Below are 72089 nucleotides of genomic sequence, written 5' to 3'. Positions count from 1 at the left end.
TAAGATAACTATAGGTGTTATAATATTCGGATCCACACACCCAATTTCATGAGATTCAAAAGCAAACGATCTACCTTGTTTAGCCAACATCTTTTTGAAGTAAGTAATTTCCTCTGGCAATAAAGAACCATCAAAACCAATCTTCAATTTTTCAAAAGTCTCTTTAGTAAACTGATGTCGAATACTCATTGGATCTATTAAACTTACTTCTTTTGATGCTTCTCCCATTTGTTCTTTAGAATCTTCTAGCAATGGTCTAGTAACAGGCTTTACTTTCTTATCTGCCGTTTTATATCTCGTCTCTACAGTGACTTCTGGTGTTTAAAAAGATTCAAGTATGGTATAAACCTCTCTTGAATGAATCTCAACAATCTTATCATTATCCCCTAACCCAATAGATGTAATCAATTCCAATGAATCTTCCAGTCCATTTTCTTCATAAACACCTAAAATCCTCTCATTATCTTGCAATGTACCTAACTTGCGTAATTCTCTTTCAATATTATATAATCTTTTTCTTTCTTTTCTTTTAAAATCATCAACTTTCTTATACATAATATTTCCATTCTCCAAAATACCAATAAAACTCGCATCAAAGGCACCTTCATCTCGCGAGAGTACCTCCTCTTTTGTACCTCCATAATCTTGCTTTATAGTGGTACCTCTCCAAAATCCTTAAATCCTTCAACAAACTTTGGCAATGGTTTCTCCCTCAATCTATCTCGATTCCGTTCATGGTTAGGAGGTACTGTTAGAAATTGTACAACTTTCCTTCCATCTTCGCTACGTACCCTTGCATAAGCAGAACCATCGTCAAGTACTTTTATTTCCATCCATGTTTCCGTAATATAAGGTTGTCCTAAAATCATCGGATAAGACGTTGTATCTTGAACGAAGAAATGTTGCTCCGTCGCAACATCCCCAATCCGAATTTTGACATCTGGACAAGCTCCATATAATTCGCCCCGTGTGTTATTAGCTGCTCGTATTGCCCATCCATGTTCCATATTAATTGGCTATTTTTGCTTCTTATAAAGATCTTTAGACATGAGATTTATTTCAGAACCATGGTCGACTAAAACAACAATTGGTTCTTCTATATCTCCTACTTTCACCAATACTTCAATAGTTGCCCTTGCCCAATGCTTTCGAGTATAATGGCTCAAAGTTTCCATTTCCTTGTCACTATAATCTTCGAAATGTACTCGTTGATTATACCCATTCTTTTCATTTGTTGGTTGCTTGTAACCAATATCAACCTCTTCTTCATCTCTATATATTCTTGCATCAATAGCATGACTCATTCCAGTTTCACCCATTAATTGCCTCTTTCGCTTAATGCTGTCAATGATAACATCATGAAACTTCTTCTTTGCAATTTCTAAGACTTCTTTCAATGTGAATTCCACCTTAGCGTTTAATATATGTTCTTCCAAGATCCCTTTCAAATTTGTTGCCGCTTCAATGTCAGAAAGTAGCTTATAAGCTGTTGATTTGCCCTTATCTTTTGTCTCCTTTGTTTTTTCTCCCAATGATGCTGAGGTATCCTTTACAGGCAATTCTTGTGAAGCTGCCTCCCGAGCCTCGTCTCCTCGAGTTTGCCTCTTAGAAGAATTTCCTTCTCTAGTATCATCAAAATTTCCTCGTCTCTTTTCTTCCATCAAAGCTTCATGTTGGCTCTTAGCAATATATGCATGAACTGAAAGAGACTCAACAGGATCCTCCCAACCTGTTGCACCTCGTATTGTAGCTACAGTCCTCAATAACGCTTCTCGAGGTAATTTCCCTTCTTGCATTGTAGAAATGGCAGAAGCCCAAAACTCACTAGTTTCCGTACTTCCACCAAGGTCATCATCTACTCTAGCACCATAACTTGCACTTTCTTGTGCTGTTGTTTCACGCTCTTTTAGGTAATCTTGAATCAATACTCTCATTCCTCCCTTGCCAAAATTGGTTTGAAGAAGATCCTTCCTATCTTTTAATGCTATCTTCCCATCTTTCCAGCAAATAATTCCTTGCCATATCATATTATTAAATTCATTGCAATCTTTCCTAGTATGTGAAGCGTCATCACACCAAATGCATCTTTGTACATATCCTTGTTTTGAAACATTCTTCAAATTTTTTATAGAAGTATTCTCTTCAAGTCTTGCCAATTTGATTTGAAGATCTCGCATTCCTCGCATAATTTCTTCCATCCCCATATCTGCTTTCTTTGATAAGGATGTCGAAGGTTGAATTGTAGGCATTGTTGGTGGTGTTGTACGTATTGGAGCTTTGGATGCTTGTACTATTTTTGGAATATTTCTCCTATCCTTCCTCCTTTCTCTTTATGTAAGCAACCCCACCACATCTTCAACGTTCTTCCACTTTGTTGTCAATCCTTCATCTTCTTCTTTGTCTTCAAGAAGAAGTTCTAATTTCCCTTGCAATTCTCCATCAACAGCTTGAAGAAATAGATCAACTTTGTTCGCCTCCAATGTCAATTTTTCTACCTTCGATAATTGAGAGTACTGCCTCTCAAATTCCCTTAGTAGCTCTGTTGCTTGCAAATTCTTATTAGGCCATTCAATCCATTCCAGAAACAGCTTCTTAGTAACGTGATCAGCATCATTCAAGAAATATTCGTCTTTCAATGCATGTGAAAAAACCTCCCATGAATTTCCATAATGATCCGTAATCGATGTAATGTGGTCTCTTATCTCCGGTATCATGGCAAGTCCAAATAATTCAACCATTTTCTTCTCAGAAACCCGATTCAATTCCATTTCATGAACATAACATCTTAAATACCTTAAAATATTCCTCCCATCAAATTGATCAATTTTATTGACCACTGCTTGCAATACTTTGGTTGCCAAAGCTTTCTTTCGATCATTGCTTTGCTGTTGCTGCATTGATAATGAGAAGGCTTGAAACATACTAGTAATAGACGGATCCATGTGCATACCTTGTCCTTTAGAAGAACCCCCACCAGAAACTCCTCCCAAAAATCCTTCAAATTTTTTATTTTTGTTTACCATAAAAATAAAAATAAAATCAAACAAAATTCAATACCTTCCATCTCAAGCTTTTACGTTGGGTTCACCACTTTTGTCGTATTACGTGCTTTCCTGCTCGAGAACGCACCGGGCGTCTGGTTGTAGAAGGTAGTATAGAGATTCGCTAATATTCAAGCAGTTTATCGGTTTTTGACTAATGAAATGTAAACAAATACAAGAATACACCGTAAATCTATACGGATGTCCTTCAACTGCTTGCCGAAGTCCTTTTTGCCCCAGCCGGTAGGTCTCCAAACGTTACAGAGAACCTCGAACAACCCAAACTGCTAATCTTCGATACCGCTTTATACTCACAATCTTGTATCCACTGGCTGTCTTGTTAGATTAACCCAATAAATTTCATTCACTCCGCATACTCAATCCTATAGACACCCTTTTAATTCTTCATCACAGACGTAACTCGATTTCACAAAACAGTCAAGAGTAATCAAACCCACTTCATTAAAAATCTCGATTCACCATTACAACACTGACTTCAGCAATGATTGCCTCAGTCTTCCCAAAACCCTATGAAGAAAAAAAATCCAATTCTCTGTCTTTTTTCCCCACCCGAAGCATGAAGCTAGCTCTCCGATCCTTCAAAACCCCCAAAAAAACTCATTTTCTCTCCCCCCCCATTTCTTAATCTTAATTTTGAATTTCTTCAATCTTCCATCTTGGATCCGAAATTGGCTCCTGCCGTTAGAGCTTGGATCCAAAATTGGCTCTCGTCGTTAGAGCTTTCTCCTCCATTTTTACCTTTAAGAGATCTTTTTATCGAAAGGACATTCCCGGAATGGCACAAAGGACAGAACAGCCTAAAACGGAATCGGAGCTCCATAATCGGGACCACATTGAGTCGCTCGACCAATTTAGGTCTCATATTAGGTAAGAATCCAGTAGTAAGACCCGGATGTTCCCATAATTGGATCAAATTGGTCCTTCGTGTCAGATTAGCTGAGGCCCGTAGTAAGACCTGGATTTTTCCGTAATTAGACTGCATTGGGTTGCCCGACCAATTCAGGTCTCATAATGGGTAAGAGGACCCAGATTGGATGTCTTGAAATTGGATCCAATTGGCTCTTCGAACCAGGCTCACCCGTCGTTGAATTGGTCCTTTTCCTTTTTTGCTGACTCCCATTATTGGAATCGAACGGAGCATTTCAGTATGCCCCGGCTGATTGTAATGGGATGACTGACCCTGGCCTCCCAATATTTGCACTGGAATTGGTCGTTGCCCTCAATATTCGACGTAACTAAATATTAATAAAAGTCTCCTTTCTTTATATTTTTCACCGTATACTCGTGTTACAACACGACATCCACCCCCTCTGAACCTATCTACAGTTTATGACAAAATGAGTTGGCTGAACTCAAGGAGAATATTGAAGAAAATCTAGCTAAAAACTTCATACGCTATTCCAAATTTTTAGCAGGAGGTCCAATTATATTTGTGAAGAAAAAAGAGGGATCATTGTAGATGTGTATCGATTATCAAGAACTCAAAAAAATCACCATCAAGAACAAGTATCCACTATCTTTGATATTTGGACTCCTTGATTAGTTGAATCAAGCTAAGATCTATACAAAAATAGATCTATGAGGAGTATACAATTTGATATGTATCAAAAAAGGAGATAAATAGAAGACTGTATTTTAAACAAGTTATGGTCATTTTGAATACAACATCATGCCTTTTGGACTTACAAATACACTAGTAGCATTCCAACATTTAATGAATGATGTCTTTCAGGATTTTTAAGATGATTTTGTTGTTTATTACCTAGACAATATTTTAATCTATTCTAAAAAATAAAAAAGAACATGAACTTCATATTTGTCGTGTATTACAAAAACTAAGAAATGCGGGACTCTATGCCAAGATAGAAAAGTGTATATTTCACACTACTCAAGTCGACTTCTTAGGATACATCATTTCAAATGATAGACTTATCATGGATCCTAAGAAAGTTCAAGCTATTATAGATTAGAAGATCCCAAAAATGATAAGAGATATCCAATGCTTTTTGGGATTTGCTAGCTACTATCGGATCTTCATCAAAGATTTCTTTCAAGTTGTAGCTCCACTTATATATTTAACTTGTAAAGACAAACTTCAATGGAATGAAGAAGTAGAAGTAGTATTTGAAGCTTTGAAGATAACCTTTGTTTTTGCACCAATCTTATATTGCGTTGATTTTTCTAAGCCATTTTTTTATAGAAATAGACACATCAAACTTTGCTTTGGATGCCGTATTGTCACAAATGGGAATAGATGACAAATTTCACCTAGTAGCTTTTCATTCCAAAAACTTTTCAGCAATCGAGATCAACTATGAGATCCATGACAAAGAACTTCTTACAATCGTGGATTCATTTCAAGAACAATATCATTATTTATAAGGTGCCTCTAATCTAGTCACTGTAGATACAGATCACAAGAACCTTGAATATATTATGTCAGCACATGTTTTGAATTGTTGCCAAGCTTGTTGAAATATGTCTTTGTCAAGATTCAAATTCAAGATCACTTATTGACTAGAAAAACAACAAGGTTTGTCAGATGCACTCTTTAGATGATCTTATCTTGTACCAAAAGAAGAAGATGCTGCTTTTGATTAATAACAAATAATTTTCTTGAAGCCAGAGCATCTTCATCTTTAAGCAATGAAATCAATACTAATTATTGATTTAACTTTCATTAAGCAAGTTCAGTCAAGTATATCTTTTGATTCTATTATTCTTGATATTAAAGAAAACCCTTCAAAGTGTCATGATACTTCCAAGTTTGAATTCAAGAATAATCTACTATATTTCAAGACACGCCTATATATTCTAAAAGATAAAATATTTGTCAGAGCTATATGCAACAATGAAGGCATAGTTAAAAGAAGCTCAAGAACAATAAAAGATCAATGCAGATGTCTATCGAAAGAAAAAACCACCATTTCACATGGGTGACAAGGTATAGTTACTTTGTTGTAATATCAAAACCACTTGTCATTATGATAAGTTGGACTATCAAAGGTTTGGACCATTTTTTATTTCTACACAAATCAATCCAGTTGCATATCGTTTATACCTATTGCAATCAATTAAAAGCCATCTAGTATTCCACATGTCTCTTTTTGAACCATACAAGATATTAAACATACTAAAAAGAAGACAAGATCCATCTCTTCTTATAAAATTGAATAATAATGAAGAGTTCAAAGTGGAAGAAGTCCTAAATTCAAGGTGGCACCAAAATAAATTAAAATATCTTATCCATTGGCATAGATATGATATTAGTGAATGCACATAGAAGCCGATAGAGAATCTTACAAATGTAACAAAGGCAGTGGAGGCTTTTCATCGATGACATCCATTAAAATCAAAATAAAAACCTTTTTTATAAAAAAAAAAAGATCTAGGCAAGATAACATTCTACTTTCAATCTTTATTTGTAGCTTCTTTTTAGTTGTGATACTAAGGAGATGGAGAACCAAAAATTAGTAGATTTGACTCAAGAACCTTTGTTTGCTAACCTACTAGATGAGACATTATAATTTTTATAACCTTCAAGACAATGTAATCGAGATGAAGTTCTTCAAGAACAACATATTCTTCTTCAAATAGATGGCAAGATATAATGCGTTTGGTATCATGACCTTCGAAGGAATTCCCGATGTTTGGTGATTTTACTAGAGGTTCGAACAATTCCTAACAGTGTTTCAAATGTTTTATTCAAAGGGAGTTATGAAGGCCTCAACAACGATCAAATAACTAGGTAGTCTTCTTACCATGGTATAAGATACTATCGACGGTTGAGAGGCTCTATCAATCATCTTTGAAAAAAACAAAGATCAAACTATGTGGCAAATACAATTCATCACATCTTAGACTTCTTGGACATGTGATCACCACTCCTCATGGAATTCATCTCTAGAAGGGGGCATAATGTCACGGACATATATTTATTGTAATTATTACCTAGGTCATATGAATAGGTAGAAGTAGGTAAAAATAGATTAATTTCATAATATCTTCATTGCTTTACATGTATTTATACTTGATTAATAGGTTATAAACTTTGTCAACAAGTTAACTACCTGCCACACATGTTGGTAGCTTATAAAATAAGTTAACTATGTGGCACCTACATAAAAAACTTGCCTTGAAAGTTAAGATACGTTGTCGTATTACATGCTTTCCTGCTCAAGAACGCGCCAGGCGTCTGGCTGTAGAAGGTAGTATGGAGATTCGCCGATAGTCAAGCAGTCTATCAGTTTTTGACAGCTGGAATATAAACGACTGCAACAATGTACCGTAAATCTATACGGGTGCTCTTCGACTGCTTGTCGAAGTCCTTTTTGCCCCAGCCGGTAGGCCTCTAGACGTTACAGAGAACCCCGTACAACCCAAACTGTTAACCTTCAATACTGCTTTGTACTTACGATCTTGTATCCACTGACTGTCTTGTTATATTAACCCAATAAATTTCATTCACTCCACATACTCAATCCTATAGACACCCTTTTAATCCTTCAATCACAGACGTAACTCGATTTCATAAAACAGTCAAGAGTATTCAAACCCACTTCATTTAAAAATCCCGATTCACCATTACAACACTGACTTCAGCAGCGATTGCCTCAGTCTTCCCCAAAACTCTACGAAGAAGAAAAATCCAAATTCTATGTCTTTCCTTCCCCGACCCGAAGCATGAAGCTCCTCTCTCTAATTCCCTTGATCTTCAAAAACCTCCAATAAAAAAAACCGAACTGGTAACCTTGCAGAAGCTTGAAAAATCCTTCCCCCCCCCCGATTTCCCTCAAAAGAAACCACCCCCAAAACTATATCCCACCTAACCTTATCCTTTGAATTTCTTCAATCTTCCGTCTTAGATCCGGAATTGGCTCCCACCTCAAGCTTGGATCCGAAATTGGCTCTCGCCGTCAAGCTTTCTCCTCCGTTTTTGCCTTTAAGAAATCCATTTACCAAAAACAACGTTCCCTGAGACGGCATAGAGAACAGGACAGCCTGAAACAGAATCGAACCTCGTAATCGGGACCACATTGAGTCGCCCGACCAATTCAGGTCCTATATTGGGAAAGATGCCCGTAGTAACCTGGATGTTCCCGTAATTGGGTCAAATTGGTCCTCGCGTCAGATTGGCTAAGACCCGTAGTAAGACCTGGATTTCCCGTAATTAGACTGCATTGGGTTGACCGGCCAATTCAGGTCTCATATTGGATAAGAGGACCCGGATTGGATTATCAAAATTGGATCCAATTGGCTCCTCGAACCCGTCTTGTGAATTGGTCCTTCTCTTCCTGCTGACTCCCGTTATTGGGATCGAATGGAGCATTTCAGTATGCCCCGGCTGACTGTAACGGAGTGACTGAACCTGACCACTCAGTATTTGTACTGGAGTTGGTCGATGCTCCCAATATTCAAGGTAACTGAATATTAATAAAATTCCCCTTTCTTTTTATTTTCACTATATAATTGTGTTACAACACGACATCCACCCCCTCTGAACCTGTGCATCCTCCGGTATGCACCAATTTACCCAATTACTGTTTGATTCAAAATATATCTCCTACGTCTTTATCCAGTTCGTCGTCGTCACCTTCATTATCCATATCACTTTCATCTTCTTGCTGCGGAATCCCTGTACCTTCATTAAGGTCTTCCATATTCATCTCCGCGTGTCTTCGTTTAAATATTTTTACTCGCTTCCCTGTAATTGGTATTTTCAATTTTGTACCATCTAACTCCCGTAATGAGTAAGTCACATTATCATGAACAGTTGTTACTACATATGGTCCAAACCAACGTTTTGAAAATTTCCGCAAAGTACTATATTGATTATCCAGACTATTGTCATAAACAAGTACCCAGTCACCTTCCTCGATTGCTTTTGGTCTCAATCGATGTTGCTTATCGAATCGCACCTTGTTTTGTAACCTTGCTCTTTTTAACCTTTCCAATGCTATCTGGACATCTTCCGTTCTTTACTCCAATTGTCGAATCCTAATAGCCAGAAGTTCTTTTCTTGTCAATCCATCTTCCCATGGTAGCATACTCCAAGTAAGTACCTTTTCTTCAATCGGCATAATTGGTTTTCGACCTGTCATAAGTTCTACTGGCATATATCCTGTCACCGAACTATGTGTTGTTCGATCAGCCCATAATGCAAATGACAAAAGCCGTGGCCACTCTTTAACCTTCCCATTACAAGCTTTAACTAATGCTTTCACAATCGATGGGTGACCGCGTTCGCTTTTCGCATTCCCTTCCGGATTATAAGTAGTAGTCAGTGATAGTTTAACTCCACATCTTTCAAAGAACTTACGAGCTTCTTGTGCATTTAATTCTCCACGATCTGCAGTGATTTTTCCTACGCACCCGTAACGGCAAATGACATCTTCAAGCAAAAACCTACAAATCCCCTCTGTAGATTTTGTCCTCAATGCTCTTCCTTCTACTTGATTTGATAAATCTTCACGAGCTAAAACCAAATATCTCATCTGCCATAACCCAACCGGCATAATAACCAAATCAACAACCCATTTAAAATGAATAGCCCGAGGATACGTAGGATGAAGACCATCTCGATGTCGGATATTAGAATACGATTGACAGATTTCACATGACTCTACAAATGAGAGCACATCTCGATACATATTTTTCCACCAATATCGTTCCTTAAGTTTAGCAAAAGTAGCCCAGATTCCTCTATGCCCTGCCCATAAACTATCATGAAACTCCTTTAATAATTTTAGTTTTTCTTCCTTTTTGCCTATCACTCGTTGTGGCATCCCAATTCCTTTCTTCGGTCTCTTCCATAAGAATCCATCTCGAAGTAAAAATCCATATGCTTTTTTTCTTATTTGTTTGAATTTTTCTGTAGACCAATTTCCCTGCTTAGACAAGGTATTCAAATAATGACCAATATTCAATAATTCTCCTTCATAAGATTCTTCAAGAAATAGCTTGTCTTCTCTGTTGAGATTTGATATTGAATAGAATTTCAATCCGACATCATCAATATCTTCAACCATTTCGTCCTCCCTCTCGTATCTTGCTCGAGATAGCATGTCTGCTACTAAATTGTCCTTTCCAGTGATATGCTTAAATTCTGGATTTAGTGACTTAATATAAGCAATCCATCTCAACATTGCAATATCTGGCGTTGAACAGTTAATAATCATTCCAAGCAATGGCAAGCAATCTGTTTCAATTACTACTACTGCCCCAATCAAAGAGTCCTTTTCAGCTTTCATAGCCAAAACGACTCCCCAAAGTTTTCTTTTGACTTGCGAATATGCACGCTGACGAATACTTAAAACTTTAGCCCCAAATCGAACTGCAAATCTACTCCCATTCGAATCATCTTGACCCACAGCCCATCCAACGGTAATTGGACTAGCGTCTACAGTAAGAATCACTGGTCTATTGCACTTATAATCAACCTTCCTCAATATTGGAGGTGACATCAATAATTTCTTCAATCTTTGCATTGCCTGAATATGCCTTTCTTTCCATTCAAATCGGTAACCCTTGCGTAACAGTTCATATAATGGATCCGCTATGTGAGCAAAATGAGGGATCCAGATTCGATAAAATACACATGCACCCAAAAACCTGCGAACCTCTGTCAAAGAACCACAATCCTCTTTCATCCTTCCAATTGCATCAACTTTAGTCGGATCTGGTTTTCTTCCGTAAGATCCGCATAAATGTCCAACAATTACAACCTCTCGCACTTCAAATACGGACTTCATACCCGATAATGTAAGATGAACTTCTCCAAGCCGAGTTAAAATCTTTTCACAATCTTGTATATGATCAACAACATATCTGCGACACCCCCTCGTATCTAAAGTTTCATCCTTGTCTCCTTCTCTACACCCTTTTATAGGAACATCATCCAGAAAAGGCATAGTCTTTTCCGGGATAAAATCTCTCAATACCTTATTCATCCCATTCATCATATGCGCAACTCAGTTGGTCGCGCCTTGAGGAAGAGTGCACATTCTAACCAATCCAAGCGGTGTCCTCATCGTTGTCATATCTCTACTTCCTTCGGCAAGTTGAAATTGATCATAACCTGAATACAAATCACCCATTGAATAGATCGCCCTTCCAGCAAACGCCTCAGCAAATTCATCCACAATAGGTCCAATTCCTGCATTCCTGACAGTTAAAGCATTCACCGGCTGCATATCTTGAATAAACCGCAGTGACCCATTCTTCTTAGGTACCGTAAACCATCGACTAGAATACGGCGCAAATGAAGGTTCTAATATTTTCATCTTTATCTTTTCTTTCAACAGTTTGACCAATTTATGTAAATGTACCCTCGGTACTGGAATCGGTCTTAGATTCCAAGGTACATGCGGTACAGTGAAGATAACCATAGGTGTTATAATATTTGGATCCACACACCCAATTTCATGAGATTCGAAGGCAAACGATCTACCTTGTTTAGCCAACATCTTTTTGAAGCAAGTAATTTCCTCCGGCAATAAAGAACCATCAGAACCAATCTTCAATTCTTCAAAAGTCTCTTCAGTAAACTGATGTCCAATACTCATTGGATCTCTTAAACTCGCTTCTTTTGATGCTTCTCCTATTTGTTCTTTAGAATCCTCTGGTAATGGTCCGGCAACAGGCTTTACCTTCTTATCTGCCGTTTTATATCTCGTCTCTACTGTGACTTCTGGTGCTTGAAAAGATTCAAGTATGGTATAAACCTCTCTCGAATGAATCTCGACAATCTTATCATTATCCCCTAATCCAATAGATGTAATCAATTCCAATGAATCTTCCAGTCCATTTTCTTCATAAACACCTAAAATCCTCTCATCATCTTGCAATGTACCTATCTTGCGTAACTGTCCTTCAATATCATATAATCTTTTTCTTTCTTTTCTTTTAAAATCATCAACTTTCTTATACATAATATTTCCATTCTCCAATATACCAATAAAACTCGCATCAAAGGCACCTTCATCTCGCGAGAGTACCTCCTTTTTTGTACCTCCATAATCTCGCTTTACAATGGTACCTCCCCAAAATCCTTAAATCCTTCAACAATCTTCGGCAATGGTTTCTCCCTCAACCTATCTCGATTCCGTTCATGGTTAGGAGGTACTGTTAGAAATTGTACAGCTTTCCTCCCATCTTCGCTCCTTACCCTTGCATAAGCAGAACCATCGTCAAGTACCTTTGTTTCCATCCGTGTTGCTGTGATATAAGGTTGTCCTAAAATCAACGGATAAGACGTTGTATCTTGAATGAAGAAATGTTGCTCCGTAGCAACATCCCCAATCCGAATTTTGACATCTGGACAAGCTCCATATAATTCGCCTCGTGTGTTATTAGCTGCTCGTATTGCCCATCCATGTTCCATATCAATTGGCCATTTTTGCTTCTTATAAAGATCTTTAGACATGAGATTTATTTCAGAACCATGGTCCACCAAAGCAACTATTGGTTCTTCTATATCTCCTACCTTCACCAATACCTCAGTAGTTGCCCTTGCCTAATGCTTTCGAGTATAATGGCTCAAAGTTTCCATTCCCTTGTCACTAGAATCTTTAAAACGTACTCGCTGATTGTACCCATTCTTTTCATTTGTTGGTTGCTTGTAACCAATATCAACCTCTTTTTCATCTCTATATATTCTTGCATCAATAGCATGACTCATTCCAGTTTCGCTCATTAATTGCCTCTTTCGCTTAATGCTGTCAATGATAACATCATGAAACTCCTTCTTTGCAATTCCCAAGACTTCTTTCAATGTGAATTCCACCTTAGCGTTTAATATACGTTCTTCCAACACCCCTTTCAAATTTGTTGCCGCTTCAATGTCAGAAAGTAGCTTATAAGCAATTGATTTGCCCTTATCTTTTGTCTCCGTTGTTTTTTCTCCCAATGATGCTGAGGTATCCTTTACAGGCAATTCTTGTGAAGCTGCCTCCCGAGCCTTGTCTCCTCGAGTTTGCCTCTTAAAAGAATTTCCTTCTCTAGTATCATCAAAATTTCCTCGTCTTTTTTCTTCCATCAAAGCTTCATGTTGGCTCTTAGCAATATATGCATGAACTGAAAGAGACTCAACAGGATCCTCCCAACCTGTTCTTCTTCGTATTGTAGCTGCAGTTCTCAATAACGCTTCTCGAGGTAATTTTCCTTCTTGCATTGTAGAAACGGCAGAAGCCCAAAACTCACTAGTTTCCGTACTTCCACCAATTGCATCATCTACTCTAGCACCATAACTTGCACTTTCTCGTACTACTGTTTCATGCTCTTTTAAGTAATCTTGAACCAATGCTCTCATTCCTCCCTTGCCAAAATTGGTTTGAAGAAGATCCTCCCTATCTTTCAATGCTATCTTCCCATCTTTCCAGCAAATAATTCCCTGCCGTATCATATTATTAAATTCATTGCAATCTTTTCTAGTGTGTGAAGCATCATCACACCAAATGCATCTTTGTACATATCCTTGTTTTGAAACATTCTTCGAATTGTTTATAGAAGTATTCTCTTCAAGTCTTGCCAATTTGATTTGAAGATCTCGCATTCCTCGTATAATTTCTTCCATACCCATATCTGCTTTCTTTGACAAGGATGTCGAAGGTTGAACTGTAGGCATTGTCGGTGGTGTTGTACGTACTGGAGCTTTGGGTGCTTGTACTGTTTTCGGAATATTGCTCCTATCCTTCCTCCTTTCTTTTTTTGTAAGCAACCCCACCGCATCTTCAACGTTCTTCCACTTCGTTGTCAATCCTTCATCTTCTTCTTTGTCTTCAAGAAGGGGTTCTAATTTCTCTTGCAATTCTCCATCAGCAGCTTGAAGAAATAGATCAACTTTGTTCGGCTCCAATGTCAATTTTTCTACCTTCGATAATTGAGAGTACTGCCTCTCAAATTCCCTTAGTAGCTCTGTTGCTTGCAAATTCTTATTGGGCCGTTCAATCCATCCCAGAAACAGCTTTTTAGTAACGTGATCAGCATCTTCCAAGAAATATTCGTCTTTCAATGCATGTGAAAAATCCTCCCATGAATTCCCACAACGATCCGTAATCGATGTAATGTGGTCTCTTATCTCCGGTATCGTGGCAAGTCCAAATAGTGCAACCATTTTCTTCTCAGAAACCCGATTTAATTCCATTTCACGAACATAACATCTTAAATACCTTGAAATATTCCTCCCATCAAATTGATCAATTTTATTGACCACTGCTTCCAATGCTTTGGTTGCCAAAGCTTCTTTCCGATCATTGTTTTGCTGTTGCTGCATTGGCAATGAGAAGGCTTGAAACAAACTAGCAATAGACGGATCCATGTGCATACCTTGTCCTTTAGAAGACTCCCCACCAGAAACTTCTCCCAAAAATCCTTCAAAACTTTTATTTTCATTTTCCATAAAAATAAAGATAAAATCAACCGAAATCCAATACCTTCTACCTCAAGCTTTCACGTCGGGTTCACCACTTATGTCGTATTACGTGCTTTCCTGCTCGAGAACGCGCCGGGCGTCTGGCTGTAGAAGGTAGTATGGAGATTCGCCGATAGTCAAGCAGTCTATCAGTTTTTGACAGCTGGAATATAAACGACTGCAACAATGTACCGTAAATCTATACGGGTGCTCTTCGACTGCTTGTCGAAGTCCTTTTTGCCCCAGCCGGTAGGACTCTAGACGTTACAGAGAACCCCGTACAACCCAAACTGTTAACCTTCAATACTGCTTTGTACTTACGATCTTGTATCCACTGACTGTCTTGTTAGATTAACCCAATAAATTTCATTCACTCCGCATACTCAATCCTATAGACACCCTTTTAATCCTTCAATCACAGACGTAACTCGATTTCACAAAACAGTCAAGAGTATTCAAACCCACTTCATTTAAAAATCCCGATTCACCATTACAACACTGACTTCAGCAGCGATTGCCTCAGTCTTCCCCAAAACTCTACGAAGAAGAAAAATCCAAATTCTATGTCTTTCCTTCCCCGACCCGAAGCATGAAGCTCTTCTCTCTAATTCCCTTGATCTTCAAAAACCTCCAATAAAAAAAACCGAACTGGTAACCTTGCAGAAGCTTGAAAAATCCTTCCCCCCCCCCGATTTCCCTCAAAAAAAACCACCCCCAAAACTATATCCCACCTAACCTTATCCTTTGAATTTCTTCAATCTTCCGTCTTAGATCCGGAATTGGCTCCCACCTCAAGCTTGGATCCGAAATTGGCTCTCGCCGTCAAGCTTTCTCCTCCGTTTTTGCCTTTAAGAAATCCATTTACCGAAAACAACGTTCCTTGAGACGGCACAGAGAACAGGACAGCCTGAAACAGAATCGAACCTCGTAATCGGGACCACATTGAGTCGCCCGACCAATTCAGGTCCTATATTGGGAAAGATGCCCGTAGTAACCTGGATGTTCCCGTAATTGGGTCAAATTGGTCCTCGCGTCAGATTGGCTAAGACCCGTAGTAAGACTTGGATTTCCCGTAATTAGACTGCACTGGGTTGACCGGCCAATTCAGGTCTCATATTGGATAAGAGGACCCGGATTGGATTATCGAAATTGGATCCAATTGGCTCCTCGAACCCGTCTTGTGAATTGGTCCTTCTCTTCCTGCTGACTCCCGTTATTGGGATCGAATGGAGCATTTCAGTATGCCCCGGCTGACTGTAACGGAGTGACTGAACCTGACCACTCAGTATTTGTACTGGAGTTGGTCGATGCTCCCAATATTCGAGGTAACTGAATATTAATAAAATTCCCCTTTCTTTTTATTTTCACTGTATAATCGTGTTACAACACGACAACGTATTGTGCAAAGTCAATATGTTTTTGGAGGTCCTATAGAACATCGCCATGTAGCTCTTAAGTAGATAGTATATATAAAGGTAAGAATGAAGCCTTCTTCACTCTTGTCAACTCTTTTCTTGCTTCTAGTCTAATTTCAAGGGTCTCTAGTTTTCTTGTCTTTTGGCAATAGCCATTCCAATTTCTTTCTTAATATACATATTTAATTATTTCTATTTTTTCATCTTTCTTTGAGAAAAGTCTCACTTGTTTATTTTTTTTTATCAAGTTCTTGTCCTTGACACCTTGAATGGATTATTTAAATTTTGAAGATATTATCTTTTAGAATACATACCTAATTCTATGGTGGATATTGGGAAAAAATTAGGATAGGAATTTTGGCATTAAATAGAAATTTTTCTTTTCTTTGTGCATAAATAGGAGTGTGTCAAAGGAGATTTGATGGAATTTTTGAACAGCAAGATTTAAGATTGGTTTGGAATTTTCTATGCAATTTATTGGATTTCTTTTTTTAATTTCAGATTTTAAAAGAAACTAGATTTTATTATTAGCTTTCCAATAAGCTTTAGCATATAAAAAGAAGAATTGTGATGAAGAAGATTCATACAAACTTATAGAAAGGAGATTGTTGGAGTTTTCAAGTGGCAAGATTTAAAATTGATTTGGAGTTTCTATGCCATTTACTAAATTTTTTTTTCTTGAGATTTAAAAAGAAACTAGAACTTATTATTAGCTTTCTAAAAAGACAATGCATACGAAAAAAAGAGCTATGATAAGGGAGATCCAAGTTAATTCATAAACATGGATTTTAAAGGCTTTGACTACTACAAGCAACCAACTTTTTTCCTTGGTTTGGCTTTCATTTTTTTAAAATTTTATTTATTAACTTTGATAATTTGAAGTTTGTAGCTTGAATTAAGCTTAGTAAATTAAATTTTTCCTAGATTATATTAGTAACAAGTGAATTATAGATATTTTAATAAGAAGATGTTTAGATTTGAGATTAAAATTAGGAGTTGAATGCATCTTGGTACAAGAAAAATATTAATCTAAAACTTGTACTCACCTTTTAAGCTACCTTTTTATATCTGAATTCATTTACGTAATATTATGCTCTTACAATCCACTTGCAATTAAAGACCTCATGTTCTCCTAAAGAAGCTTTTTTTCTTGACACTACAGTTGTCACATGATGTGACAGTAAGTAAGAGGAAAAGACATCATTCAGTTAATAAAATTAAAATAATAAATTTATTTATAAGTTAAGAAAATTCTTCAAATTTTAGAAAAAGCCACCACCTCATAGATAATAGAAAACATTTAATATCATTACTACTTGAAAAAGCTCAAAATTTGAAAGGAGCTCAATATCACATTAGACAATATTTGTAGAATTAGAAGTCTTTACTAGATTTAAGCAAATTCTTGAATATAAACAATTTTTTCAAAGCTCATAAAAATGTCATATTAAAAAGTAGCATAATATGTAAAAATAATATAAAATATTATGAGAATTTGGATTATATTTTAAAAAATAAAAAAAAAATACTTATTTAATTTATTTAAATTTATAATTTGAGTTTTATAATTAAAAATAAAATTTATAAGATTAATTGATAAAGAATTTAGAAGAGCTTTAGTATCAAAGGTGTAATGTTTTTACTTTAAGGCCATTTCATGTAGACAAATAAAGCGAATCGTAGTAGACTTCATTTCTATTGGTTGAAGATCATATCTAATAGACTTTAAGTTATTGTCTAAGACAATATTGAAGATTGATGCTATTTTAAAGTAGCCATTCAAAATTTAGAAGTTAGATTTTAATTAACTTATGTTGAAGGCTACAATTTTTATACAAAAATCAAGAAATTTAAAGATTTTATAAGAAAGAAATAAGTGCTTGAAGTTAGGATCTTGAAATAATACCTATTGCCACCTTTTTTGAATATAAGAAGTTGTATAAGAGCTTTTGGAGATTGAAAAGTGAGGTTCAAAAGCTAAATTGAAGAACTACATTTTTTATGAATAAATTGATAAATTTTGATTTGAAATAAAGAAAAAAGAGCTATTAGAAGTTAATGCTTCAAAACTAGAGTATATAAGTGAATTCTTTTTATGGAGGTTTTGATTTGAGCCAAATCTTGAGTTTTTGGACGAATTTTTGGCTCAAAATTTTATAAGTATAAATAATTATATTAAAAGGTTGAATATAATTTTTTTGATATTTAAAAGTTGGATTTTTGAGATATAGTGGATGTCTAGAAATTGATATGTTTAGTACTTACTAGAAATTAGGCAATATTTGAAGATCTATAACAAATCTACAGTTGATTTTTTTTTTCTTTTTTGTAGAGGTAGTTAAGGATATCAATTATCTTGTAGATAAGTTTAAATCTAACTAGACAATTAGATTGGAAGTTGGTAGATAATACAGATGTAGAAGGAATTTTATAAAAATAAAAGTGATTTTAGGATATTTAATCATATCTTAGAAACTCTTGTATATCCAAGACTTATATATTTGATTAAATTATCTTCATGAAGACAAGCTATAAATAAAATTTGTATTTTATGAACTTACAACTTGTTTGAATAATTAGTGGCAGTAAAAGATCTAGTACTTTTTGAAGGTAAATTCTCTATACTATGATATTATATAGCAAGAACAAGAAAGAATATATCACATGACTCATTATACACTCTCAATCTAATTCAACAGTATTTTGTTATCCAAATCTATTAAGAGACTAATATTAATTCCTTAGCTAAGAAATGCAATATATTTAGTAGTCTATAGTGATGGATATAGATTAAAATATACTAAAAATAGAACTAACCATGATTTGGTTTCAATATTATCATATAATGGTGTACAATGATCTATAGCAATTTCCTTATAATCAAAACATAAGACAATATAAGAATGAATTAATCGGCAAATAAACACCAAAAAAAAAACAACCATTGATATTGTTATAACATATAGGACTCCATTCCTAGATACACAATTAAATTGCAAGGAATTAAATATTCACATATCTCAACTTATATGCAAAAAAATACATATAGAACTAAACAAAGTCGACATAGACTTCAACCAAGGAATCTTAGCTTCATCTTTGTTAAATGGTGTTGTATTATAACATGACTATATAATGAAAATATAATCAAAAATAAATTTTTAATTAATATCTGATTATTTTGATTCAATAATAATTCAAGATATTTAAACATGATTTTTATAAAAGCAACTTAATTTATTTTCTTGTCTTAATATCTAGTAAATTAATGATTGGTTAATAATTTTATCTTCTTAGTTATAAAATTCTTTTATTCTTTTAAAAATATCATAAATTGATATAAATAGAATAAAAAAATAAATAATTAGTATGATTGATACTAAGATTAAGTTAAGGATAGGATTGAACTAAAAAATCCCTAAGATAGATTGGATTAATATCTAAGGGTCCATTTTTTTAGGACGTGGTTAAAATCAAACCTCCAACCTCTAAAATGGCTACCTAGGGCAAAATATGGAGGCATTCAAAGATCAATGATTAAGATTGGAAAGCTAGCTTTAAGCTTCTTCTATAAGTGTAAGGCTTTTTTTCATAGGATTTGGAATGATTTTGCAATTATTGTTCAAAATCAAGATTTTTATTAATGACTTTGGATTTATACAATATAATTGAGGCTAATACTCTTTGCTACTTTGTGTAATTAGTGTCATATCTATAATTCAAATTTTGATTGAATATATTAAGTTTATATATAATTTTATCTTAATCTTATGATGTAGTTAGAAGATATTTGATTTTTGGTATAAGAAAGTATCAAAAGTTGGCAATTTAGGATGTAATAGGATTTCTATAATATATAAAGATCTTTTAGTTGGAATAAGGTAAAATTTAACATGTTGTTAGAAGACTTGAAGATCAAGGTATATACAAATTTTGAGCTCAATTTAATAATTGGAGAAGAATAAATTGCTATTGAAACATTTTCATCACCTTGCAAGTTAGTAGCAATATTGTTTTTTGGATATTTTTTCACAATCTATAAGTTGAATTAGATTGAATTTTTTTAAACATGAAGAAGACTTATAGTGGAATTTGTGTGAAAAATTTTGTATGAATTAGATAATTAGATTAGAAGTTATAGCTTGCTAAAACTTGAAGATTAAAATCAGGGTTTGTAAAGAAAAATCAAAATTGCCTAATAATGAAAGTATTAAGGTAATTGGAATTTTGATATAATTGAGCTTATTAAAAAGAGTATTTTTAAATACTTTGTATTGACTTTAAGTACTTTTGAATTAAAATTTGAATTATATTATTTTTATATAGGTGAAATCTATTAGAATTTTTTGGATACTTGTAAAATACAACTTCACCTTCTACAGCTAAGTATCTAGTGTATTTCCAAATAAGACAATACATAATATGACAACGGCATCTATATAGTAATGGCCATTAGAAATGCCATCTATATAGTATAGTTTGCAATAGATATCCATTCAAAAAGAACATTCTAGTCTCCTTACTTTCTCCTTTGGAATCTAAAAAGACATATGCAAGTACTTTCTTGCCAATTAATTATATTTTTTTTTAGTCGCTTTCAAGCTAAGAAATTGAAAACATACTATTGAAGTCTCTGACAATCCACTGGCTATCTATACAGACTATAACTTGGCTTACTAAGCAACTAATATATTCCAAAAACAACGGCATTGCTTGTTTATGTCTTCATCAAATTGGAGGTCCACCTACAAGATCTAAGTCTCTATTGGGCAACCCAAGTTATTCTTTCATCTTCTATAAAAAAAATAAAGATATATCTAATTTATTAGAACTTCTAAGGTCTTGATGATCCTACAAAAGTCAAACATGTATGCCACTACATTTGCAATTACGTAACAAAACTAAATATATTATGTTTATAAGAACATTGGTTCTAGGATAACATTCTATAAGAGGTGCAAAATGAAATCTAGATTGGTGCAAGCTTCCAAGAAGAAGAAGAAAAAAAAAAAAAAAAAAAAAAAAAAACTATAGCATACAAAAACTCCCTACAATCTAAAGAAGTGAGCAATAGAAAGGTATATCTATAAGTCACATCTTGCATAGTTAATAGTGTACTACTATTTGCAATGTTCTACTTCTTATCCATTTGAAGAGGTACTAAACATGGGATCATGAACGTCAAAGCAGCTTTAAGGAACTACCTTGCAGCTAGATCACTTCAGTGATCACACATGAAGGTGGGATGGATTCAAAGTTGCCAGCCCTAGACAAGGAGGAATTAATTTGATACACCCAAGAGTGACTCCTTTGCTAACTAAATGAGTTATCAAAGCTCTGGAACCTTCACAATCCAATCTACATCGGATGCTCAGATTTCGTCTAAACAATGCACATCCATACCAAAGAGGGAAGTGGCACCCCAGTTTAGAATATTTCACCATTCTCCGCCATCAGAGTAAAACAAGATCCTTAGTCTGAAATCGAGTTGCTAGAGCGTTGAAAGAATTGTTACCAGACATTCGATATTCACAGCCAAACTGTCATGAAGAACTCATTGTGCTAGTTTCTGGCACTGCCCCGAGGTACACTACCCCAACCCAGATGTCAACAAGGTGGTTACTTGGAGGAAGGTGCGCAAAACCGAGACGGTATGCAGATCATTGGCCATCTAATTTGAATACAGGTGGTCCCGATCCAACGCGGGCAAAAAAGAGAAGATCATGCTGTACTACGGACACGTCAATCGGTTGGAATGGGACCCCGGAACATACAGCTGGAATGGAAACGCTCCTTTCATGCATTAGCATCTACACGTCGATCTATGCTAAGAAAACACCACAAAGTCCTCCTGGTGGTCGAGACGAAGAGGTCTGGGATTTTGCCTTGAAACTTTAAGCTCAGATGAATGAATGTATGAGACTCGGAGAGGATCATGAAGAAGGCAGGATTACTTTGGCTGATCTGGCATCATGCTGTATTGGTTAACGCATGACGTGGCTGAATTGACGGGATGGTGGACCAATGCTGCCCGGTTTGCAAAAGCGGCACTCGGGAGACGGTTCTTCACCCCATTTGGGATACTTGTCAGCTCAAAGAGCATGGCAAATTCTACTAAAGATTATTCTACAATTCGATGCCCCTCCCTATGGCAGGCATCTGGTTATTGGCTCCACGACAACATTGGGAGCCGTTGCGGTAATTAATAATGACACTGGCAGAACGAGAATGTCTAGCAATGCTGACACGAGGGGCTGGCTCGCCCCCAAGACACAGGCTTCACACATTTCTTACCCAGCTGGAAACATTGTATCTTTGCATACAAAACAGCACGTCGACTATGCAAAGTTAGTTGAATATGGTTGCTACTCAGAGGAACAATCCCATGGCTGTTATGGATCGAAAGAAATAACTATGTATTTAATGGACTTCATTGGCCCCCTCAGAAAATGCACATTAAGATTTGGTTGAACCTAATGGACTATGATCGGGTAGCCTGGATTCACACTTAACAGAAGTGCACTAGGTACCCGGAGAGTCGAGATACCCGATTAGAGGAATTTAGGCACCAATGGTTCACCAACAATGTACTATCTACATGGCTAGGAGACAGACCTCACTAGAACCTAGTAGAAAAGAGCTCAGATCGGGAAGAAACACACTAATTTAGAACTAGGAATACCACTGACCTGGCTGGACCTGGCTGGAAATACTATATAATTTTTTTTTATTGCAATAGAGGAAACTTTTATTTGTGTCAGAAAAAAAATTAAAAAAAAAAAAAAAAGAAGAAGAAGAAGAAGAAGAAGAAGAAGAAGTTGGAAACCAACATTTATTTTTTCCAAAGCCATTCAAAACCACACATGACTCGTGTGTGTGAGAATGAGAATGAGAATATAAATATATATATATATATATATATATGGAGGGAGGAAAGTGTGGAACAAAGAGCATCAACCTGGAATCCTCCAGCCAACATCAAAGCACTTCTCCTGAGACCTCACAGCATTGACTGCAAAGTGATTAAAAAGAAGATACAAAGGGGATCCCAACTCACCCACAAAAGCCTAATCCTCATTAATAATGGATAGGTGGGAGTAGGAAGACCTACTAATATGCACAGTCGTATGACTTTAACTCTGGCTCCTGCACCATCTTTTTGCATTCAGTCTTTCCTCCGTGCACTCTATCTAGATTAGCTTAGATAGCTATCTCTGTATCTTTGAATGGAACTAGCTTAACTAGCAATCTTTCTGTCCCATGGGATGAGCTCCAAATCATGTGAGCAACATTGTTGTCTTCAGCGGCACCATCACTCTCGCATGTGTGACTGAATCCTCGGTGTTCAATAGCATCCGCCTGCTTGCGCGGCAAAGAGGTCGGTGAGGCAGGAGATGCATGCACTATATTAAGCAAGAGGAGCATTCGAAAAGGCGAGGGAGCAATTATTTGTAGAAGGGCACTGTGCTGAAACCAGGCTGGCTCCAGGGTCCCTGTGCCGATTCGGCACTGTAGACCCGAATAATCAAGGGGCCGCACAAAGCGCAGAGTGGGGTAAAATTTAGAAAAAGCTTGAGAGTGGGAGTAGGTCCACGAAGAGCGAATGAGGGGCCGTTGTGTCAGGATGTAGTGAGGCGGGAATTTGACGGCACTTGTGTTGCACTGCCCCTCCTTGATTTCATTCTTCATGGCATTTATAATGCCCTCCAGAGAGCGATGGGACTACTGGGCAGTAGCTGCTCTGGTGGTTCAGCTGGTCCCTGGCGATTGGTGTCGATTCACACCTTGTAGTGGAAGGCTGGTTGGAATTGTTTTTATTTTTGGCGGTGGACCCCCCGAATTCTTACTCCACTACGCTGTGTGCTTCATGGGTTAATTTGTCACTGATACCACCGTGACTTGTAATCATTCGCGACTGGAGAGTTTCGTGATTGGAGGGAGTTTTTGCAGCAGGTTTTGGTCGCCTTGGGGGCTGTATCTTGAAAATGGCGGTCTCAAAGCGAGGGTTCTTGTGTGTAATAGTGGTGCTGAGTATTTGCGGAGGATACTGCGTTAATGCGGGTCCTCCCGATTCATGGCAAGTTATCGTTGAGAATGCGGGTGTATGTGCAATGCAAGCCACTCTGATGCGCAGCAACAGAGTGGTGTTCTTTGACAGAACCAACTTCGGTGCCTCAAATATCACCTATCAGGATGGGTACTGCCGGGAGAATCCCAAAGACATGCGTTCGAAACGAGATTGCACGGCGCATTCAGTAGCGGTGGATTTGGCTACGAACAAAATCACGACTCTGAAAATCTTCACCGACACGTGGTGCTCATCAGGATCCCACAAAGCTGACGGCACGCTGTTGCAAACTGGGGGCTGGGCTGATGGGGCGGACGTGACTCGGACCATTGGCCCCGGTCCTAAGGATGACTGGATTGAATATCCCAATGCGCCTTCCGCACTACTCACGAGTCGCTGGTACTCCTCCAACCATATTTTGCCGGACAATCGTGTGATCATCGTCGGAGGCCGCCGCGCGTTCAGCTTCGAATTTCAACCCAGGACTAAAGGCGAGGGCTTGTACTCCCTTCCGTTTTTGCGCGACACCCTCACCCCTGGGTCAGAACATAATCTCTATCCATTCGTCAATCTCTGCCCTGATGGCAACTTGTTTATCTTCGCAAATCAGGATTCAATCTTACTGGATTACAAAGCCAACAAAGTACTACGTAAGTACCCAAGGATCCCAGAAGGCCCTCGTAACTACCCTGCGTCAGCAGCCGCCGCGCTGCTACCTCTCACAGCTGCAGATGGTTACGGACGCGCGGAGATTCTGATTTGCGGCGGTGCAAAGCCTGAAGCTTTTTCCAACACAGGGAAAGGGATCTTCGACGAGGCATTGTCCTCTTGTGCCCGGATGGTGCTCACCGACGCAGCAGCGAAGTGGAGACTGGTGTACATGCCAATTCCGCGTATCATGGGTGACATGCTAATTCTTCCCACAGCGGAGGTGTTGATCATCAACGGTGCAAGGAAAGGAACTGCAGGTTGGCAAGTGGCTAGAGAACCCGTGCTTACGCCTGTGACATACGACATTTATCGCGACCGTTTCTTCACCTGGCGAGCTTCCACTATTCCCCGATTGTACCACTCTGTAGCGCTGATGCTGCCTGACGGCAAAGTCTTCGTCGCAGGGAGCAACACTAATCGTGGATATGAATTCAGCAATGTCCAATATCCCACTGAACTCCGAATAGAGAAGTACAGTCCATACTATATCGCCAAGTCATATGACACTCGTCGACCGAAGATTGTCAGCTCACCCACTGTGGTGAAGTGTGCCACCAGTTTCCGTATCGCGTTCGAGATCAGTCAGAATCCTGTTGCGTTGAAGTACCATCTATACGCGCCGCCCTTCACCACGCACACATACTCCATGAACCAGAGGATGCTTGTACTGAAAGCGAACCCGGTTGTCAGTGATCCTGCGAAGCGAACCTCATTCTCTGCAACTTTGTATGCTCCTCCGAATACCGTCATCGCCCCGGCAGGGTACTACTTACTCACAGTGATCAATCAGGGGACACCCAGCCCCTCCGTTTGGGTGCGGATTACTGCTGCGTAGTCTAAGTAGTGTACAACCCATTCATTTTGCAACATTTTAAAAAAGTGTTTTTTCAATGTGTCTATTCGATGCTGGTGATGAACTCTGGATTGAAGTCGCCAGTATATTTTTTGACACCTTAACGTAGCATAGGAATCCAATAGCTTGTAAACGTGCTCTTAAATTAGTTTGCGGCGAACGACCGAGAGACATCCAACCAGACGTAGCGCCAAGAGTAGAAGCTGACACAAGCAATCTCTGAACGTCTTCCAAGAGCCGTCTATATTCGGAGACCACATATACAAAGCGGCTCCCATACATGTCGACGTCTGTTACAGTAGCGTCTGTGTGTGTGCGTCCAAGTGGCGATGTACGCAATCAAATGATAAATACCATTCTTTGATCAACCTTCATTTCTAGTCTCAATCGAGATGAGAGGTTGACCACATTTTTGTACCAGTTGTTATACTTGTAATACATTCCGCTCCCTGCGTGTGTTGCTTAAAAGTTAGGGATGACTGCAAATCGCGTCTAAATTATTTGATCCACTTTCCTTTCTTTACCATGACTCGATCCAGACAGAATCTTGTGAAAGGGGTGAGCCGCCAAATAACACCCTGCTCGGCGCCTTTCAGTGAAAACGGAGCTCGCTGCTGTTGTAGGCAGGGTGAATTCTGGAGGGTTATTAGTAACTAAGATCTTCTGATGGAAATAGAAATGTGCGTTGTTCACAAGTGCAGCTGGTCTATCATTGCCGATATAAGTGGTGGCAGAAAGCTGATGTGTACCATGCACGATATAGTAGTTCTATGGCACACGTTTGTTGTGATGCTCATTATTGTTGTTTAGTTTAATGTTTTGACAACTGGCAGAATGATGGAGCTCTGCTTTCATTGGTTTTCTTACGAAGTAGGTTAACACCGAGTCACTAAACATTGTGTTTTTTTTAATTGTAAATAGGTCTGAGTTAGTGTTCACTCCCTGCAGCTACTTCTTGGTTTAAATTCTTCCTTCATGTTTGTTGATACGTTGATTATGGGTGTTGTTGGGAGAATTTAAATTGACCCCAAAGTTCGGCTGATTATGACTTTTGATTGAAAAAGATACGATTTCGTTTTAATTCAGTGTCGATGATTGTTGCAAGTACATAGAAAAATACTTCATATATACCCAAGTGCTTAATATAATCTCCTACGAACTCCACAAACTTTCATTTTCAGTAAATAAGTTTCGAATCCAAACAGACTTATATGTAATATGAATAATATGATTTTCCCCCTCTTTTTTGTATTGATTGAGTATACTTCTGATGGTGTAATTTTTTTGTTACAGAAAACAAAGAACCCTACAGAAAATAATTTGCATAAAAATTGATTACACACCAGTCTGCTAGTTGTCAAAACATGACGTCTCAGCGATGAAGAGTGCCCAGTCTCAGTCTCAGCTCGGTCTTAGCTTGGGCTCAGGAATGCCCATCACACCGCATGCTTTCACCATCAGTGAGTGCATCGATCCTGTACAGATTTCCAAGGTGTAGAACTACGAGTGTGATGCAGGAGATTCTTAGAGAAGCATCAGATAGTCGTGTTGGATTTTTTTGTAATTCTTATGTATATATATCTATATATGTATCTTAAAAAACCAGTTTGGATGAATGGATGGATGGAAGTTTAGTTGGATAGAAAATTCAGACAAACAGTTCTTATTTTTGTAAATAATATATACAAGAGCTCTATTTACGTTATTAATATATAATCTTAAGATGGTTAAGTAAATGCAAATATTGTTTGCAAAAAAACTATATATTAAGCTAATCATGTGGTAATATTTTGCTTAATATTAAGAAAATGCTACAAGGAACTCTTTTTCTTATAGGTATTGCAAAAATATAGAGATATTAAAGGCAATATACTAGAAGAAAAAAATGTATAGAAGAATTTTATTTATTAATTTAAAATCAAATTCAAATGACATAGCTTGGAAAATAATTCATCTCTTTTTATAACATACCTCCACTAAAATATGCATCTTCAAATCTTGCAACTCAAATTTTGATTCTAAGGCAATTTGAAATCTTTACACAACAAAGAAATTGAAAGCCAATAAAACCCCTACAATAAGAACTTTGAAGGAATTAATACATTTCTTTTTTTTTCTTTTTTCTTTTTTTCTTTTTAAAAATAAGATTCTAAGGAGACTTCATTTTACTTAGAGCAAGCTTTAAAAGCTATAAGCTACAATGAAGTCTCACTAGAATCTTAATTTTTTTATCATTATATTCAAGTGATATATGAATATTTTAAATTTAAATTATAAATGCTATTTCAAAAAAAAACTATCATGACTAACTATAATAATCTTCTAACTAGATGTAACTTTTGCTTAGATATTGACTATAAGATAAAAGATTGAAAAAATCATAAAGACACCAAAGTTAAGTCAATAAAAGATTTACAAAAATCAAGAGACAACCAATTAAGTGGATAAAACCATGTAGGATGTAGAAGACATAAAGGCTACCAGCATATTAATAAAAAATTACAAGAAGCATATATAGATAAATTTACATTAATAATTACCAAATTGAATAGAATTAAAAAGAAACCTCAAGACCAGAAAACATCTATTTGGTTTATAAGAACCACTCCAAAATTTTCTAAAGAATTAAAAATATCAAGTCGAAGTCAAAATTACAAATTTTTAAGATCAAAGTTACTAAGAATTTTTCTAATTGTTTATAAGTAAAAAAAAAAAAAAAAAAAAAAAAAAACTTTGATTGAAGGCAAGATAGAAGAAAATTTTATAACAAAGTCTATTAAGTTACCAAATAAAGATCTTGTAATCAATAAATCAACCATTATTGTTATTATTATTACACTAAGAAAGAAATACTTATAATTAATGATGTGAGGTTGTATAACTCTTTTGATAATATTGCCAAATCTCAATAACTTCACATATCTAATGTATTCAAGATATTGTAGTCAAGAATTAAGATTTCAAGAATAATAAGATACATCTAACAATTTTTGGAATTTTCCAATTACTATTGGATTTTTATTCAAAACCTTTTTCAAGTTGCAACTTCACTTACATATTTGACTTATAAAGACAAATTTAAGTAGAACAAAGAAGCTAAAGTAATTTTTTGAAGTTTTGAAGATGGCTTTATTACAATGTCAATCTTATATTGCATTAAATTTTTCAAGACATTTTTTATGAAAACTAATCCATAAAATTCGTCTTGAATATTATATATATATATATATATATATATATATAAGATACACAAAAAAAACCTTCTTATAATTGTAGATTTATTTCAAGAATGACATCATTATTTGGAATGCACTTCTATTCTAGTGGTTGTTTCTACAAATTGTAAGATTGTTAAGTATTTTATATCAACACACATTATGAATTGCTACTAAGTTTCTTAGAATATGTCCTTGTTAAGATTTGTATTTAAGATCACTTATTAGCAAGGAATATAAGATTTGTCAAATGTCTTTTTTAGATCCTAATACTTTTAAGTTTAAGTCCAAGAATAATCTATTCTATTTTGTAAGTTGCTTATATGTTCCAAAAAGTAAAGCATAATTACATATTCTTCAAGTTCATCACAATGTTATATTCTAACACAATTATATGATGAAAATATGAATAAAAAGAATTTTTCAATTAATACTTTATTATCTTTATTCAACAAGAATTCAATATATTTAAATAAGAATTATTTGAAAGCTTTCTAGTTTATCTTGCTTATCTTGATATCTAATAGATTAAGTTAATAAGAGATTTTTCCTTCAAGGTTGTATTTTTCTATAAAAATTCTTCTACTATCTTAAAATGGCCATAAAATAGAAAAAATAAGGTAGATTAGATTAATAGTTGATATGATTGAGTCTAAGATAAAATTAAGTATAGATTTTTATTAAAAGATTTTTAGGATTCATTGGATTGATATTCAAAAGACAATCTATATAAATTATGGTTAAAATTAGACTATTAGCTAGTAAATTGGTTGCCTATGGCAAAATACAAGGATATTTAGAAATCATTATGTAGAATTAATGAACTAACTTAGAGCTTGTTTCAAAAACAAAGGACTTATTATATTTCGTTTTAGAATGACTTTGAAAGAACTAATCAAAAATAGGATTTATATTTCTACTTAAGACTTTAAAAAATAAAATTAAGGTGAATATTCTTGGTTTATTCATGTATTTTAGACAACATTCATAGTTGAAATTCTTGATTGTATAAATAATTGTATATAATAGATGTTTATAAAAATTTAATCATAAGTGTAAGGATGTACTAGATATAAGATATTTTATGATTAATTATAATTTTTGTAGAATTTAAATATTTTTAATTACAATGGAATAAAAATTAATATAAAATTAAAAGATTTAATGATCAAGCTATAAATAAATTTTGAATTAAAATTAAAAATTGAAAGGAGAGACATTGCTACTAAAATTTCTTCATCAACTTTTAATTGGCAGCTAAGAGACATTTGTGTGGTGTTTTGGTTTTTTTACACAATTAATAAGTTAAATTGAGATATATTTATGTAAATATATAAAAAGTTTATAGTAATATTAGTGAGAAAAATTTCTTACCTCTTAAACAATTAGATTGAGATCTATTCTTTATTGAAGTTTATTAATTATAATCAAGATTTGTAAATAAAATTTAAAGTTATAAAAGCATAAAAGTAATAAAGAAATTAGAATTTATACATGTTTGTAGATATTTAGATGTCAAGGACAAGAACTCGATAAAAAAACAATTCAGACAAGTGAGCCTTCACTCAAAGAGAGGTACCAAAATATATATAAACAAGTATATATATTGAAAGAGAAACTGGAATGGCTATTGCCAAAAAACAAGAAAATTAGAGACCCTTGAAACTAGAATAGAAGCAAGAAAGGAGTTGACAAGAGTAAAGAAGCCTCACTCTTGTCTCTTTATATACTATCTAACTAGGGACTATGTGGCGACGTTCTATAGGACCTCCAATATGTGTTGACTTTGTAGGACACATGCCTTGACTTACAAAGCAAGTTTTTCTACGTGTGGGTCACATAGTTAGCTTGATCTTCAAGCTAACAACATGTGTAGCACATGGCCAACTTGTTGACCACGTTTCTAATCCAAAAAGTCAATTAAAGACACCTATGAAGTCAAAGCACCATCCATGAAGCTTCTAGAAAGCTTTCATATTAAATACTATAGAATTAACTTACTTTTACCTACTTTTACTTACTTCTACCTATTTGTATATGTAATTACTAGCTTACATGATTATGTCCATGACATTAGAAGATTATTTTTAAGCACTTTATATTGGCACTAAAATATCTTAAATTACAATTGGATAACATTATTCTTGACTAATCAAAATCTATTAAGATTTTGGGATAGTTACAAAATTTAATTTTTCGTTCTATAACCAAATATCTAATGCATTTTTAAGTAAGAAGATACATAATTTAATTAAGATTTTTTAATTTCATTACATTTTAGATACAACAAGATATTAGAATTAATTTGAAGAAATTTTTGGTGGTCTAAAATAAAAAAAAGTAATTAAAAGCTTTGTACAATCATGTAATATTTGTTCAAGATAAAAATTTCTTTGTCATTGATATTATGGACTTTTTCAACCACCATTTGTATGAAAAAAACCATAGTCATGTATTTCTATAGATTTTATTATAGATTTTTTAATCTTAAGCTTCTATAATTTTATACCTACTATAGTAAATATTTTTTTATTAAAATGATATATCTTCTATACAAAAACTATTCCAAATAAAGAAAAAACTAGATTTTTTTGATAATATTTATTGCTATTATAAATTATCAAAAGATGTTATATTTGATAAATAGATTCAATTTGTATCCAAGTTTGAAGAATTATTTTCAAGATACTATAGGTAGATATAAAAGTATCTCCAACCTTCTATTTTTGAATTGATTGATAAACATAATAGATGAATTAAATTTTAGATCAATATTTGAAATATATAATCAAGATAATTGGACATACTTTTTGCTATCAATAAAATTTGTATATACAATAAAATATTTTTTTAATTTAAAAACCATCTTTTTATAATAATTATGATTTTCATCCATAAATTGATACTTTTGACTTTTTAAAAGTTGATAATCATATGGTAAAAGATTTGACAAATTTTTATTAGAATTATATAATAAAATATATTAAGAATATAAATCTTAAAAATAAAATTCCATATACCCTTGTGTCATTCAAAAAAGATTAAAAAATCATTCAAAGATGGTAATATATTAAATTAAAATGGCTATTGCCAAAGACAAGATAATTAAAAAGTCTTGAAACAAGACTTAGGACCAGAAAGGCATTGATAAGAGTGAAGAAGGCTTCACTCTTGCATCTATATATACTATTTAACTAGGAGCTATGTGACAATGTTCTATAGGATCTCTAATATGTATTGATTTTGCAAGATATGTATCTTAACTTACAAAGCAAGTTTTTTACATGTATGCCTCATATTTGACTTGTTCCACAAGCTACTAATACATGTGACATGTGTTTAACTTGATGATCAAATTTTAAGCTATCAATGAATTATAATCATGTTGTTGTGCTGAAAAATAACATAATATATAAAAATAATGTGAAATATTATGAAAATTTGAAATATAATTAAAAATAAAATAAAATAAAATATAAATATAATTTAAAATATAAAATATTTATTTAATTTATTTAATTTTTTAGTTTAAGTTTTGTAATTAAAGATAGAAGTTGTCGAATTTATTAGAAAGAAGTTTAGAAGGGCTTTTGAATTTAAAGTATGATAATTTGACTTTTAGACCATTTTATGTGGATAGTTAAGATAAGTGACAAAAGACTTCATTTCTATTGGTTGGAAGTCATAATCAATGGGCTTCGAGATATTAATTGGGACTACATTGGAGTTTAGGACCACTTTAGGACGACCTATTGTAGGCAAGACAGACCATTTGAGGCAAATAAATCCATTCAAGGTTTGCATGTTGAATTCATTTTTTTTATATTTTGAAGTAGAATTTGGATGAAAAAAAATGTGTGATTTGGAGTTATAAGGAAAGAGATATGGTTGTTTGAAATTGTAAGTGATTTGTTTTGAATAGAGGTTTTGGTTTTTTTCTATGTCTTGAATTTTTGGACGAATTTTTGCTCAAAATTTTTACAAATGTAGATGACTATATTAAAAAGTTACACATAAAAAATTTATGGTATTTGAATATTTAATTTTTGAGATACAAAGGAATTAGTGTATAGATGCATAAAAATTGACTTATTTAACACCTGTTAGAGATTAGGTAATATCCAAAGATTGGTAATGAATTTATGATTGGATTTTTATATAACAGTAGTCAAAGATATTAATTAACTTGTCAAGAATTTTAAATCCAATTATATAGTTAAATTAGAAGTTATTGAATAATACACATACAAAAAGAATCTCTATAAGAATAGAAGTGAATTTAAGAAATCTAGTTACATCTTGGATACTCTTGTACATCCTAGACTTATGTATTTGATGTATTTATTTCGTTGAAGAAAAGATATAAATCATACTTGTATTTTATAATTTTACAATTTTTTTGAGCAATTAGTAGCAACTAGAGGTCCAATGCTTTCTTGACACAATTCTCTCTACTATGACAATGTGTAAAGTCAAAACCATGTCTATGAAGTTTTTATAAAAAATTTCTAGAAGTTATTATAAATTTAAATTATTTTTACCTACTTCTACTTAATAAGAAATTATTGGAATAAATATGTATGTCCGTGACATTATTCTTCCTTTAAAAAAAAAAATCTATAAGGAGTAGTCATCATATATTAAAGAAATTTAAGATACAACAAATTATATTTGTCACATACTTTGATTTATATTTTCTTCAAAGATGGTTGATAGGTCCTCTCAATCATAGATAGTGTTGCATACTAGGATAAGAAGACCACCTTATTATTTGATTTTTATTGAGGCCTTCATAACTTCTTTCAAATAAAATATTTGAAACATTGTTAAGAGTTTTTTGTACCTTTAATAAAATCATCAAACATTAAAAGTCTTTTCTAAGGTTGTAATACAAAACATATTGTATCTTGCCATCTATTTGAAGAAAGATATGTCATTCTTAAAGATCTCTATCTCAATTATGTTGTCTTGAAGGTTGTGACAATTGCAATGTCTTGTGTAATAAGTGAGGAAATAATAGCTCTTGAATTGAATCTACTAATTATTGATTCTCTATCTCATTAGTACCATAAATACATAAAAGTTAAAAATAAGAATAAAAGATAGAATTCTATCTTCATTGGATCTTGTTTCTATTATAACAAAGATTTTTTATTATTCATCTTGATTTTGATGGATATTTTCAATAAAAAGGCTAAACCTTATTTATTGTATTTACAAGATTCTTTTTCTTTCCAAGATATTTACTATCTTATATGACTCAAAAAGAGATACATAGAATATAAGATGGTTCTTCATATACTTTGGTAGATATAATAAATAAAAAAAAGATTAATTTATTTACAAATAGAAATGGTTCAAGTCTACAATAGTCCAATTTATCACAAAAACAAGTAGTCTTGATATTGTGACAAAGTAACTATATTTTATCATCCATACTGAATTATGGTTTTTCTTTATAACAAATATCCACATTGAGCTTTTGTCATTCTTAAGCTTTATTTAACTGCACTTTTATTATTACATGTAGCTCTAACAAATGATTTGCCAAATCTTTTGCTATAGAATTATCAACTATTGAAAAGCCAAAAATATCAAGTTATAGATGATAACTTTGATTGGAAAAAAATAATATTTATTGAATAGAAGAATGTACCAAATTATTGTGTGGAAACTTTGTTAATAGAAAAAGAATTGTCCAATCATCATGATGATAGTTGATAATATACCTTAAATATTGTTTCAAAACTTGATTCATCTATTTTATTTGTTCATTTATTTGAGGATGAAAGGTTGAAGATAATTTTATATCCACCATCAATAACTTAAAAAATATTTTTTAAAAACTTAATACAAATTATATCTTTCTATTTGATATAATATTCTTTGGCAATCCATAATAGTAATAGATCTTGTCAAAGAAAAGCTTAATTTTTTTTTCATTTGAAATATATTTTGCATATGGTACAAAATATATCATTTTGGTAAAATAATCTAGAGTCATAAATATAAAGTCATATAAACTTGAATTTGAAAGATCCATCATAAAATCCATAGAAACAAAAGACTATAGTTGTTTTGATATAAGATATGGTTGGAGAAGTCCATAGAATTGATGATGAAGAGTTTTGATCTTAAACATATATTACATGATTATACAAAGTGTTTCACAATCTTTCACATTTATGGCCACCAAAAATCTCTAAATTTAATTTCCCAAGTCTTATTGTATCTAAAATGTCTTACTGCTTGAAAGTCATGACATGCTTGAAGAATATGTAAATATACTTCTCTTTCTGGAACGTATAAGCAATCTTCAAAATAGAGTAGGTTGTTTTTAAACTCAAACTTGAAAGTATCTTGAGACTTAGAAGAAGTATTCTTGATATCTTGAATAAGAAGATCAGAGGACATACTCAATTGAATTTGCTTGAAAAAAGTTGAATCAATAGTTAATATTGATTTTATTGTTTAAAAAATAAAATTGTGCAAGCTTCAAAATGACCATTATTTATTGATTAAAGCTATATTTCCATCTTTTGATACAAGATAAGAATGTCCAAAAAGTGCATTTGATGGACCTTGTTGTTTTTTAGGTTGATATGTGATCTTAAAAGCAAATCTTGATAATAATGTGCTCCAATAAATCTAGAAATAATTTAATATCCATACTAATATGAAATAATCAAGGTTCTAATGATTTTTATATACAATAATTAAACTAGAAGTGCATTTTAGATAATGATGCTATTCTTGAAAAAAATCCACAATTACAAAAAAAAATTATTGTAGAATTTGTAATTTTTCTCTACTACTAAAATGTTTTTGAAATTAAAAGCTATTAGATGGAATTTATGATCTACTCACATTTGTGAAAACACCATACATAAGGCAAAGTTTGATTTATTTATTTTCATAAAAAAATGCTTTAAAAAAAGTCGATATAATATAGGATTGGTACAAAAATATATTCTTTCTTCAAAGCATTAAATAATGCTTTAGTTTCTTTATTCTCTTCAAGTTTATCTTTACAAGTCAAACATATAAATGAGGCTATAACTTGAAAAAAATTCTTGATAAAGATTTAGTAATAATTGATAAAGCATAAAAAATATTACACATTTTTTTATTGTCTTTGAAATCTTCTAATCTATGATAGTATAGACCTTCTTTAGATCCATCATTAATCCTTTGTTAGAAATGATGTATTCTAAGAAGTCAACTTGAGTAGTATAGAATATATATTTTTTCATCCTAGCATATAATCTTGTATCTATAAGTTTTTGTAATATAAAATGAACATGAAGTTCATATTCTTTTGTATTCTTAGAGTAGATTAATTTTTTTTTAAAATTACACACAATAAAATCATCAAAAAATTCACAAAAAACTTCATTCATGAGATGTTGAAAAAAAATTGGTGCATTTGTGAGACCAAAAGGCATGACATTATATTTGAAATTTCTATACTTAGTTTGAAAAGTAATCTTTTATTCATCTCTTTCTTTGATGCAAAACAAATTCTATATTCTTTATAGATCTATTTTTTTATAGATTTTTTCTTGATTGAGTTGGTTAAGAAGTCTTAAAATAAAAAGTAGGAGATACTTATTCTTGATAGTGATCTTGTTAAGTCCTTAATAGTCTAAACACATTTGTAGAGATCTATTTTTTTTATTATTATTATTATTTTTTTATATAAATAAGATAGAAGCTCTTCTTGGAGATTTTGAATGGTATATAAAGCTTTTAGCCAAATTCTTATTAATATACACTTTTAGTGCAACTAACTCATTTTGCAATAAGCTTTAGATTGGTCCAAATAGTGGTTGAGCTCTTTCTTACATATCAATTAAATAATCATAGGATTGATGCTTTAGAAGAATATTTGTATTTTTCTTTTAAAAAATGTCTTAAAAATCTTTATATTAGTTAGGAATACCACTTAACATCTTTCTACTATCAAAAATAGGTGTGGTATATATAACAAAAGATGATCCTTTGTTATACATTTTTAACCATGATAATCTTAAAATAATCAAATTGAAGAAAGATCTTATATCATTAAATATTATTATAATATTATAATCTTTAATTTCTACATCTAAAAGAATAATTTTATAGGTAGCATCTTCAAAAGACAACAAACAACCATCTATGACTTCTATATATATAGATTTAGTTTTCTTAATTAATAATATCTCTTATTTTTTTACAAAGTCTTTATCTATAAAATAAATTAATGTCCTTGAATCTATTGAAATAAGACTTTATGATTTTTAGATCCTAAACACACATCTATTGTGAATTAAGACAAGAGATTTAAAGAGAGAATAGGACCTTTATTAGATATTGTACATTATTCTAGCCACACAATTTCTATTGTAGTTGAAAAAACTTATTTTCTAATATATTATTTTCTTTGGTAATTATACTCTTAATTTTGTAATTGCATTGCTATATTGGATAATATTAAGCAGTATGTTTAATTTCTCTATAATATAAGTACAAACCTTCTTGACAATATCAAATCTTTTTTTAATCAATGAGAATTTTAAAACATATTGTATCAATTTTCATTGATTTTACTCTTGTTGAATAAGTTTTTAAAAGCTTAAAAATTTTTGTTCTCAAAAAGGCAAGCCTCCTCAGGAGAACACAAGGTCTTTAATTACAAGTGGATTATAAGAAACACAATGTTATTTAAATAAATTCAAATATATAATAGTAATTCAAAGATTGAGTATAAATTTTAGATAATTTCTTTTATGTGCCAAGATTCATCCAACTTCTAATTTTAATCTCAAATCCAAACTTCTTTTTATTAAAATATCTATAAATTATTTATTATAAATCTAATTTAGCCAAAGTTTAGTTCATTGAGCTTCACTAAAGCTACAAAATTTAAATTATTAAAGTAAATAGATAAAATTTAGAAAAAAATAAAAACCAAATTAAGAAAAAAAAATTAGCTACTTGTTGCAATAGCTACTTTGATAACCTCCATCAACAAATTAGTTTAGATTTTTCTTGTCACAACTTTTTTTTCACATGCTAAGATTTATTGAAAAGCTAACAACAAGATCTAGTTTTTTTTATAATCTTAAAAAAAAGATGAAAATATAAGAAGTGGTATAAAAAATCCTAGACTAGTCTTGAATCTTGCCACCTAAAAATGCCAAGAACCCTCTATTCACAAATTTGTATGAATTTCCTTTGTCAAAGTTGTTTATTTTGTATATTAAAGCTTATTAGAAATCTAAAAATAAAATCTACTTTCTTTCAAAATCTTAGGATAAAAAAAATTAAATTAAATAAATAGTATAGAAAATTCTAAATTAGTCTTGAATTTCCGTGCTTCAAAAATTCTAGGGATCTCCCTCCCATATGTTCTACCAAAAAATAAAAAATGATTCTACTTGATTCCAAAATCTCTATTCTAATCTTTTTTCAATACCCACCTTGAACTATTATAAAACTGAGTGTGTATCCTAAAAGATAATACCTTCAAAGCTTGAACAATCTATTTAAGACAACAATCTCATATTTTAAATTCTATTCAAATTTGTATATATATTAATATTATATTCTTCTCTTCTTTTAACTAAAATTAATGATCTTTTAAATATCTTTAATATACTTAAATTAAGTGCATGAAGATATTTCCATTACTTAATTTTTTTTTTCAACCAAATCTTTATTCTTAATACCATTCAAATAGTCAATTATCGCATGCAATGGCTTAAATAAAAAATTATTATAAAAAATCTCCTTTTGATATTGTTAAAAGTAAATCTTTGACATCGTCCTTCAATCCATATCAAAATTAATTAATAAAGACTTTGTCATTCTAATCTATGTTACAAGCAAGGTTTTGAAATTAAATAGTATATATGGTAGCTAATTATGATCTTTGTTGTAAAGATAAGAACTTGGTCTTTGCTACTCTTTTTCAATCACTTTCTTCAAATATGACTATAAGTAATTCTAAGAATGAATTTAAATTATAAAAAAATTATGAATCATTTTCCATCAAAGATACAAATCGAGACAGAGTACTTCTAGAAAGAAGTGTGCTTGTAAATCCAACTTGTGTAAATCCATCAAGGTATTGGAAAGGATGCAATTTAAAATAGAACTTAATTTATTGCAAAAATCCTTGAAATTTTGATCTTGTTCCATCAATCTTCTTAGGCATACTAATCCTTACCTCCCTATTGTTTGTAGAAGCAAGTTTTTTTTAATTAGGTTATGAAGGTGATCTACTTGCTTCCTCTTATTGTACAACTTCTTGGCATAGACTCCGGACTTCTTCTACAAGTATAAGAATATTACTTTTGTGATTGGCATTGATGATGTATTATCATATTACGTGAAGTCTTGCTCAAAAATTCACCAGATACTTGGCTGTAAAAAATAAAATAGAAATTATAATAATAAATCTTAATTCTAATAGAATATTAAATAAATTCTAATTAAATCTTAACAATACTAAGGAAAATTTAATGAGATTCAAAAAAAATTACAAAATTACAAAAGAAATAATAAGAAAATCTAAAGAATTTTTTTTTAAAAAAAAATCTACAATAAATCTTAAAATAATCCTTAAAATAATCCTATAAAAATATTAAAATAATCAAAAATATATCTTAAATAAATCTCAATCAAGTCCTAATTTAATTCCAATTAAAATTCTAATAGACTTCAATCAAACTTGAGGCCAAATTTCATATCCTAAAAAAATTTTAAATCTTAAGAAAATCCTAAATCCTAATCAAATCTTAAATCCTAAATCCTAAATTCTAAATCCTAAGCCAAATCCTAAATCCTAAGCAAAACATAAATCCTAAATCTTTAAAAAATTCTAAACCAAATCCTAAATCCTAATCCAATCCTAATCCTAAACCAAACCTAAACCAAAACCTAATCAATTCAACTTAATTCTAGTATAGATTAGAACTTCAATATTTATCAATTAAATTATTAATCTTACTTAAAATTTTACATACTTTTCAAAAACTAAATTGGAAAAAATTACACAAAATTTGAAGATAATTGCACTTACCAAATAGAAGAAAAATCCTAAAAATTGCTTAGGTTTTGGCTGGCTTCACACTCCAATCTAAATGTTGAATTTTTAGTCCCAATATTTTTTTTTTAAACCATTCAATTATTCTCAAATTTCACATATATGTAGAAAATCAAGTCTTCTATCTTCTTACATTAATTTCATTCTAATCCAATTAATAGATTGTAGAAGATCTTATAAATACTAACTATCCTTCAAAGTCCAATTTTTGAGACCTCAATCTACTTGAAATTCAATAATCTTCAATTAAATTTTTTAATCAAGTTCAAACTTATAGCATTCATTTCAAATAACTATTTTCATAAGTCCTCAAAATTTGAACTATAGATCTACTAACAAACTTAAAAAATTCTCCAAAACATAATATCCTTTTTATTTTACAAATTCTAGAGTCATCCAAAATAATTGTGACTTTGCAAAGCTCTTACAAAGTCATTATATACTCAAATCACTCAAAATAAATGCTAAAAAAACCTTAACAAGTCTTCTATCAAATCTTGCTCTTTGATTTGCAAAAAAATCCCAGAACTGCCGTTAGTGCCAAATTTTATACTTTAGAGTTTGATTTTGATCCAAGTTAATAACTAGTCCTTTCTGGATATCAAATTTTGTCCTTTTCAATTAATTTTTCCTAAAATCAATTCCTAACTTCTTCTTATATATGCTCATATCATTTTTTTTTTAATCTGTCTTATTTTGTCTTATTTATGGCCTTACAAAGTAAGTAGAAGCATACTTTGCAAAAAGGTATCATTTACACCTTTAGTTTTTTTTTTTTTTTGGACTATTGTCTATTTTCTAAGTTAATTTGCTATAATATTTAAAATAAGATCTTTTATAATATCACATTTTTTACCTATTATTCGTCTTATATCATGACAATATAAAATATCTATCCTAAGAATATTGACAAGTTCATGAAGATCTGTAATAGTTGCAAATCTATTCTCACTTCCGTCTTATATAGCATCTATGATTTTTTCTTTCATTTCAAATAACTTAGTAAATCTATAAGTCAAATTAGAAGAAAGTAATTTACAACCTTTAATGCCAAATAAAAATTTCTATAAATAAAGATGATTTGCTCTCTTTAAAGAAAATCATAATAAAAAAAACAAAACTATTAGTTTAAAGGTGGATAATGTGCAACCTTCAAAACACAAGAATAGAAGTAATGTAATCTTTTTACTTCTAAAACAAAATAAGAATAATAAGTTAGCACTCTTATCAAACTATCAAGGATATGAATCTCAAAGGAAGAAAATCTAATATACTCTTATGTCACTTAAAAAGACTAGAAAATCACTCAAAGATAGCAATATATTGAACTAGAATGGCTATTGCCAAAGATAAGATGATTAGAAAGTTTTAAAACAAAACTAAATCATATTTATTTACTTCTATCTAATCATATAGGTAATTATTGGAATATATATATATATGAAGGTATAAGTGAATATATATATATATATATATATATATATATAGGTATAATGAAGGTATAAGTGAATAAAGTATAAGTGAATATATATATGAAGGTATATATATATATATATATATATATTTATTTATTTATTGCAAGAAACAACCTCAATTCTATATTGGTAAGAAGATTTAATTACTTTGTTGTAGTATTAAGACTATTAGCTTGTATAAAAAATTGGATTATTATAAACTTGAATCATTTCTTATTTGTAAACAAATCAATCTAGTTCTTTATTAATTATACCTATCAAAGTCTATAAAATATATTTTTTATTTCATATTTTTTTTATTCATACAAGATAGTGGATATATTGGCAAGAAAAAAACTACTACTTTCTTTTATAGAAGTGGGCAATAATCAAAAATTTGAGATAGAAGAGGTCTTTGACTCAAGGTGCCACCAAAATAAGTTAAAATATCCTATATATTAGTACAAATATAATAACTTGTCTCTAAAAGATAAAATAATATTATGAAAAAATATTTTAAAATTAATAATTAAGAATATAAAAAAAAATAGATAAAAATAAAAATAAGTAAATTTAATAATAACTTATAAATAAGCTTCTTTGATAATATCTTGTAGAAGTTGGCCATATAGTACATATGTGAAAAACTTGTCTTTCAAGTTAGACACATATTTTACAAGTTGGACATGTATTGGATGACTTATAGAACTTTGCTATATAGTTCTTTAGTTAGATAGTATACACAAAAGTAAAGATAAGGCCTTCCTCACTTTTATCAATATCTTTCTTGTATTTTCGTCTTTACTTAGGAATATTTGGTCTCTTTGTATTTGACAATAGTCATTCTAACTTCTATCTTATATCTATCTTTGATTTGTCTACTTTTTTTATTTTTAGTATTATAAGAGTATATTATTTTTTAAAATTTTATTTTAATTTATATCCTTGACAAGGGGCTTATATTTTTATATTATGAAAAGGACCAATAAATCAAAAAAAAGATAAACAACTTATTATTTCAAAATCTTCAATAAAATCTAAATATTTAGCTTTAAGTGATAGATTATAGAAAGTTGTTTGGTTGTACAAACTTCTTTAAAATAATAAATCAAAAAGCATATAAGAATTTTGTTTTCTTATAAAGATATAAAGATAATCAATATATTTTCATATACTATTAAGAAGAATATAAAAAATACTATATCAATTAAGACTTAATTCAATTTGTATAAAATTTTAATTTTTTGTTTTAAGACAAAACATATAAAAATTTACGGCTATTTTATCTATAGAGTATTTAGAAGAGAAATCAAGTTAAATTATATTAAGATTAAATTATAACCAACAAATGTTCTTATTAAACTATTATAAGAATGAAATTTAAAATTTATAGATAAGATTTGGGACTTCAACCTAAGATTTAACAAATTCAAAGAATATATTTCAAAGACTCATCAAACTGAATATAAGAAATATATATATATATATATATATATATATATATATAATAAAGTTATATCTTTCTTTGGCACAATCAACAAAAAAGAAGACTAGAATAAAAATTAAATTGCAAAAAGGAATTGTATTATAGAAATCATTCATACGTTCTTGAGTTGAAGAAAGAAAAAAATATATATATCTTTTAAAAATAAATATATATATATATATATATATATAGAAAGAGAGAGAGAAAGAGAGAGAGAGAGATCTTAAAATAAAATAAAATATAAGAATTTATAGATTATAATATTTATATAAAAATAAACATACAAAGATTAATTGAATAAAAGATTGACTTTTTGCTGACTTTAAATAATAGAAATCAATTGTCATTAACCAAAGATACAACAATTTATATAAATATAAATAAATTAAAAGATTCAAATAGAAGGTCTAACATGAAAAAAAAATTTAAGATAAGAAGCAAGTATCATCCAAAGATGAATCTTTTGACCTTATCATGTAGATCTATTGATATAAATACTCATAGATATATAATAAAAAAAATCTTTAGAATAGAACACATTGAGAATAGAAGAACAAATCAATACCATTTTAATTGGTACACCTTTAAGTTGGAATTTTTAAAAATAATATCAACTGATTTAAGCAACTTTTTTCCTATCAATTTGAACATTTTTTTTATGGCCTTTTCAAAGGAAAAATTGTACATAAGATAAAATATAAAAGATTGGAAGTTTTTTATACCTTTATATTGAACATAAAATAAAGAGCCTTGTAGTTGCATAAATAAGAAGAAATACCACAATTTTCTAAATCAATTAAAATTATTAAAAGACCAAGTTCTTCTTGTCTATCCATCTATTGTGATTTTAAAATATTATGGTACTTATTCAAATCTAGAGTACTATTAGAAGATTATTTTATAGCGAAGAATCGCCTTCAGATAGATAGAATAAGAGAATTAATTATGTTAGATAGATTTTTTTTCAATAGCCTCATTTAATTTAGAAAATTAAATTCTTATCAAAATTGGTATAATATGGTTATTTTGTACTATATTTCGGTAAGATTTTGCATTAAATTCTAATACAATTAATCTTGATTTTTTGCACACAAGATGAATTCTAGATTCTTAAATAATTCTACAATTTAGAACCAATTTTTTTATAATTTGGACTTATTCTTTTAACAATAGATATCAATTTAAAAGAGTAAAGATGTTTGTATATTTTTACATAGAATTTTGCAAAAAAAAAATAAGTCTTAAAATACATCAAGTTGTAGAATCAAAAAAATATGTAGGTAATATAATCTTTGTGTTATAAAATTACCACTAAAACTACTAATTACATCAAACTCTTAAAAAAGTCTATGTGTACCTTATTATATAAGTAGAATGAAGCTTTAAGGATTAAAGAGTGAAATCTTATATTAAGTAAAAAACTCATGATGGTATTCTTAGATCTTATATTAAGTAAAAAACTTATGGTGATATTCTTTGATTTTATTTATTTAGATTTATGGTAAAGAATTCTTTATAAAGAACCATACAAAATTTACTTGACTCAAAGTAGCATAGAATACATATTGCATATTAAAAAAGAAGAGAGATTTAGGAATTATTAGTTTATAAAAAAAACTATAGTATCCTTATTCTTAAAATAGGTACTTAAAGTCTTCCATAATGACAAATCAAATATCCAAAACTAAATAAGAGATTGGATGCTAAGAACTACTTCTAGTCCCTTATGAAAATAGTAACAAGCTTGTGAATGGATTTTGATCCCTTTTTCATAAATAAGCCCATGGATCCATTAATTGGATATTATTAAGTAAAGCATGGCCTAATATAGCTACATTTTTCAATCTTAACAAATCCAATCTTTTTTATAATGTGCAAAATAGACTTTTGTAGTAGGATAGTTCTAGACCACTTATAAGCTCTATCATTTAATCTCAAAGAGTTGTAGCTTTACATTCAAAACAAATGAAAAGGTTCTATAATATCTTCTACTTTAAAGAATAAAGATTTTTACCAAAAAAGAAGCAAATAGGAAATTTGACTTAGAACCACAAGACCATTGTTTTTAAATAACATTCTCTTAGTTTTTTTTTAGCTTAAAAAATACTTAATAGATAAGAGAGTCAATCTTCTTACAAACAAAGATTAGATTGTCTTATATAAAAAAATAAGAGATTTCTCCTTTTTAGTATTTTTTAAACTTCAAGACCTATATAAAAATCAATGGCTTTTACTCTCTAGGGCCTTTAAAATAGAAATTCATCAAATAGAAGTATAATTAAGGATATTGCATGAAAACTTAGAATTATTCAATTAATGGCTAAGCCATAAAAAATCAGTAAAACTTATTCAAGTACAAAATGGTAGACTTTATCAAAATAATGAAAGTGTTTACAAGAATAAAAAAATACAATTAGATTATTTTATGACTCTACATCAAAACTATTGTTTGACCCTAAGGCCTTTTTTTAGGATCCAAGCTCCAATTAAATGACTTATACAACTCAATAGATAGAAATCCCTTGCAAAATCCACAACCAGCTTAGAACTTAGCTACTTCTAAACACCAATTACAACTACCTACCAACTTCTATTTTGACTTCAAAAAATGTTTAGATTAAAACTTGGATATAAAAGAGAAACCATGATGTTTTGGCTAATATAGCACAAAGAGATGGCACTTAATTCTTAGAGAACTAAAAGGGAAATGAAAATCTTCATTTATTGTTTCTTTTTCTTTTTCTAAAACCAAATAAAGAAATAATAAATAAATAAATCAACATTGGCTTTGTAAATAGATTCAAATTCAAAGAATTTGAGAGTAGGCCACATTACTAACATACAAAATGGTAGAATAGATTATGGATGATAAACAAATTCTAGACACTAGAATAAGAATAAAAATTCATTTTAGCAATAGAATTTTGAGTAGTAGCCTAACCATCCACTCTTAAGATAGTTCATAATAAGATGAGTGATAAATCAAAATACGTAATAGTTGCACTTTTAGGTTTACCTTGACAAAAGGTATCAAAGCTTATGTAGTCATGTTCTCCACATGTAACCTTCATCTATCAATGCAACAGGTTTACCCCAATTGTTTCAAAAATAAATAAATAAATGTGTTTATTTATTCATTTATTCATTCATTCATTCCATCACTAAGATGCCAAATTGAGATATTAAGTCACGGATAAGAGCAGATCAAAGTTTTCTATGCACTTCTGTGATCAAGCAGCACATCAAATGCATAATGCAGCGCTCTTCACTTACTCCCGTCAGCAAAATTGATGTAAACTCTACGCTGTAATTTTTTATTCCAATGCAATAAATTAACTTGAGAACTGCACACCAACCGTTCATCAGCAACAAATCTGAAACAAACTGAATTGAAAAAATAGAGACCAAGCTCTGCCACCTAAATCTTGCACTAGGATGGCATCATGAGGGTACCAAAGTTGCCATTGATTAACGGTTCATAGGACTTCAGTTGCGGTTCTCTAACCTTTCAACCCAAGCTGCAGCATGTATTTCTTCCTTCACCACATCCAGCACTAAGCTGACGAGGTGTTACTGCACTGCGAAGTCTGCGCCAATGGGCAAATGGTCACTTGGATGACTGTAATTAGGAAGACCGCCTTCAAGGTCAGGAGAGTCCCGGGTTGGAAGAGCCAGTAAATTGATAAACCGCAAAGAATCAGTAGGTCGAAAGAATATGTAATCCAGGGTGCCAGTGAATCCAGGAGTCACATTTGTGTTGGGATGCGCACCGAGAGCTTCTTCGTAGAGACTCAATAAAGGGAGCGGGGCCCTTTCTGGCAACTGTTCCTCCCCGCGGTTACTTTCACTGCTACCCAAACTGAGATTAGTGAGTTTTTCTTCCAAAATGCTGTCAGTCTTCCCTTCTAATGTAGAGCTTTGTTTTGAACCTGAGGTGATATATCGATACACCTGTCAGAGTGTAGAGTGCCCATGTCAAAAGAAGGGCCAGGGGAATCTCCAAACGCAAGACGATGTCAAACTGAAGACTTCAGAAAATACAGTTTATCTTGGTAAAACAAGATAAGTGCAGAAGCAAAATGGCACAGCTCAAGAAAGCCCAGCATAATAGACAAATTGTACAGCAAAGTTCAGGTCCTGACAAGACACAGAACTAGGAAGAGTCTCAGTGTTTTGATGTATGACTGCCAGATTTTGGACAACAGTCTCACCTGGTCGCCTGGTGTTGAATTGTAGTCCCCGCATACAAGCAGCAGAGGGTTGCTATCTAGCTTAGAACATAGGCCCTGTTGGAATTTCACGATTTGCAAAAGTAGGTACCTTGCTTGAGCCAATTTCACATCGGCCCATTCTGGATCCCTGGTGTGCAACAGAAAGCCAACCGGGGACAGCATTAAAATCTCAGCTGCGTGATAAACTTAATCCTAATTGAGAACTGCTGTAAATAGACTGACAGCTGAACTGCGTACCAGTAAAGATGAGTATTTCCAAGAATCATAAATTTATTTGGTGCCCCCAGCATGCGAAAGGCAGCCAATATAGCCACACAATCTCGCTTGAGGCGAACACGTGGGTCGTTAGGATCTCCTCGAACCTCTGGACCAGCTGAAAACCCACGTGTTCTGGATTCAATTAGGTTTGAATACATGCAGTATCATAGTAGCACCAGGTATCCAGCACACGACTAATAGATAGCTAAAGTCAGTATTCATTAAAACAAGCCAGCTTGATAGTAGGAATTTTTCTTTTTTGTTTTAAAATTTAAAAAACATATTACATAAAAAATAAAAGGCACTAAAAGCTAAGTACAAGAGATTGCAAGAGTTGGCGAGACTATCAGTTAAGACAAGTTATGTGTCACCTTTGACAGGTGAGGATGATCGAGATCGACTCTTTGACTGCTCTGGTTTAAAATTATTAACAGGAACAGAATCACTTCCAGTTTGGGAATCGTCTTCTGAGGGTACCTCGGGTGTATCCTCCGTGGGAGGAGGAACAAGATCATTAAAATCAACTACTTGCTCCTCCACAAGTTCCATTCTGATTAATACCCATAATCACGTTTATCACTTAATTGTCCAAAACCTTGAAGTGAAATGGATAGAAAAGATCTCCTGATCACCAGACAAAGTCTCGAGAAGTTGATATGAAACACACACACAAACACACACAATCACACACATGCACTAGAAAAGATGACTCCGGGTGACCAATCTAAACATAAGATAATAACACTTGTATACAAATGACATAACTCACCATACACTTACCTGCTGCGTTTAAAGAATATTCCACAACCATCACGTTTCCTACCACTGCGCTGAATGTAAACACTGCTGTAGCCTTCCCTAGTCAATCGGCTTTTGTAATAGCTTTCATATTCGTCCAATTCCTATAAAAGAAATATTTATAAATTAGAAGAATGAACGAAAAATATACCAGATGAAGAAGAAGGTTAAATATGATATCATCAGACGCTTCAAGAACTCTTCAAGCTTAGTGGAAACAGGTAACCAGTAACTGAAGTTCGAAACAAATGCAATTGAACTTTAGACTTAGACTGTTAACTATGATCCTTAAAATCACTATAATAAAATATTCTCAAATGAGGAAATCAGACGGAAACCTGCAAACACAGCACGTCCGCATCAAATGATAAAAGCCGTTCCAAAACAGCCTTGGACCGGTTTTTCCATCTGCAAGACCAGGAAACACTTAAGACTTCAATGATGACCTTGTGAGAAAATCAAATAATAGAAAATTTTCATTCAAGTAAGTCAAGTGCTGAACATAAAAAGCAATCCTGCTAATTTCAAAGAATGGTTCAAGTGCAGAGCTGGTTTTCCAGTATACGAATAACTTGAATTGAACTCCATAACCAGTACTTTTTGACAACTGAAGCTGTGTGAGTGTATCTATTTCTACATTCCTAGAGAGAAATACGCATACAGCCCAAACAGCTACTTTGACATTCTTGTCACATGATACAAGTGCTCGAATTAAGTATAGTTGAAACACAGGAGTCTCACAGTTTGAGCTTCAGAATTACGAACACAAAAGCATACAACATAAGTAACTTATCTACGACCTTGAAGTACACAATACATCAACCTTATCAAAGTAATAGAGCAAATAGACACCCACCTTAAGCATGGGGATGGAGAATGTGGAAAAGAAATGCCCTTGACGTATGACTGCGCAAGTATGTTGTAGGAAACTATGCGAACTAATGCTGTCACACAAATACGTTCATCACACTAAGAAAATTTGCACGTTAAAGATTTATCCCAAGATTTCGACAGGGAACCCTAAAAACTATTCTTACAATCGCCAATGTGACATTGACCAAATTTTGATAGTATTAATGCTAGAGATGTAATGAAAGATGAAAAGAGCAGGAATTAAGCCAAAAACACATACTAATAGAAACAGGGATCGCATGTGCTTACGAGCGGAAGATGACACTTCAGTATGCTCTGGAGATTGAATTGGGACGAAAGTGGGTGACCATTTTGGAATAGGGGTGGTCATTGTACCATAAGTCTTCTGCACCTGTCAAGTAAAAGGAATTTAAAATTCAAAAATGATAGTACATGTACAAGGACTAGACAAACATTGCCATCGAACAAATACTATATGGGATCATCACCTCCAAGCGCGCTAAGCAGCTCAGCATTTCTCTTCTGTACAGGCTGCGCACCTCACAATCCCAATTCAACTCAAAAACTAATCCTCAAAAACCCAAAGAGTCCATGATTCATGTCTAATACAACGATTCACTGAGAAACACAACCCAGTTAACAATACAATGCAGTAGCAAAATGCAGCTCAAACCACCACAAATCAACCCACATCACCAAAAACAGAAATAAAAACAAACAAGCAAAAAAAAAAAAAAAATCAATCCCAACCAAGGGCTCCAAACTTGCGAACTAATCCCCTAGCTCCAAAGAAACGAAAAGCAACAGCGCACCCCACAGAACACCGGAGAACCTCATCATCACCAGGGCTGATCAAAACCCTGAACCCACAAACACAATGCAGGAAACATCAACACACACAAACGGCAGTATCAATCGGAGGAGGGGGGAGGTACAAGTCTTACAAGTCGGCTGAAGGGTGTGCGAATTGTGCACATAAGGCGGCGCTGAAGCATGAGCTTAGCACTGTAGCCTCAGCAGGAAGTGCTCTCACAAATTAGGATAACGGCGAGCTTCCTGAATCAAACTTTCGAGAAAGCAAACACTCCGAGACGGAGGGATGGACCAACGCATCGACACTCGCAATGGTTTCGCAGGGCTAGGTTCACCGCAAGGATTGCCTCCTGGTTCTCAGCGTGGTTCCTCGTTTAGTTGTGGCTCCCTTAGCAACCGCGCTGCGAACCAGGCAAAACGGGCTCCGAATGTCCGAATGTCGATACCCCAGCCCACATCCTCCCACTCTGTGCTCAGTGCTCCAGGTTAAATTGTTTTTATAATTCATATATGAACCTGTAACTCTAGTGTCCATTCTTTGATTGTATTACCGTGTTAGGATGTTAAAAGGTATTCACATGTAACGGGTTCATTTAGTCATGTTTGCATTCAGCCTTATATTCATATATTAATTTATACACAATAAAATAGTTTCATGTTGTTTAGAAATTAAAACATTATGTTCTCTTAAAAATAAGAAAAATGTAAATAAATATTATAAGAGAAATTTTTTTTAAAAAAATTCCACCTTAAAATAATTGATTTTATTGTTAAATCTATTTCTATTTGTTTTAAAAGTGAGTGGATCACCTCACTTCTTTTGTTGTCTTTTAAAGTTTACAGACTACTTACATTCAAATTAATATTTTTATTTTTTTACATTGTTTTTTTCCTAAAAAATATTGAGATATCCATCTTTGTAGAAATTCTTATTAGAGTTTGTAAATTACCTTCTTTGAATTTGAATTATGCATTTATTAAAGTTTTTTGTTATAGATATGGAAGGAAAAATTATGGATGCTACACTTGTCAAAAGTGATAATAAATTTGTAACTATTGCAAATCTTCACAAACTTATCAATACTCTTAGGATTGAAATTTCACCTATTACTAACATCAACCATAGAAGTATTATTTCCACACCTATGGAAGGAATAAACATTGAAATTTAATCTCTATGCAAAGAAGTTGTATAGTTGAGAGAAGCAAGTAGATCAATCTCACAATTCAATCCAAGAAGTCTCACTGTTATAATTATGAATGAGACAAAGATTAATATGTAAAAGAAGTTTTATGGAACAAGATCAAAATTTTGAGGATTTTTACAACAAATTAAGCTTTATCTAAGATTATAATCTTTCCAATATCTTAATAGATTTACACAAGTGGAATTTATAAGTGCATTTTCATCTAGAAGTACTCTTTTTTGGTTTACACTATTGATGGAAAAAAATTCAGAGCTTGAATATAATCTAAATTCATTCTTAAAAATATTTATAAGTGCATTTGGAGAAAATGATCAAGAAATGGTAGCAAATACTAAATTCCTATCATTACAATAAGAATCTCGTTTAGTTACTATATATGCTAGTAAATTTTAAAACCTTGCTTGTAATGTGGATTGAAATGATAAAGCTTGTGTTAATCAATTTTGATATGAGTTAAAAGATAATATCAAAATTTTATTATTGACAAAAAAAAATTCATTAAAATAATTTATTGCTCAAGCTATTGTATGCAACAATCAACCTTTTGAAAGATGCTATAAACAAAGATTTGAGTGGAGAAGAACATTTGAAGCTATGACAATAATTCTTGAGTTGTTAGAAACTTATTAATCAAGGTCAAAACCTATGTAAATTAATATCATATATTTAAAATCTTTCACTGAGTAAGAAAAGACTTGAAGCAATAAAAAAAAATTGTACTTATATTGTGGAAAATTTAAGTACACTGCTCAATATTATCTAATAAAACAACTACCATTGATATACATATTTAATCAAATAATCACTTAAATAATATGAGTAAATAGAAGTAAATAAAATTTGTTAGTATTTTATAGAAAAGCTTTTTAGAAGCTTTATAAATATGGATTTTCTTTTACAAATGTCTATAAGTGATTGATAGGTTAAAAACTTGGGCAACAAATTAGTCATATGTTGTACATGTTGTCCACTTATAATACAAATTGGATATATGGCACATATATAAGAAACTTATCTTACAAATTAGACATATATCTTATAAGTTGAACACATGTTGGTGTCATGGACATATGCATGTAAGCTAGTAATTACATGTATAAATAGATAGAAGTAAATAAAAGTAGATAAAAGTAAATTAATTCTATAATATTTATTATGGAAGCTTTCTAGAAGCTTTATAGATGCTACTTTGACTTTATAGGTGTCTTTAATTGACTTTTTGGATTAAAAACGTGGTCAACAAGTTGGCCTTGTGCCACACATGTTGGTAGCTTAAAGACCAAGCCAATTATGTGGCCCACACATAGAAAAATTTGCCTTGTAAGTCAAGGCATGTGTCCTATAAAGTCAACATATATTGAAGGTCCTATAGAACATCGCCACATAGCTCCTAGTTAGATAGTATATATAGAGATAAGAGTGAAGCCTTCTTCACTCTTGTCAATTCCTTTCTTGCTTCTAGTGTAGTTTCAAGGATCTCTAGTTTTCTTGGCTTTTGGCAATAGCCATTCCAATTTCTTTTTTAATATACATATCAAGTCATTTCTATTTTGTTATCTTTTTTTGAGAGAAGTCTCACTTATTTATTTACTTTTATCATATTCTTGTCTTTGACAGATTGACAAGAGTACACTTATGATATCAAAGCTTTGTCTAATCTTGATTAAGAATGGATTACCTCTTTCTCTTGATAAGACATAAGCATATTAGAAGTTGTGGATTACCCTCTTCTAAACTAATATTATCCTTAGTATTTTCTTTGTTCTCAAGTCCTCTCTTCTATTTGTCTTGAGTGATATTAGACATCTTTTTTTTTTCTAAGTATTATCATGGCAGAACTTGTTGAAATAAAGAATACAATGGCACAAATGCAAGAGCAATTGAGGGAGTTAATGCTTGCGATGCATTAATTCAATTTACCACCACAAGGAACAACAAGATTGGCAGAAAGTGAAGATATAGAAATGATTGAAGATGCTTCAACATCTGTACCAAATCATGTCCTTTTTCCTATGGTAGAATGTTCTTCTACTGTTAGAGAACCAAGAATTGTCCTACCCGAGAAGTTTGATGACACTAAATCAAAGTTTAGAGGATTTATCAATCAAGTACAACTTGTGATTGAACTTCAACCTCAAAGCTATCCAACTCTAGGATTGCAAGTTAGATTCATTGGTACGCTTCTTTCAGATTTAGCATTATCATGGTTTTCATCTTTTTTTGAATGATGAGATCCAATATTAGATAATCTAGAGCCTTTTTTGGCAAAATTTTGATCTATGTATGGAGAACATGATACAATTTGTGTTGCAACCAATAAGATCTGTATTTTGCGATAAGATAATCGATTAGAAACGTTGTATGCTTCACAATTTTGATAACTTGCAACTGACATCAAGTAGGATGATGCTGCACTTATTAACCAAATTTTCTATGGATTACAATATGAGGTAAAAAAATTAATGCTCAACTTACCTAATCCTCAAACATTGAGTCAAGCAATTGACTTTGTTGTGAAGTACGACAATCGTCTTTAGTATTGACTCTAATATATATTAGGTATTAAGAAGCTTCTCAAGAAATTTCTATATTGCTTAGAGATGAAGCAACTCTAAGAAGCTTCTTAAGAAGTTTCCATGTTGTTTTTAAAGAAACTTCTTAAGAAGTTTCTATAGAAGCTTTAATTTTCTTTGAACTTTTTAAAATCTATTAGAATATTTTGACAGCTTTTAAAAATCTTTTAGAATATTTTAAGAATAATTTGAGAATATTCTATTAAAATATTCTAAAAATATTTTAATACATCATATCAAAATATTTCATGAATTTTATAGAACCTTCTAAAATTTAATAGAATATTCTAAAAATATTTTTAAAATCTTCTTGTTAAATGTTTGTAACATCACATCTTTCTTTAGCTTTGAGTTCTACAAAGAGTATTTATTTCATATTTGCAATAAAATCATCAAAGCTTGAGCATTATTTTCAAGATTTTCTTATTTGAATTGAGTATAGTATAAATGTTTTTTCCTTTGAAAAGGTTTAGCTTCATTTCAAGGATGATCTTGCAAAGGTTGTGAGAGTTGGAAAGATTGATTTAGAAGTAGTAATAAGAAAAGCTCCAACTTTGATTCTACTTTGAAATTTATAATTTGAAGACTCTTTAAATACTCTCTAATTTGACATATTAGTTTATAAACTACATACATTAAATTCTAAGGTTGTAATGAACAATACATGCTTTCTTCTTTATATATAATATCCTAGAAATAGCTTCATAAAAAAGTTAACTTAAAATAGTTTTAGATTTTTAAAATTAGCATCAATGAAATTTATGTACATTTGGCAAAGCATTGACTAGATGTCATAGACATATACATGTAAACCAATAATTATCTATATCATTAAATAGAAGTAAGTAAAAGTAAATAAACATAGGTTATTCCATAATATCAACTACATACCTTCTTAAAAGCTTTATAGATGCTGTTTTGATCTTGTAGGTATTTATAATTGACTTTTTAGGTTAGAAATGTAGTCAACAAGTTAACCATGTGCCATACATGTTGGTAGCTTGAAAAATAAGCTAACTATGTGGCATACACATAAAAAAACTTGCCTTATAAGCTAAGGTATGTGTCTTGCAAAGCCAACACATATTAGAGGTCCTATAGAATATTGCCATGTAACTCCTAGTTAGATAGTATATGTAGAGGCAAGAGTGAAGCCTTCTTCACCCTTTTCTTGCTTATAGTCTAGATTTAAGAGTTTCTAGTTTTCTTGTCTTTTGGCAGAAGCCATTCTAGTTTTTTTTTTAATATACATACTTCTTTATTTTTATTTTTTTATAATTTTTTATTTACTTTCATTAAGTTCTATGAGCTATAAATCCTCTCTACTTTACTTTAAGAAGAAAAATAACTTCACAACAAGTTCAAAAGGTAATAGAGAATAATTGTGAAATTATTTTAATAGTTGATTAGTTAATCAATCAATTTATAATTATCTAGATATTGCCTTCCAAGTAATGGTTACCATTTAATTTAGAACAAGTGATAAGAAATAAAATAAGAAAAAAAAAAAAAAAAAAAAGTACTAGCAAATGGAAGTAGTTGGATGAAAAAATGGATAGAATAAGTATTTGAATGAAAATAGGTACTATTGGATGAAAATAGTGCTGCTAGACGAAAACAGTGTTGCTGGAAGAAAATAGGCACAGTTGGACGAAAACAACACGATTGGATAAAAACAGGCGCAGTTGGATGGAAATAGCGTTTCTAGATAAAAACAACACTGTTGGATGGAAATTGTATGATTGGATGAAAACAGGTGCAGTTGGATGACAACAGCGCAAGGGTTGAGCAGCAGCAACAGCCATCACCAGGGCAGAGCAACTGCAGCAACTAAAAAAATTTTCCAACTTCAAACCCTCATAACTTTTTCATTTCAATTCCAAATTTGATGATTCTTTCACCTAACCTTACTAATTTTCTCTCCCCTACACAATGGAAATGTCTAAATAAGAAAATAGTACTACTAACAGTGAGCTTCAAGAAAACCAGCAAGGATATGGAACAAACAACTTATAACATAAGTTTATAACAAATAAAAATACTACAACTCTTTGGTGCCTCAATGGGCCACCCTTACCTAGGGCTCAAATCAAAGGTGAGAGAGAGAGAACAAGGCTTTGAGAGGGCCTTATATACCCAAGCCCTCAAACCATTTATCGGCAATTATCATTGCCAATAACTTATAAGTAAAAACTAATTTAAGAGCCTTCTTACTAGCTAATCCATGTAAGTAGCACAACTTGCCATTAAAAAATCAACTTACATCTCCATAATCTCCAACCAATGTCTTTTATGGAAAAGATCAATGGTTGGCATCTATTAGCTATAAGGTGATGAAAAATCACTATAGATTTCAATCAATGCATAGGTTTTTAATCCCTAATAACTTAATTAATCAAAATATTTGCAAAATAATTTACTAACTTAGATATATTAACCTTTGAAAGAGATTCTCTAGAAAATGACTTAATTTGTTGTTGTGGAAGTAATGGTTGAAGAGTAGAATAGCTTCTTCCCTCACCATCACTTGTGGCTTCAAAAATAGAGTAATTCTTCATCTTTTCACTTTACCATTACTTGTGGCTTTAAGAGTGGAATAACTTTCTATCATTTTCTACCTTATTCCAACTACAACTAACTTCATTTTTCCTAACAACCTCTAATTTTTCACAATTAACAAATAAATAACACTATATCTTATCAAAATACCAAAAATTAAGTAAATAAAATTTTGGTGCATTATTTTGAGCTCACAAGTTCTTATCCTTGACAAATTGACAAATATAGACTTATAATATTAAAGTCTTATCTTTTCTTGATTAAAAGTGGATTATTTTTTTTCTTGATAAGACATAAGCGTATTAGAAGTTGTAGATTATCTTCTTTTAAATTGATATTGTTCTTAGTATCTTCTTTGATATTCAATCTTTTTTTCTATAAGACTTGAGTAAAATTAGATATATATATATTTTTTTAAATATTATCATGGCAGAGCTTATTGAAATGAAGAGTATAATAGCACAAATACAAGAGTAATTGAGAGAATTAATGCTTGCAATGTATCAATTTAGTTTACCACCACAAGGAGTAATAAGAATAGTAGGAAGTAAAGATATAGATATGATTAGAACTGCTTCAATATTTACATCCAATCATGTCTCTTTTTCTATAATAGAACATCTTTCCAATATTAGAGAATCAAGAGTTTCCTTGTCTAAGAAGCTTGATGCCATAAGATTCAAGTTTTGAGGATTTATCAATCAAGTACAACTTAAGATTGAACTTCAACTTCAAAGTTATTTAGCATTATTATAGTTTTCATCTTTTGAAGTAATATAATTATAAAATGAAGAATACTAATATCAAAAAAGATAATATATTAGAAAATAAATTTGTGTAGCTACAACAGAGACCATGTCGCTAGAATCTTATACAATATTTAATGAAGGTCCTATTTTTTCTTCAAAATCCTTTCCTTGTTTTATATTAAATATTATTTTAGAACCTAAATATTACAAAGCCTCTGTCTTGTTAGATTCAAGAGCCTTAGCATGTTTCTTAGATGAAGAATTTGCTAAAAGACTTAGCATATCTTTAGTGAGGAAAATTAAAATTGTTCATGGAGAAGTCATAGATGGTTGTTTGTTATCTTTTGGAGATGTTATTCATAAAATCCTTCCTATAGAAGTAATAATCAATGGTCATGATAGCTTTGTGGTATTTAATATCATTAGATCTCTCTCTAATCTAATTATTTTAGGCTTACTATGGTTGAAAAAATACAACTCTTGAGTAGATTGGATTTCTTGTACTCTTGACTTTTTTTAAAGTATAATTAAGAGTGTAATTAATCAACTAAAAAATCATAAGTCTAGTATAATTAAACCTATGATTGTAGATGTAAGAGCTTTCTTATATGGTGTAAAAGAAAGATCACCTTATGTCATTTATGCCACACCTATTTCTAATAGTACAAAGACTTTAAGTAGCATTCCAATCTAATATCAAAAATTTTAAGATAAATTTGAGAAAAAAATGCAGATACTCTTTTAAAACATTGTTCCTTTGACAGTTCAATTAGCCTTCAAGAAGGAGCACAATTGCTATTTGGACCAATTTATAATTTATTACAAAATGAGTTAGCTAAATTTAAAGAGTATATTGAAGAGAATTTAGCCAAGAACTTCATATGCTATTTCAAATCTCCAATAGGAGCCTCAATTCTATTTATAAAGAAAAAAGATAGATTATTAAGGATGTATGTTGATTATGAAGGATTTTACAAGATCACCATCAAGAACAAGTAACCACAACCTTTAATATCTAGACTTCTTGATTAGTTGAATCAAGCTAAGATTTATATAAAAATATATCTATGAAGAGCATATAATCTGGTACGTATCAAAGAAAGGGATGAATTGAAGACTACATTTCAAACCAAGTATAAATATTTTCAATATAATGTCATATTTTTTAGACTTACAAATGCACCAAAACTTTTCAATATCTTATAAATGATGTTTTTTGAGAATTTTTGGGCGATTTTTTTGTCTATTATGTGGTGCCTAGGAAAATCATTTATTTTAAATTTTGTAGAAATAGATTAGGAAAGATCTGAAGAAGAAGCTGTTAAGTAAGAAGATAGGAGATAAACAGTGAATTAGGAATATAGTGTTAGAAGACTGAAGAGAAGGTCAAAATCCCGAAGATGGTTATCTTGAAGATCTTCGGAAATTTACATTTGGAAGATGACCTTCAAACAGACCTTCGACCTTCGAGATTAGCTATCTTCTAGATTTTACACTTAGTAGGATAGAGTTAGAGTTTATTGGAGAAAACCTTTTTGTACATTTTCCGAAGGCGAAGGACCTCCAACCCATTTCCTAAAGGAAGATGAGCTAGTCCGAAGACCAGAAGTTAGGAATTATTGGCAAGCTCTTCAAGCGAAGGATTGCAGATTCATAGCGACAGGAATCGTAGACTTAGAAGATGTGGATTTCGTGCAGTCACCGAAAGGAAAACGTAAGAGCGGAGCTGTAACCACGACACGCAAGAAACGAAGGCAGCAACCCGAAGATGTGCCCTCGGATCAGACAATTCGGATGGACGGGCAGGACCAACCTGAAGATGAGGTCGTTTCTCACCCGCATGTGCAGGAAACTGAAGGTGAGAAGAGCGGAGGTGCCTTTCGAAGGGCCTTCGGAAGAGCCACAAAGAGCAGGACGTTCGGAAGCAATTTCGGAAGCAACCCCACAGGGAGATCGAAGATTTGAAGGCCTTCAACCAGCGAGCTGAAGGAACTCTGGAACGGGCTAGGAAGATCGATGAAGAACGGAAGGCGACAGTAGTAGCGGCACAGAAGGCTCTTGAGAATCTTTTAAGAGTCTCAGTTGACACATTTTCTACTAAGACAGAAGGTACTGGACCTTCATGTACTTAGTAAAACAGACCTTTGACCTTCGACCTTCGAGATTAGTGTATCCACAGTTATAACAGATTTTAGTTAGTTAGTTAGAGGTAGGTAGTTAGACCTTTCCGAACTGGAGTAGTATAAATAGAGAGGGATCTAAGGAAATTAGGATCCTTTGTTCCGGTGGCTGTAGCTATTGAAGGTTGAATTAAGATTCCCTCGTCGATACTCTGAGACTCAAGTAGCTTGGTGCTCATCTCTTTTGGTAGTTGAAGCTCTGTGGGAGTAAGTCCCTGTACATAGTGAAGATCCTTGTCTTGGAGGCAAGAATAGTTGTGTGGCATCCATAGTAGCATTGAAGGTAGCACACTTCGAGGAAGGTGTTATTTCCTTGCAGTAGACTGCCAAATCGAGAGGACCTGCCTTCAGATTGAGTTTCTGAGCTCGGAATAAAGTGATCATCCATCTCAAGAGACTTTGTTTCATTCCAGATAAGAGAGGATTTGAGTAGAAAAACTAGAAGATTGTGTATCTGAAGACTTGTTTAGAACTGGCCTTCAACTCGTTGGGTTATGTCTATCACCCAGGAGTCTAAACTAAGAGTGAAGTGACTGAATGAAGAAGATGTGGCATATTTGCAAGCTATTTGAGATCTTTGACCATTTTCCTCGTGGGATCGACCTGTATTCACCATATACCTACAATCTTGTGGTTTTGTGAGTCATTACATACAGTTACATTTTTGGCGCCGCTGTTGGGGAACTGTGTGCCAAAGAATTCAGACGAGTTGCAACTTCCTCTGATCGGAATCTCACCACTATGAATGAGGTCAGAGGACGAAGAAGAACAACATGTGGATGAACGTGCCGAACGCAGAAGACGAAGGGACGAGATTCGAAGGAAGCAAGAGCTAGAATTGAAGCAGAAGGAGAGTAATTGGATTCCTCCAGGACAGTCAAGAAGAGCTCGAAGCCGATATCCTCCTTCTCCTTCTAGTATCGCTCTGTTCCCATAAAGAGAGAGATTAGCTGTAAACTTATACAGAGAAGAAGGTGACGAACCGTCGAAAAGCGAGAACGTTGAAGATACGCCTTTAAGTCCATGTTCATCGGATTCAAGAAGATCCCCATCTTCCCTGAGGACAAGGAGACATACGACTTCAACAATCTCCTCGTGGACAAAGAAGTCAAGGTAGAATACCAAGACCAAAGGTACGGAAGGTGCTGGACCTTCTGAATCCATGGAACCATGGACTTCCCTTGTTCCAGAGATAACTGAGAAACAAGTCGAAGATGTCTTCAAAAACATTGATCCAAGAACCATCATCGATCAACTAGAACCAGTGGTACTCAAACAGAACCTTAGACTTGATCAACAAGAAGAGGACATCATCCGAGGATCAACACTCGAAGAAGAAGCAGAAGACAACCCACAAGAAGAAGGTCAACAAGAAGAAGAGCCAGAAGAAGAAGAAAGGGAAGAGCAGACCAATCCAGTACTTTCGAATTTATTCCCTTCATCTTTCCTAACAGCTCTTCCACCTTCGACAAAAGGGAAGCAACCACCCAGTGTGGCGACCCCAGTTTCAATACCGGCGCCACCACCTCCACCTCCACCTCATCCACCGGCGTTAGCTCGTCATAACCCAAAGACTTCAATGGCGTCCAACCCAATCACCAAGCAGACATACATAAAATTCCGAGGAGGGTCCGATGAAGAAGATGACGATTACCAAGATGCAGATAACTTCATTAAGAAATTTGAATCTATCTCGTTTGCTAATAAGGAGCATGCAGAAGATGATCGAAAACGAATCTTCCCTGATCTTCTTCGAGATCATGTGAGGAATTGGTGGACACACGTCAGTAAAGATGTAACAAACGTCAACACCTGGGATAAAATTAAAGACGCTTTTTTAAAGCGATTTAGGGAGGTGGGCTATGAGCGAAACGTATGGACCCGTCTTAGTCACATAAGACGAAGAAAAAAAGAGAAACTTCGGAATTACAAAGAACGATTTCAAGTACTCATTGATAGAGCTGGAGGACTTCGATCTAGGACCAATACGGGTCAAATTTCTGAAGCCCAAGCCACAGATCACTTCATAAGCGGGTTGGAAGACCCGATTCGATTGTTCTGCAGAGAAATACAAAATACCCCTCCTACTTTGGACAATGCCATCAGTAGTGCCAAGATATATGAAACGGCACATTACAAGAAGGAATCGTGCGGAAGGGAGAAGAAGCGTTCGAAGAAGAAGAAGAGAAGGTCAAGCTCTTCTTCAAGCTCGTCGACATCTTTAGACTCATCGAGCTCTTCCTCGTCATCTTTCGAAGAAGACACTAGAAAGGCCTCACACAAGATGAAAGAAAAGAGAAAGAAAGATAGGAAGAAAGAAGAAACGACACCCAGACCTAGCACTCCAAAGAAAGAAGATCCTATGGATACTCTTCGGAAGGAAATGGCTGAGTTGAAGATACAGGTGGTTGGTACTCAACCCCCTAGACCAAAACCTTCCTATCAGCGGCCTAACGTTTGGTGTACCATTTGTCAGAAACCAGGTCATACAGCGAGTGAATGTTATTCCAATCGACCTTCGTATCCTGTATAACAAATGGAGTGGGTCCCTGCATGGGATTACTACGAAGGCTACCAGTAAGAAGACTAGGTGTACGCAGCGAAAGAAGTTCCTACACACACACCAATACCACCGGTCATGATTCCGAGGTATGTGCCAAGAGAATACGCACAAAACTTGCTACCCAGAACGATGGTACCACACAACTCACCCCCAGGTGCGTGCTTGAACTGTGGAAAATATGGACACTGGGCAAGGAGCTGCCCAGAACCTCGAAGACAGCTCGATTATGTACCATTGTGTGGGAACTGTGGGAAACCGGGACATACAGTGGTAAACTGTGATCAACATCCAGCACAGCAGAAACCTGCAGTACGTTTTAGTACTGCACCTCCAGTCACAATTCCGAAGGTGGATACTCCAGTAAATTTGGTCTCATGGGACCATACTAAACCTTCGGAAGATCTGGAAATGGAATGGCCTGAGGAATTTAGAGATGATCTTCCGATAGAGGTCTTGAAGGTAGAGACATGAAATACTAAGAAACAGAAGAAGAAGGGCACTTCATCTTCATCTTCTGAATCACCCCCACCAAAGAAGAAGAGTGAACGGAAGAATATCGAAATTCCCAGTCCTTCCAAGAAGGAGACACCGAAGCAAGCCACCGCTAGTCCGCATGAAGATAAGTAGCCGACTGCTTTCCCCGCGGACATCCGAGAGGAAGTCCAGGAGCTCATCCAGAAGGAAGTACAAGATGAATTGGCACCCATAGTTCCGAAAAAGAAAGTAGAAGTACCTTCTACGAAGACCATTCAAAAGAAACAAGTTGTGCCAAATTACGACGTAGTGGAGGACCTGAAAGGCCAGAAGGCGAATGTTACCTTCGGACAACTTCTAGCAGACAACAAACCATACAGGAAGTTGGTTGCATCTTCTCTTCGTCATACGAATGCTAAACGGAAGAGAATACTCCCTACGGTATTTCATGTGGAACAAGAAGACCTGAGATCACCAGAGATTGACGTAGAAATTGCAGGGTGCATTTTGAAGGAAGTGCCAGTAGATTCAGGATCTGGAGTCAATATCATGACAGAGGAGACAGCTCATGATTTGGGCTACCATGATTTCGAAACCACTCCTAGAATGCTGAGACTAGCAGATCAAACAAGGAGAAAGCCAGCAGGTATTCTTCGAAATGTAGAAACTCTAATAGGAGGAGTGCCCTTCAAACTAACTTATATTATCATTCGCCCAATAGTGAAAAAGGGATACAAGGTTTTGATCGGAAGACCATGGTTATACGGAGCAAAAGTAAAGACGAACTGGTACCGTCACGAACTGAAGTTCAAGGACCTTCGAGGTCCAGCACAAAAGCCAATAATCGTAAGTTGGAAGAAGGTTCCACACCTAGGAGAGACCCCTCCGACTGACCAGGGTTACACGTCGAAGACTTCCGAAACTTCTTCGACTGATTTGAAGGACCCTTATGATGTAAGTTATCTGACATGTTACCTAGTTGATGAGGATGAGGAAGACTCAGGAAACAAAGATCCCGAGTCTGAGAAAAATCTGGACTTAGCTCGATTGGGAATAAGTTCGACCAGTCATGTCGAAGGCATCGTCAACCCAGATGATTGTCTCGACATTGATTTGGGCGAAGGAAAGACCTTGAAGGTTTCCAAATACGTAACCCCAGAAGAACTTCAATCATGTGGAGAAATCTTCTTAAAATATCATGATATCTTCGCCTGGAGCATTGAGCAGATGTTAGGAATTCCGAAGGAGTATGGAGAACATCGAATCGATTTAGTCGAGGGAGCAATCCCTGTACGCCAGAGACAGCGAAGAGAAAATCCAAAATACTCCATGTTGGTGAAGGATGAAATTGAGAAATACTTGAAGGCTGGGATAATTTTCCCAGTACTATCCAGTGAATGGGTATCACCTATTGTGGTAGTTCCCAAGAAGAATGGGAAAATTTGGGTATGTCAAGATTTTCGAAAGCTAAATTCGGTAACTAAGAAGGACCATCACCCTCTTCCTTTCATAGATCAGGTTTTGGACCAGGTGGCAGGACATGAATGCTATTCCTTTTTAGATGGATTCTCAGATTATAATCAAGTTTCCATTCGAGAAGAAGATAAGGATAAAACCACCTTCACAACCGACTGGGGTACCTTTGCATATAACCGAATGCCCTTCGGACTGTACAACGCACCTGCAACCTTCCAGCGATTAATGAATACCATCTTCAAGGACTTCCTACGAAAGTTTGTGGAGGTCTTCATAGATGATTTCTGTATTTTTGGGAAGAGAGAAGATCATCTGAAACACCTAGGAATCACCTTCGAAAGATGTAGGCAGATGCATCTAGCCTTACATCCGGAGAAGTGTTTCTTCTTTATGAAAGAAGGTATCCTTCTTGGCCACAGGGTGTCCGAGAGAGGAATAGAGGTGGACCAGATGAAGATCAAGGTCATAAAAGACTTAGAACCACCTAAGAATATTCGTGAGTTAAGAGGATTCCTAGGTCATATTGGTTACTATCGAAGGTTTGTACAAAGCTATGCCACTTTGGCTGCGCCTTTGACCAAGTTATTAAAGAAAGATCAATACTATGACTGGACTGCGGAACAGGAGAGAGCCTACTTAGTCCTGAAGGAAGCACTGATGAAGGCACCAGTCCTTCAAGCACCAGACTGGAAGAGACCTTTTCATGTGTACATGGATACATCCTCCTTCGCAATAGGCACAATTCTCAGTCAGAAAGACGAAGACGGGAAGGACCATCCGGTTTACTACGCAAGTCGACAGCTTAACGCTGCTGAGAAGAATTACACCACCACAGAACGGGAAGCGTTGGGAATGGTGTACTCGTGCAGAAAATTTTGGACGTACCTTCTTGGGTACACATTCGTGTTTCATGTTGATCATTCTCCTCTTCAGTATTTAGTGAAGAAGGCGGACTTATCTAGAAGAATAGCCAGATGGGTGTTACTCCTTCAAGAATTTGATTATACAGTACAGGTTAAGAAGGGGAGTACACATGCAAATGCGGACTATCTGTCTCGTCTTCAAACAGAAGAACAAAAGGAAGAAATCCTGGATGATTTCCCAGATGAAGATCTGTTCCAGATGACGACGTCGCAGACTATACGATACATGGATGAATACAGGTATCTTCAAACAATGCAGTGCCCTGAAGGACAAGACCCTGTACAAAGATCTGTGTTCATTCACAAAATGAGCCCATATGAACTCAAGAAGGGTATTCTATTCAAGATGGGAGCAGACGAAGAGCTTCGAAGATGCCTAGAAAGTTGTGAAGTGGGAGGTGTCATCAAAGCATTACACTCGGAAGCAGCTGGGGGACACTACGCACTAAAGAATACAGTTAAGAAGATCTTGGCTGCAGGATATTGGTGGCCGACCATGTATAAGGACACCCATGACTATATCCGAAGGTGTGATGCATGTCAACGAGTTGGAAGGCCCACATCTTCCACTCAATGGCCATTGTGTCCTATACTACCTTTAGCCCCCTTCGAGAAATGGGAAATTGACTTTGTAGGCCCCATTCAACCCGTTACTCAATATACTCGGAAGCAGTATATTTTGGTTGCAACAAACTACTCAACGAAGATGGTTGAAGCGGAAGCAACTCGGAAAGACGATGCTACGACCGTTGCGGAGTTCTTCTTCCGAAACGTCATTTCTCGTTATGGGTGTCCGTTGGAATTGGTTAGCAACCGAGGTAGTCACTTTCTCAACTATCTGATCGAAGTGTTGACAGAATATTTTCAAATTCGACACAGGAAGACCACACCCTACAACCCGAAGGCCAACGGTTTAACCAAAAAGTCCAACGGTCTTCTGTGTAAGATCCTTAAGAAAGTGACCGTTAACTACGCATATGACTGGGATGCCAAACTACCGGCTGTGCTCTGGGCGTACCGGATTGCGGAGAAGATAACCACCTGCCGAACACCTTATTATTTAACCTACGGGATGAATCCCATTCTCCCGGTTAAGTTCGAAGTCCCTACCCATCGTGTGCTGAGTGCAGATCGCTTGTCAGTAGAAGAGAGTCAGGAAGTGAGGTTCTTACAGCTGACACAGTTAGAAGAAAACAGAGACGAAGCAAGAGATTTCACCTTGGACATTCAGGAGAGAAGGAAGAAGAACCACGATAACAAGATACGGAAGATAGATTTGAAGGACGGAGATTTAGTCCTTCTCTATGACAATAGACATTTCAAATTCCCAAGCAAGCTACATCTTCGATGGATGGGCCCGTACAAGGTAACCAAGATCTATGAGAATGGATCACTGGAGCTTGAAGATCTCGCAGGAAATCCCTTCGCTAATCGAGTGAATGGTTGGAGGGTGAAAAAGTACCAGGGGTAACGAAGACTGTAATCAGGAGGTGGCAACAAATTCGCGAAGATCCCTTTCCGGAAGGGTATTACCAAGACTATCTTCGGGATGGGGAGGGTACCTTCGATCCTCGCAAGAACAAAACCTTGGAAGGCGAACGAGCAGAAGAAGATTCAGGAGATAGTCGCCGCCAGAAGCTCTATTCCGAAGGCAGCAGGACTTGCACAATTTCTGAGTCTCGAAGATGTGAATGATTGTGGGAATATGTAAGGGAAGAAAAACGAGACAAAGAAAGATAAATAGAAGATTCCATGAATAGTGTTTGCGGGGTCGCAAACATTTGAGAAAGGGGGCATGTGGTGCCTAAGAAAATCATTTATTTTAAATTTTGTAGAAATAGATTAGGAAAGATCTGAAGAAGAAGCTGTTAAGTAAGAAGATAGGAGATAAACAGTGAATTAGGAATATAGTGTTAGAAGACTGAAGAGAAGGTCAAAATCCCGAAGATGGTTATCTTGAAGATCTTCGGAAATTTACATTTGGAAGATGACCTTCAAACAGACCTTCGACCTTCGAGATTAGCTATCTTCTAGATTTTACACTTAGTAGGATAGAGTTAGAGTTTATTGGAGAAAACCTTTTTGTACATTTTCCGAAGGCGAAGGACCTCCAACCCATTTCCTAAAGGAAGATGAGCTAGTCCGAAGACCAGAAGTTAGGAATTATTGGCAAGCTCTTCAAGCGAAGGATTGCAGATTCATAGCGACAGGAATCGTAGACTTAGAAGATGTGGATTTCGTGCAGTCACCGAAAGGAAAACGTAAGAGCGGAGCTGTAACCACGACACGCAAGAAACGAAGGCAGCAACCCGAAGATGTGCCCTCGGATCAGACAATTCGGATGGACGGGCAGGACCAACCTGAAGATGAGGTCGTTTCTCACCCGCATGTGCAGGAAACTGAAGGTGAGAAGAGCGGAGGTGCCTTTCGAAGGGCCTTCGGAAGAGCCACAAAGAGCAGGACGTTCGGAAGCAATTTCGGAAGCAACCCCACAGGGAGATCGAAGATTTGAAGGCCTTCAACCAGCGAGCTGAAGGAACTCTGGAACGGGCTAGGAAGATCGATGAAGAACGGAAGGCGACAGTAGTAGCGGCACAGAAGGCTCTTGAGAATCTTTTAAGAGTCTCAGTTGACACATTTTCTACTAAGACAGAAGGTACTGGACCTTCATGTACTTAGTAAAACAGACCTTTGACCTTCGACCTTCGAGATTAGTGTATCCACAGTTATAACAGATTTTAGTTAGTTAGTTAGAGGTAGGTAGTTAGACCTTTCCGAACTGGAGTAGTATAAATAGAGAGGGATCTAAGGAAATTAGGATCCTTTGTTCCGGTGGCTGTAGCTATTGAAGGTTGAATTAAGATTCCCTCGTCGATACTCTGAGACTCAAGTAGCTTGGTGCTCATCTCTTTTGGTAGTTGAAGCTCTGTGGGAGTAAGTCCCTGTACATAGTGAAGATCCTTGTCTTGGAGGCAAGAATAGTTGTGTGGCATCCATAGTAGCATTGAAGGTAGCACACTTCGAGGAAGGTGTTATTTCCTTGCAGTAGACTGCCAAATCGAGAGGACCTGCCTTCAGATTGAGTTTCTGAGCTCGGAATAAAGTGATCATCCATCTCAAGAGACTTTGTTTCATTCCAGATAAGAGAGGATTTGAGTAGAAAAACTAGAAGATTGTGTATCTGAAGACTTGTTTAGAACTGGCCTTCAACTCGTTGGGTTATGTCTATCACCCAGGAGTCTAAACTAAGAGTGAAGTGACTGAATGAAGAAGATGTGGCATATTTGCAAGCTATTTGAGATCTTTGACCATTTTCCTCGTGGGATCGACCTGTATTCACCATATACCTACAATCTTGTGGTTTTGTGAGTCGTTACATATTATCAAAATAATATCTTGATCTATTCTAAGAACAGAAAACAATACAAACTTCATGTTCATTGTGTGTTACAAAAATTAAGAGATGCGAGACTCTATACCATAATAGAAAAGTATATATTCCACACTACTCAAGTTGACTTCTTAGCTAATATCATTTCAAATGATAGACTTATGATGGATCCTTAAAAAGTTCAAATTATTATAGATTGGAAGATACTAAAAATAATATAAGATATCTAATATTTTTTGGAATTTACCAACTTTTATTGGATCTTTATCAAGGACTTTTTTTGAATTACAGCTCCATTTATATATTTGACTTATAAAAACAAACTTCAGCAGAATCAAGAAGCGAAAGTAGCATTTGAAGCTTTAAAATTAACCTTTATTTTTGCATTAATCTTATATTGCATTGACTTCTCCAAGATATTTTTTATAGAAACACATGCATCAAACTTTGATTTAAATTTTATGTTATTACAAATAGGAACAAATCATAAACCTCATCTAATAGCTTTTCATTCCAGAAAATTTTTAATAGCCGAGATTAACTATGAGATCTATAATAAAGAACTTCTTGCAATTGTGGATTCTTTTTAAAAATGGAGTTATTATTTAGAAGGCACTTTCAATCCAATCACTATGTATATAAATCACAAGAATCTCAAATACTTCATATCAACATGTATTTTGAATCATTGCCAAGTTCATTAGAGCATGTCTTTATCAAGATTTGATTTCAAAATCACATATTGACTTGGAAAACAATAAGGTTTGTCAAACACTTTTTCTTGACTTTCTTATTTTATACCAAAAAAAAGAGATGTATCTTTAGATCAATAAAGAATAATTTTTTAGAAGTCCAAGCATTTTTATCTATGAGTAATGAAATCAACATTGAATATTAATTCAATCTTTATCAAAAAAATTCAATCAAGTATATCTTTTGATCTTCTTATTTATAATATCAAGAATCCTTCTTCCAAGTCTCATGTGATTTCAAATTTGAATCCAAAAATAATATATTTTATTTTGAAAGATGCCTATATGTTCTAGAAAGAGAGGAACGTTTACGTGTTCTTCAAGCATGCCATGATTTTCTAGTATCTGAATATTTTGGATATAACAAGACTTTAGAGCTAATATTTAGAGATTTTTTTGTGGCTGCAAATGTGAAAGGTGGTCAACGATTTTGTTCAATCATGTAATGTTTGCTCAAGATCAAAAACTCCATGTCATCGACCTTATGGACTTCTTTAGCCATTTCCTATTTTAGAACAATCATGGTCTTTTATTTCTATAGATTTTATCACGGATCTTCTAGTCTCAAGTTTGTATGATTCTATATTTGTAATAAACGATCATTTTATGAAGATGGAACATTTTATACCTTGTATAAAATCTATCTCAAGTGAAGAAATAGCAAAGTTTTTTTTTGAAAATATCTATTAATATCATAGATTATCCAAGGATATTATATTAGATAGAAGGATTCAATTCATATAAAGTTTTTTAAAAATTTCTTCTAAGATTCTAAAGTTAGATATAAAACTATCTTTGATCTTTTATCCTTTAATTGATCGATCGACAGAATGTGTAAACTAAGTTTTGGAATAGTATTTAAGATATATAATCAATTATTAATAAGATAATTTATAAATTCTTTTATCATTGATAGAATTTACTTTTAATAATACGGTACATTTTTCTATATAATAAACATTTTTTTTTTTTTTTTTTTTTTTTTTTTTTTATCAATTATGGTTATCATCCACAATTTTACACTTTTGATTTTTTAATAGTTGATAATTTTGTAGTAGAAGATTTGACAAATCGTTTGTCAAGGCTACATGTAACAATAAAGGTGCAATTAAAGAAAGTTCAAGAGCAACAAAAGATCAATGTAGATGTCTATTAGAAAAAACAACTACAATTCAATGTGGATGACAAGATATGATTACTTTGTCGTAATATTAAGACTACTCATTCTTATGACAAATTAGACTATCATAAGCTTAAATCTTTTTTTTATTTTTAAATAAAACAATCTAGTTGCATATCGATTATATCTATCAAAATAAATAAAGATGTATCTTGTATTCTAGATATGTCTTCTTGAACCATACAAGACAGTGAATATACTAAAAAGAAAACAAATGCCACATCTTCTTATAGAAGTAGACAATAATAAAAAAATTGAAGTAGAAGAAGTTTTAGATTTAAGGCATTGCTGAAATAGGTTGAAATATCTTGTTTATTGGCATGGATATGATATTAGTGAATACACATGAGAGCCAGCAAAGAATCTTAAAAATGCATTAAAGAAGGTGGAGGCTTTTCATCAACGACATCTATCAAAACTAAGATGAAAATCTTTCCTATAAAAAAAATAAGATCTAGGCAAGATAACATTGTACTTTGTATCCTTATTGTAGCTTCTTTGTATTTGTGATACTAAGAAGATGGAGAATAAAAAACTAGTAGATTCAACACAAGAGCCTTCAATTGCTGACTTGTTGGATGAGACATTGTAATTGTACAAAATGATGCAATCAAGTTGAAGATCCTCAAAAATAACATATTCTTCTTCAAATAGATGGTAAGATACAATACATTTGGTACCATGATCCTAGAAGGGGCTCTTGATGTTTAGTGATTTCACTAGAGGTAGAAACAACTCCTAACGGTGTTTCAAATATTTTATTTGAAGGAAGTTATAAAGGCCTCAATAATGATCTAATAATTGAGTGGTCTTCTCGCCCTAGTATGGGACACTATCAATGGTTAAGAGGCCCTATCAACTATCTTTGAAGAGAATAAAGATCAAAGCATATAACAAATATAATTTGCCATATCATGGATTTCTTCAATGTATGATGATTGTTCTTTGTAGAATTTGTCTTTAGAAGGAAGGATAATATCACAGTCATACACATATAAACCAATAATTACCTATATAATTAGATAGAAGTAGATAAAAATATATAAAAGTAGGTTAATTCCATAATATCTTCTATAAAAGCTTCTTAGAAGCTTTATAGATGCTGCTTTGATCTTATAGGTATCTATAATTGATTTTTTAGATTAAAAACGTAGTCGACAAGTTAGCCATGTGCCACACATATTGGAAGCTTAAAGAACAAGCTAATTATAGGATATACATATAGAAAAATTACCTTATAAGTTAAAATATGTGTCCCACAAAGTCAACACATATTAGAGGTACTATAGAATATTGTCATGTAGCTCCTAGTTAGATAATATATATAGAGGTAAGAGTGAAGTCCTCTTTCTTACTTCTAATCTAGATTTAAGAGTTCTTTAGTTTTTTTTATCTTTTGATAGAAGCCATTCTAATTTCTTTTTAATATATATATTTCTTTAATTTTATTTTTTTATATTTATTTATTTACTTTCATCAAGTTCTTGTCACTGACACTATTTTTTTACTTTTTTTTTGTTCTTATATACAATCATTGATATTGTAGCCATGTTAATGAACAAAAATATTTCAACATATTTTTTCTTTGTTAAGAATTAAGGATATTTTTCACCTCATATTCTACATGATTATTAATTTCAATATAAGATAGTGATGGTTATATTATTTTTGAAATAATTTATTCTATACATGCCTTTAAGAAAGAAACATAAAAGATTGAATATACCTTCATGGATATGGATAGTTTCAATTGATAAATCATTCAATTAATTTACTTTTGAATACAAAATGGTCTCAATCTTTGGTAGTTTAAGTTATTGTAAGACCAATTGATCTTGATATTTTGTCAAAAAAGCCATTTTTTTATCTTCAATTTAAAAAGTAAGAAATTTCTTTTTAAACTTATTTGAAGATACTTTGTAAGAATCTTAAGCTACTTGTAAATCAAGTTTCAAAGTTGACTAGAGTTATGATAATTGTTTTGTAAGAACTTATCAAGAACATGAATCTCAAACAACTAAAATGTCAATATATTCTTGTATGACTTAAAGATAGTATAGTATAAAGTTAGAATGGCTATTGCCAAAGATAAGAAGATTAAAAAAAACTTCAAATAAGATTAAAAACTAAAAAGGCATTGACATTCTACTAAAAAGGCCTTGACATTGAATCTAAGACTTCTTCCACTTTGCATTCTTAATTATTATTCACTTCTACAAGATGACATGGTATTTGTCTTCTTTTTAAGATATTTATTATCTCATATGGCTCAAGAAATGAGACGTAGAATATAAGATAGATCTTTGTAGACTTAGATAAATATA

At 33.2% G+C, this 72089-nt stretch overlaps 2 protein-coding genes across 9 annotated transcripts; one reads left to right on the top strand and one right to left on the bottom strand.

Annotated features, from left to right (window-relative positions):
• Positions 1–23586: 23586 nt before the first annotated feature.
• On the top strand, positions 23587–25501 carry LOC112274650 (aldehyde oxidase GLOX). The gene is made up of 2 exons (XM_090246203.1): positions 23587–23674; positions 23838–25501. Exons 1-2 carry the CDS (start codon positions 23587–23589, stop codon positions 25499–25501), a joined length of 1752 nt encoding a protein of 583 aa, XP_090102329.1.
• A 20549-nt stretch (positions 25502–46050) lies between these two features.
• LOC112274669 (carbon catabolite repressor protein 4 homolog 4) lies at positions 46051–50036 on the bottom strand. 8 transcript variants are annotated; one of them, XR_016500023.1, is made up of 12 exons: positions 49869–50010; positions 49413–49455; positions 49213–49315; positions 48908–48995; positions 48390–48459; positions 48034–48155; positions 47625–47803; positions 47233–47368; positions 46975–47122; positions 46534–46714; positions 46269–46350; positions 46051–46107 (listed from the first exon to the last, which is right to left on the bottom strand). XR_016500023.1 is itself a non-coding variant. In XM_090246188.1 (11 exons), exons 2-11 carry the CDS (start codon positions 49437–49439, stop codon positions 46334–46336), a joined length of 1071 nt encoding a protein of 356 aa, XP_090102314.1. In that variant the 5' UTR covers positions 49440–49455; positions 49869–50010; the 3' UTR covers positions 46051–46333. The 8 variants fall into 8 exon arrangements, 4 of the variants coding, with proteins under 4 accessions (XP_090102314.1, XP_024360101.1, XP_024360100.1 ...); XR_002967483.3 differs by lacking the exon at positions 49413–49455 and having other exon boundaries at positions 49869–50036; XR_016500022.1 differs by having other exon boundaries at positions 46269–46714.
• Between the last annotated feature and the right edge of the window lie 22053 nt (positions 50037–72089).

The sequence above is a fragment of the Physcomitrium patens genome, chromosome 22 (assembly GCF_059467195.1).
Source record: "Physcomitrium patens ecotype Gransden chromosome 22, ASM5946719v1, whole genome shotgun sequence".
Classification (NCBI taxonomy): domain Eukaryota; kingdom Viridiplantae; phylum Streptophyta; class Bryopsida; order Funariales; family Funariaceae; genus Physcomitrium; species Physcomitrium patens.
Note: the sequence above shows the minus strand (reverse complement) of the source record. Positions and strands in the feature narration are given on the sequence as shown.

Excerpts from the sequence above, each read along its gene's own strand:
- LOC112274650 (XM_090246203.1), top strand. The coding sequence starts at position 23,587 with ATGCCCTCCAGAGAGCGATGGGACTACTGGGCAGTAGCTGCTCTGGTG. Across the intron at positions 23,675-23,837 it reads TTGGTGTCGATTCACACCTT|CAGGTTTTGGTCGCCTTGGG; the intron begins GTAGTGGAAGGC and ends GAGTTTTTGCAG.
- LOC112274669 (XM_024504331.3), bottom strand. The coding sequence starts at position 49,919 with ATGCTTCAGCGCCGCCTTATGTGCACAATTCGCACACCCTTCAGCCGA. Across the intron at positions 49,316-49,868 it reads GCACACCCTTCAGCCGACTT|GTGCAGAAGACTTATGGTAC; the intron begins GTAAGACTTGTA and ends TTTACTTGACAG. Across the intron at positions 47,123-47,232 it reads GGAAATACTCATCTTTACTG|GGATCCAGAATGGGCCGATG; the intron begins GTACGCAGTTCA and ends GTTGCACACCAG.